Source organism: Canis aureus, chromosome X (genome assembly GCF_053574225.1).
Source record: "Canis aureus isolate CA01 chromosome X, VMU_Caureus_v.1.0, whole genome shotgun sequence".
NCBI lineage: Eukaryota > Metazoa > Chordata > Mammalia > Carnivora > Canidae > Canis > Canis aureus.
The window spans coordinates 34,580,094-34,652,182 of NC_135649.1; the positions used below are offsets into that span (position 1 = coordinate 34,580,094).

Consider the following 72,089-nt stretch of genomic DNA (forward strand, 5'->3'; position numbering starts at 1 on the left):
GGGAAAAATCCATTTCTTTGCCTTTTCCAGTTTCTGCTGGCATTCCTTGGTCCCTGGTCTCTATGCTCCATCTTCAAATCAGCAATGGCCAGTCAAGACTTTGTCACATTGCATCACTTTGGCCCTCTTCTGTCCCCCTCTTCCACAAGGGTAAGTAGTACCCTTGTGATGATATTGGGCCCACCTGGATAATTCAGGATACTCTCCCCATTTCAAGAAAAGCTGATTAGGAAACTTAATTACATCTGAAACCTTAATTTACCTATTCCAAGTAGTATAACATATGCACAGTCTCCAGAAATTAGAAGAGGAAATCTTTTTTTTGGGGGGAGGGGCAAGATTATTCTACCTTCCACAACTTCTTTTAAAAAGACTGTTTTTATTTTTATTTTTTTTTTGTATAAATATTTTTTTTTATTGGTGTTCAATTTACTAACATACAGAATAACACCCAGTGCCCGTCACCCATTCACTCCCACCCCCCGCCCTCCTCCCCTTCTACCACCCCTAGTTCGTTTCCCAGAGTTAGCAGTCTTTACGTTCTGTCTCCCTTTCTGATATTTCCCACCCATTTCTTCTCCCTTCCCTTATTTTCCCTTTCACTATTATTTATATTCCCCAAATGAATGAGAACATATAATGTTTGTCCTTCTCCGACTGACTTACTTCACTCAGCATAATACCCTCCAGTTCCATCCACGTTGAAGCAAATGGTGGGTATTTGTCATTTCTAATAGCTGAGTAATATTCCATTGTATACATAAACCACATCTTCTTTATCCATTCATCTTTCGTTGGACACCGAGGCTCCTTCCACAGTTTGGCTATAGTGGCCATTGCTGCTAGAAACATCGGGGTGCAGGTGTCCCGGCGTTTCATTGCATTTGTATCTTTGGGGTAAATCCCCAACAGTGCAATTGCTGGGTCGTAGGGCAGGTATATTTTTAACTCTTTGAGGAACCTCCACACAGTTTTCCAGAGTGGCTGCACCAGTTCACATTCCCACCAACAGTGTAAGAGGGTTCCCTTTTCTCCGCATCCTCTCCAACATTTGTGGTTTCCTGCCTTGTTAATTTTCCCCATTCTCACTGGTGTGAGGTAGTATCTCATTGTAGTTTTGATTTGTATTTCCCTGATGGCAAGTGATGCAGAGCATTTTCTCATATGCATGTTGGCCATGTCTATGTCTTCCTCTGTGAGATTTCTGTTCATGTCTTTTGCCCATTTCATGATTGGATTGTTTGTTTCTTTGGTGTTGAGTTTAATAAGTTCTTTATAGATCTTGGAAACTAGCCCTTTATCTGATATGTCATTTGCAAATATCTTCTCCCATTCTGTAGGTTGTCTTTGAGTTTTGTTGACTGTATCCTTTGCTGTGCAAAAGCTTCTTATCTTGATGAAGTCCCAATAGTTCATTTTTGCTTTTGTTTCTTTTGCCTTCGTGGATGTATCTTGCAAGAAGTTACTATGGCCGAGTTCAAAAAGGGTGTTGCCTGTGTTCTTCTCTAGGATTTTGATGGAATCTTGTCTCACATTTAGATCTTTCATCCATTTTGAGTTTATCTTTGTGTATGGTGAAAGAGAGTGGTCTAGTTTCATTCTTCTGCATGTGGATGTCCAATTTTCCCAGCACCATTTATTGAAGAGATTGTCTTTCTTCCAATGGATAGTCTTTCCTCCTTTATCGAATATTAGTTGCCCATAAAGTTCAGGGTCCACTTCTGGATTCTCTATTCTGTTCCACTGATCTATGTGTCTGTTTTTGTGCCAGTACCACACTGTCTTGATGACCACAGCTTTGTAGTACAACCTGAAATCTGGCATTGTGATGCCCCCAGATATGGTTTTCTTTTTTAAAATTCCCCTGGCTATTCGGGGTCTTTTCTGATTCCACACAAATCTTAAAATTATTTGTTCTAACTCTCTGAAGAAAGTCCATGGTATTTTGATAGGGATTGCATTAAACGTGTATATTGCCCTGGGTAACATTGACATTTTCACAATATTAATTCTGCCAATCCATGAGCATGGAATATTTTTCCATCTCTTTGTGTCTTCCTCAATTTCTTTCAGAAGTGTTCTATAGTTTTGAGGGTATAGATCCTTTACATCTTTGGTGAGGTTTATTCCTAGGTATCTTATGCTTTTGGGTGCAATTGTAAATGGGATTGACTCCTTAATTTCTCTTTCTTCAGTCTCATTGTTTGTGTATAGAAATGCCACTGACTTCTGGGCATTGATTTTGTATCCTGCCACGCTACTGAATTGCTGTATGAGTTCTAGCAATCTTGGGGTGGAGACTTTTGGGTTTTCTATGTAGAGTATCATGTCATCGGCGAAGAGGGAGAGTTTGACTTCTTCTTTGCCAATTTGAATGCCTTTAATGTCTTTTTGTTGTCTGATTGCTGAGGCTAGGACTTCCAGTACTATGTTGAATAGCAGTGGTGAGAGTGGACATCCCTGTCTTGTTCCTGATCTTAGGGGAAAGGCTCCCAGTGCTTCCCCATTGAGAATGATATTTGCTGTGGGCTTTTCATAGATGGCTTTTAAGATGTCGAGGAATGTTCCCTCTATCCCTACACTCTGAAGAGTTTTGATCAGGAATGGATGCTGTATTTTGTCAAATGCTTTCTCTGCATCCAATGAGAGGATCATATGGTTCTTGGTTTTTCTCTTGCTGATATGATGAATCACGTTGATTGTTTTACGGGTGTTGAACCAGCCTTGTGTCCCAGGGATAAATCCTACTTGGTCATGGTGAATAATTTTCTTAATGTACTGTTGGATCCTATTGGCCAGTATCTTGTTGAGAATTTTTGCATCCATGTTCATCAGGGATATTGGTCTGTAATTCTCCTTTTTGGCGGGGTCTTTGTCTGGCTTTGGAATTAAGGTGATGCTGGTTTCATAGAACGAATTTGGAAGTACTCCATCTCTTTCTATCTTTCCAAACAGCTTTAGGAGAATAGGTATGATTTCTTCTTTAAACGTTTGATAAAATTCTCCTGGGAAGCCATCTGGCCCTGGACTCTTGTGTCTTGGGAGGTTTTTGATGACTGCTTCAATTTCCTCCCTGGTTATTGGCCTGTTCAGGTTTTCTATTTCTTCCTGTTCCAGTTTTGGTAGTTTGTGGCTTTCCAGGAATGCGTCCATTTCTTCTAGATTGCCTAATTTATTGGCGTATAGCTGTTCATAATATGTTTTTAAAATCGTTTGTATTTCCTTGGTGTTGGTAGTGATCTCTCCTTTCTCATTCATGATTTTATTAATTTGAGTCTTCTCTCTCTTCTTTTTAATAAGGCTGGCTAATGGTTTATCTATCTTATTAATTCTTTCAAAGAACCAACTCCTGGTTCTGTTGATCTGTTCCACAGTTCTTCTGGTCTCGATTTCGTTGAGTTCTGCTCGAATCTTTATTAACTCCCTTCTTCTCTTGGGTGTTGGATCTATTTGCTGTTTTTTCTCTAGCTCCTTTATGTGTAAGGTTAGCTTTTGTATTTGAGTTCTTTCCAGTTTTTGAATGGATGCTTGTATTGTGATGTATTTCCCCCTTAGGACTGCTTTTGCTGCATCCCAAAGATTTTGAACGGTTGTATCTTCATTCTCATTAGTTTCCATGAATCTTTTTAATTCTTCCTTAATTTCCTGGTTGACCCTTTTATCTTTTAGCAGGATGGTCCTTAACCTCCATGTGTTTGAGGTCCTTCCAAACTTCTTGTTGTGATTTAGTTCTAATTTCAAGGCATTATGGTCTGAGAATATGCAGGGGACAATCCCAATCTTTTGGTATCGGTTCAGACCCGATTTGTGACCCAATATGTGGTCTATTCTGGAGAAAGTTCCATGTGCGCTTGAGAAGAATGTGTATTCAGTTGAGTTTGGATGTAAAGTTCTGTAGATATCTGTGAAATCCATCTGGTCCAGTGTATCATTTAAAGCTCTCGTTTCTTTGGAGATGTTTTGCTTAGAAGACCTATCGAGTATAGAAAGAGCTAGATTGAAGTCACCAAGTATAAGTGTATTATTATCTAAGTATTTCTTCACTTTGGTTAATAATTGATTTATATATTTGGCAGCTCCCACATTCGGAGCATATATATTGAGGATTGTTAAGTCCTCTTGTTGAATAGATCCTTTAAGTATGATATAGTGTCCCTCTTCATCTCTCACTACAGTCTTTGGGGTAAATTTTAGTTTATCTGATATAAGGATGGCTACCCCTGCTTTCTTTTGAGGACCATTCGAATGGTAAATGGTTCTCCAACCTTTTATTTTCAGGCTGTAGGTGTCCTTCTGTCTAAAATGAGTCTCTTGTAGACAGCAAATAGATGGGTCCTGCTTTTTTATCCAGTCTGAAACCCTGCGCCTTTTGATGGGGTCATTAAGCCCGTTCACATTCAGAGTTACTATTGAGAGATATGAGTTTAGTGTCATCATGATATCTATTCAGTCTTTGTTTTTGTGGACTGTTCCACTGAACTTCTTCTTAAAGGGGAATTTTAAGAGGCCCCCTTAAAATTTCTTGCAGAGCTGGTTTGGAGGTCACATATTCTTTCAGTTGCTGCCTGTCTTGGAAGCTCTTTATCTCTCCTTCCATTTTGAATGAGAGCCTTGCTGGATAAAGTATTCTTGGTTGCATGTTCTTCTCATTTAGGACCCTGAATATATCCTGCCAGCCCTTTCTGGCCTGCCAAGTCTCTGTGGAGAGGTCTGCTGTTACCCTAATACTCCTCCCCATAAAAGTCAGGGATTTCTTGTCTCTTGCTGCTTTAAGGATCTTCTCTTTATCTTTGGAATTTGCAAGCTTCACAATTAAATGTCGAGGTGTTGAACGGTTTTTATTGATTTTAGGGGGGGATCTCTCTATTTCCTGGATCTGAATGCCTGTTTCCCTTCCCAGATTAGGAAAGTTTTCAGCTAGAATTTGTTCAAATACATATTCTGGCCCTCTGTCCCTTTCGGCGCCCTCGGGAACCCCAATTAAACGTAGGTTTTTCTTCCTCAGGCTGTCGTTTATTTCCCTTAATCTATCTTCATGGTCTTTTAATTGTTTGTCTCTTTTTTCCTCAGTTTCCCTCTTTGCTATCAACTTGTCTTCTAGGTCACTCACTCGTTCTTCCACCTCGTTAACCCTCGTCGTTAGGACTTCTAGTTTGGATTGCATCTCATTCAATTGATTTTTAATTTCTGCCTGATTAGCTCTAAATTCTGCAGTCATGAAGTCTCTTGAGTCCTTTATACTTTTTTCTAGAGCCACCAGTAGCTGTATAATAGTGCTTCTGAATTGGCTTTCTGACATTGAATTGTAATCCAGATTTTGTAACTCTGTGGGAGAGAGGACTGTTTCTGATTCTTTCTTTTGAGGTGATGTTTTCCTTCTAGTCATTTTGCTCAGTGCAGAGTGGCCAAAAGCAAGTTGTATTGGGAAAAAGAGAAAAAGAGAGGAGAGAAAGAAGGAAAGAAAAGAGAAAGAGAAAAAAAAGGGAAGAAAAAGAAAAAAAAACGAAAAAAAAAAAAAGAAAAAGAGAAAGAAAAAGAAAGGAGAAAAAAAGGGGGTGGGGGAAGGAAACAAATCAAAAAGCAAAACAAAACAAAAACAAAAACAAACAAACAAAAAAAAGAACCACCGGGGAGTATCTTCTGATTCTGTGTACTTTAAGTCCCTTGGCTTCTCCTGGAAGTTGTCAGTCTAGCTGGTCTTCTGGGGGAGGGGCCTGCTGTGCTGATTTTCAGGTGTTAGCAGTTGGGGGAGCTGCTGTGCCCCTGCCTGGTGCAGGGCTCAGTGGGGGTTGTTTACCCCGTGAGGCCGCAGGAGGAACAGCCCCAGTGGCGGGGCAGCTCTGGAAACCTGGATTCAGCTCCGGCAGGAACTCCGTCTGCAGGGCCTGGAGGCTCCGGGGCGGGGCCGCTGATGTGCTCAGCTGGGGCAGGAGCGTCCTTGCTGTCCTGGGCCCTCCCGGCCTCTGCCTGTCCCGGGGGAGGCGGGATCCTGGGCTGTGTCCCGGCGCCCTGTGCTCCGGGGCCTGCGCTGGTGGATTCGCGCTCCCGGGCCGCGCAGCCCCCTCCGCGGAACTGCCGCCCGAGCCCCTCCGAGCTCCTGGAACCGCGCAGCCCCCTCCGCACGGAGCCTCTTCCTCTGCCCGAGCCCCTCCGAGCTGCTCCCGGGGCCGCGCAGCCCCCTCCGCGGAGCCGCCGCCCGAGCCCCTTCAGCTGCTCCGGGTCCCGCCGGGTCCCGCCGTGCGCGCTGCAGCCCTTAGGGAGCTCGGCGCACTCTCCTGGGCGCGCAGTTGCTGTTACTGTCCCAGGGAGCCCGAGGGCATCCTCGCCCTCCTGGGTCCTGCTCCAACTCCCCGCGAGCCCCTTTCCGCCCGGGAAGGTCGGTGCAGCTCCTGCGTCTCCGGGACGGGGCTCTCCTGTCCTGGGGACACTCGCCCCGGCCTCAGCCCGGCTCCTCGCGGGGCCCCTCCCCCTTGGAGGCCTTTGTTCCTTTATTTCTTTTTCCCCGTCTTCCTACCTTGATAGAAGCGCGAACTCTTCTCACTGTAGCAGTCCAGCTGGTCTCTCTTTAAATCTCAGGCCGAATTCATAGATTTTCAGGATAATTTGAAGGTTTTCTAGGTAGTTTGGTGGAGACAGGTGATTTGGGGACCCTACTCTTCCGCCATCTTGCTCCTCCCCCTCCAAAAGACTGTTTTTAAAACTGTTACACTGCTTTAAAACATTTAATGATTAATAATTAATTAATAAATTCTGGAAAATGAATTATACAGTATTTCCCTTTCACTTTTTTTTAAGATTTATTTATTCATGAGAGACACAGGGAGAGAAGCAGAGGCACAGATAGAGGGAGGAAAAGCAGGCTCCATGCAGGAGCCCAATGTGGGACTCAATCCTGGAACTCTGGGATCACATCCTGAGCTGAAGGCAAATGCTCAACCACTGAGCCACCCAGGCGTCCCTCCCTTTTGCTTAAAAAAAGAAGTCCAACCTCCTGCCATAGATTTTTCATACCCAGATAAGAAGGAAATGATGGAGACTATATCAGTTCTTGCTAGCAAGGCCATTTTTAAATAAATGACTGAGGTATTACTAGGCCATGAAATTGCATGAAGCTTTTCAATGCAACTTGAAGCTGGATATATATTTTTCTTATGTTTGAATTTACATAATAAATGAAAGTTGGCTGAAAAAAATTCCCATACAAATGCCTGGATTTGTCTCTATGGAATTTCAGCCTGCTATCTTCTTCTAATTCTTTCATCGGAATGCTTAGGATACAAACGGAGAGACAGCATATTAAGGGCACACTGATATTATTTTTTTTAATTAGTCATAGGCCCAAGATTGTATTCATAATGTCCCCTAAGTATAGAAAAATAAATAGCTTTCTATAGGACCCTAAGAAGGATTGTTGAGTTGGAGTCAAAACTAATCTTCATATATAGACTAATTTAGCCTTCTGTCCATTCATTTAAAGCCTCACTAAATCACCTGCAATAATAGATAAACAGAGAAGACTGTACAAACCACCTTGCTTATATAAAAGTAATGGATAAACAGACTTCCAGTTAAATATAGCAAAATATCCACATGAACTTATCTTGTTTCCCTCCCAAGCCCTTATCAAAATGGCAAGGATTGGAATAATAAAAGGTATTAACCAACAGGGACTAAGAAAATAGGAAAGGAGACAACAGTAGACAAAAGATTTCAATAGATTTTTAGAAAAGAAAAAGTGGAAAGAAAAGAGAATAACTCAATTCTGAAGAGTAAAGAAATTTATAACCTCAGTACCCACAGAGGGGAAAGAGCAAGAAGTGACCCCTATAGCCCTGCAGAAACTAGGGGGTGGAGGCACCAGATACTACAGAAGGTAAAAAAGTGTCATGGAACGAAAACAGAAAGATTGGTTGAATGATAATCTACAGTGTTTGAACTCACCAGGTTCCCTCTTCTGATCCACACAGATGGTGACCAACTTCCCTTCTCCAGTAGGAGACAAGAGATTTAGTCTTTGGAAATACTGAACTTGGGGAGGTTTCAGACTCAAGGATGAGTGTGTAGAACAGGCATAAAGCTTGGAACTGAGAACAAGGAAATTAAGAGAAAATCTCATAGGGTGCAATGGGATCTTCACTCCTTCCCTATACCCTGTACCTAGATACAGCCAGGTATATACCACTACTGTTTTTGCTTAGGGTAATGAATTAGATAGCTATGCTTGAAGAAACTAAGGTTCTTAGAGAAAAAGAACTCTGATATTTTGGGTGTCTTTGTGAAGAGACCCACTTCCACCTAACCACCATTCAAGCAACCCACCAATCAGCAAACCTCAAGACTTCACCTCACATTCACGCAGGGTTCTAATCACTTTTATCACGGGTAACTGTTAATATTGCCAAGAATTGCCAAGAAATTCTCCAGCTTGAGAGAAACCTTAAGAAAAGGCAGGTTATAAGAACTCAAAACTTTATTTTCCATGCATCTTAGGTTGCATATGCTTCATCAAAGTGATGGAGTAAACCTAAAAAGATGAGAGCCTAGGAAAGAGGAGAGCCAACACGGAATAATGAATGAATAATAATGGAGGTTATGGGACAAGAGTTGTGTTTCAGGCCTAGAGGCAAAAGTAGCCATTCTGGACTGAAACAGGATGGTACAGGGTACTGGGAAAGTGGCTTCCAGGGGAAAATGGAAATGGTAAGTTTTTGGTAACTTTTTCTAAGTATTTGAGTAGTTGTAAAAACATATTGATGGACATTTGACAATTCTGGAGGGACATTTTGGAGCAAAGTTAATGTTAGGTATATAGAAAACAAGGCAAATGAAAAGAAACAACAAAGAATTTGTGCGCAAAAATTTGAAAAGTAGTAGAATCATGGTAGACAACTTTTGTCTACTGAACATGGTAGACACTTGGTTCAACAGTGAATAGCATTTACATGGGTATGGCATTTTAAGTACTAACAGAAATGGACGTGCATGAGAGAGATAATAGGATGCTTAAATTTCTCATCTTCCATTAAAAGAAGTTAATAGACAATGTGTAATGTTGATAAGCCAAGAAATTATATGGTAACTAGGCTTATTGCAGTGATTCATTCTCATTGTATACAAATGTCAAATCACTATGTTGTACACCTGAAACTGACAGAATTTTGTATGTCAGTTATACTTCAATAATAAAAATAAGTGATGATGAGCAGCCTAAAACAGAAAAAGAAGAAAGAAATCACAACAAAACACATCATTTAGGAATATGGGGGTAAATACTAAAACAATGGCTAAAAGGTTCAAATGGGGCTGAGGAGTGGAGAGAGTTGAATAAAGCGACTGCTTTTTTCAATTGAAACCTAATCTTTTAACTATCTCCCCATATTACTTTGGTAACATTAAATATTTTTAAGAAGGAAGGAAGGGAGGGACAGTAATGAAGCAAAATGAAACGAATTGCCAAAAAAGTAGGCTATGAGTGTAATAGTCTGGGTGTACCTGAAAGAAAGATCTTTAAAATGAACAGGAAACCGGCCTGTTTTGCCTCCAAAGCAATAAGAATAGTGCTACCAGCCAAACTTTAAAGGTGTTTGATTGTGCTTGTTTCCTACTATTCTATGGGGCCCCTTTGAGGGCTTTTGACATTGATGTTAAGAACGACCCATATTCTAAAACAAGCATTTTAAAAAATATGTATTTATTTATTTATTTATTTATTTATTTATTTATTTATTTATTTATTGGAGACAGAGAGAGAGAGAGAGAGGCAGAGGGAGAAGCAGGCTCCATGCAGGGACCCCGATGTGGGACTCAATCCTGGGTCTCCAGGATCATGCCAGGGGCTGAAGGCTGCGCTAAACCGCTGAGCCACCGGGCTGCCCTAAAATAGGCATTTCTGAATAAAAGTGGCATTCCCATTAATGGTAATGTCCTGCTTTTCACTTATGGAGGAGGAATGCACTTTGGATTGTTTTCACATTGTTATGGTAGATGTAGGCGATTTACCTGATGGTTGGTTTAATTCCCTGGGGGCCAGTACATGGGTTTGACAGAGATCTAGCTCAGGTTTGGGAATACTGCCAAGAGCCACAAAACAGGGTTGAGCCAAAGAACCTCACTTCTGGGAGATAAAGTCTGATCTTTGCAGAGCCCTGTATCATTAAGAGCCAACATTTACTACCAAATTATTTGATTTTCAAGCTATTTGCTTCAGTAAACCATTCCTCCTAGATTATTTGTGGGTTTACTCTGGTAGAGTCAACCAAGAATTCAAGACCCTGTCTAGTACCTGTGTGTTTCTTGCTTACTAATTATTCTGGTGAGGCTACCATTTTTCTCTATCTGGGTTAGGGACAAATTGCATGGAAAAGTCCCTTGGACTGTAACCATATTATATTTCTGCTCCAATTCAATTCTGACACACGAAATTCCACCCCACTCCCTGAATGGCATTGTACGAGTCTTTCATACTCTGATTTATGGCTCTCCAGATACTTCTCAGTTTCTTCTTTTCTGATGGGAAAACGAGACTTACATTTTTCATATGGTTATTACATTGAAATTACCATCAGAAAATTAATGTATTTAATAACTGTCAAAAAGGGTGAAGAATGTGTCTGCAACATGAAGACAACTATATTTATGGATCCCTTCAACTTCTCTGAGGCATCAGATAACAGGATAAATGTCATTATGATTTGGATCCAGGGCACTCTGTCATTTAAAATTTAGGCGAGAAAAGATGTTCTTTATTCAGCCAAAGCTGAGAACGTCATAATGAATAAAGATCATTTACTTTGTTATTTTTAATTTGTTCAGGGTTGAACATCCCTGCATTTTGAGCATTGGCAGGAAAATGCACTTCTTATCTTGGGTAAATTATATACAATTTTGCACTATGAAGGTATTAAATAATCAGATCTTAAAATTTGGAAAGGGTTCCACGGAGTAGGGAGATCAATTAGTTATTGATAAAGGATTAGGCTCTTTGACCTTTTGTTCTCCCATCCGGTATTTTAGAGGCAACAGAATTTCCATTCCCGTTATCCAATTGTTGCTACTGGAAATAGAAAGGACTCACTCATCCTTTTCATCATCTTCACCAAAATTATGAGGTCAGAGAAGTTCACCTCATGTTCCACACAATTATACATTCGAGATTGCTTGAGGGCGTACTTGGCAACAAGGATGGGAGAAGATAAGGCCCAGCTTCCTTTGCTTGCAGCCCTCAGTTTAGCTTTTTTTTTTTCTCCATGACCCTGAAAGAACCCCTCAAATATCTCCTCCCTAAAGGCTTCTAAATTCTCTTTAAGGATTTTATTTACTTATTCATGAGACACACAGAGAGAAAGAGAGGCAGAGACACAGGCAGAGGGAGAAGCAGGCTCCACGCAGGGAGCCCTACGTGGGACTCTATCCTGGGACCCCAGGATCACCCCCTGGGCCGAAGGTGGAGCTAAACTGCTGAGCCACCCAGGTGCCCCAAGACTTCTAAAATCTTACAGGAGCCCTTCACAACCGTGTGGCCTGCCAGTGCACCTGGGCTTTACCTCCTGTGGGACAGGGCTAGGGGAAGTTTTTCGGTACTGGCTCACACTAGCATTTGAGCCACTTAGAAGACTGTGTCCTTAGCCTAAATTGCTGTTGGGCTTGAGTTATAGGCTATTCCAGAAAATGTCACTCATGAGAAAGAGAGAGAGAGAGAGAGAGAGAGAGAGAGAGAGAGAGACCCATAACCAAGGAGTTAACACAGCAGACAAGTGAAGCTGCAACTCTTTTTCCCATTTCTGCCTCTTCTCCGAATGCTGTCTGCCACCACATTCCTATGAGATAGTATCCTTGCTTGATACCATGATAACCAAGTGTTAATTTAGTTGTTTGCAGGAACTCAAGTTTCCATCAAGAAGCTGGCAGGAACCAATTGGGACCACTGACCTTCTTTTTGAGCTCAACAAAATGAGATTAACCTCCTTTACTTAGCAATTTCCTTTATCTGATTTTGATTCACAAGCCCTCTCCTCCTCACCGAGACCCTTTTCCACCTGCCTTTAAAACCTTCATGACTCAGGGCACCAAGGTGGCTCAGGTGGCTGAGAGTCAGACTTGTGATTTTGGCCCAGATCATGATCTCAGGGTTATGGGACTGAGCCCCACATGGAGCTCTGCAGTCAGAGGGGAGTCTGCTGGAAATTCTCTCCCTCCCTCTTCCTCTGTCCCTGCTCATGTGTGCTCTTCTCTCTTTCTCTAAAATAAATAAGTCTTTAAAAAACAACAACTTCCTGACTCATCCCCTGGGGAGGCTGATTTAAGGTTTATGCCCCATCTCCTCATTTGCTGGCCCTTGGGATAAATGGTTTCCTCCTCAGTGCTTACCAGATGTCTCCATGATGGGCCCTACTACGTGTCCAGCCAACTTGGGTTGAGTCACCTGTGCTTTAGTCTACTTCTCTCATATCCTGGGTGTCTACTTGTTTTCCAAAACTGCCTCATGGCCCTCCTTTGCACTTTACAAATCGGACTTTTGGCAGTGGCAGAAGTGAAAAAGAGCTCTTATGAGATCCAGTATAGTTCCTGGCCTGTCTGGAGGGCTCTTCCCTGTTTATTTTGTGTTGCATTCTGTGCTCCCCTTTCCCTTTTTTTGCCTAAACCAGGTTTGTTCTCTTCTGTACCCCACTGCTACCCTGGCTGTTCCCTGGCATCACACTACAAAGGCTGCAGCAGCACAGTTTGGGTGTTAGATCTTTGCCAAGTCAGCGCCCCCGCCTCTGCACACACCCAAGGGGAAGAAAAGAAACTTTATGAAACATAACTCCAAGCTTCTGTTAAAATAATTTTTTCTGTTTCTTTGAGTTCCAATTTAAACCCAATCATTCTTTTTTTCTTTCTCTTAAATTTACACTGCCTCGACTTAATACATCTTTTCTTAATTTTTGGGACTTCTGGTTGGAAAAATTCACAAGTATCCACTATGGAATTTCTCTCTTTATGTGGTTCATAAATCCTTCTTAATTTTGATTCACAAACTCCATTTTTCATCTATAGTTGCCATTGTTTCAATTTTTCCTTCCTTTCTCATCATACAGAGGCCAAGAAACTGTATATCTTGGATGATCTTTCCAGACTATCCTGTATGGCACATTCTTCCTTCTGTCTGGTACGAACTCTGTCTCTCAATTTCTCTCTTTCTCATGAAACAAATGCATAACTTTTTGCATCCCTTTAACCTGCCTCTACTTTATCTCACTAATTTAGCTGTCAAAAACATCAACAAAATAAGGCAGAGCCTCTTCTTTCTGTCCTTATCACACTTATGCTGTATCTCTGCAAATATTGAGTGTTTATCCCAAATGACCAGGTTAGCTATAAAGAATGCATGTATTTGGGGATGTAACAACAGGGGTAGTGATAGAGAGAGAGAGAGAGAGAGAGAGAGAGAGAAATTTTTATTTAGAATAGGAATTCCTTCTTCATACTCTTCACTGAATGGGGCCAAGACCACAGGGCTAGAAATAAGTAAACAAAGTCAAACTAAAACTGAGTTTACCATGGGAACAAACTGCTTTTAGGGTATTTGGGAAGATCCAGAAGAATGAGCTCAGACAATAGTAAATCCAAAATATAATCCCCTCTTGGAGAAATTATGGCTTAAGAAACTCAACTTTCCATGGTCAAGAAACTAGCCTTTCCATGAGAAAAGTCAGTCTGTACTTACTTTTCCAATCAGGTTAGGCTAATAGCACAATTTATCCTCATGCTATCCATCTTCAAAATGTGCCCCAAAGTCTGTTGTAATGTGGATGTGAATTAGACTTATTTGTATCCCTGGAGAAAATAGCTAGGGCCAAAAAGAGGAAAGTACAGAGAAGCAGATTTCAGGCCAACATAAAGAGTAAGTTTTGAACTGAGAAAGTTTCCTGAAAATCAAACCAGCTGCCCCAGGAGATAGTGTTTAAGCAGGAGCTAGGTGACCTTGCCAGGAATGTCATCAAAAGGACTCAAGGATAAATGTGGTGGGGAGGAGCCTAGGATTTTTTTCTGACCCCCTAATAATCCATAGTTTTATCATTTTCTAAATAACCTCTAGCAAGCGTTTATCTGAATATGTTCTTTTATTTTTTATTTTTAACTTTTTAAAGATTTATTTATTTTTGAGAGAGAGTATGCAGAGGGGTAGAGGGAGAGGGAATGACTCTCAAACACACTCCCTGCTGAGCAGAGTCTGATGTGGGGCTCCATTTCACGACCCCAAGATCATGACCTGAGCTGAAAGCAAGAGTCAGATGCTCAACTAACTGAGCCACCCAGGTGCCCCTGAATATATTCTTTTATACCATTGCCTTCCATCCAGGCATTCCTACTTAATCTACTTTTCCCTGTAGTTCTTAGGCTAGATAAGCCCTGGGACTGGTCCCTGCACTAATAGAAAACATAACATGAAGTTTCCTGGCTGGGATCAGTGTTCACATGAAATTCAAACGTCCTTTGTGCTAATCCTCAAAGTTGATTTCTAATCCATTTTGCCCTGCTCTGCTCCTTTGCTGTTTGAGGCTCTTCCGAACTTGGCCTTTTGACCAGTGGCTGGCTGGCTTTGCTTTTCAGTAAGTTGGTCCTCCAGGTTCTTGCTTTCCCCCAGATTGCTGACTCCTTGCCCTGACCTTCGATTTGCATGAGCTTTTGGACTCCAGATTTCCTCTATCATCTGCAAAATTGAAATATTTGGGTTCTAAAAACAAACTATAGAACTTTAAATCCAGGCTGCTCTGTCACTTACCAGCTCTGTGACCTTAGACAAGAGAGTGGCCCTCTTGGGATTTCAGTCCCTTCTTCTGAAATGTAGAGGATCAAAGCATCACCTAATTAATTAGATTGTTTCAGAATTAAAGTGTATGAGAAGCCAACAGCATCAGTGATTCTGAAAGTCCTGAGACATGCTCCAGGAAATGCTGGAGTAACCATTAGCAGAGATCATGTTTGGTGGCTACAGCATTACTCCTTCAACCTCAGCTCCTTGCAGATGTTCTCCTTGGGGTTCCTTGTGGATGTCTCAGTCACTACCCATGTCCCCAGAATGATTTTTGTCTTTCTGCATAATCTGCCCCTTGAACCTTCCCAAAAGAAATTTAAAGTGGCTTATAGTAAGACAGACATAGGATAGAGGCTCTATACAGATCTTTTCTTTTTCCCTCTTACATAGCATCTGAGTGGCCATGCTTCTAAGATGCAGTGTAGCAGAGTAGGGAAAAAGGTAGCTTCTGGAGTCAGACTGCTTTAATTCAAATTCCACCTAACCTGGCCATGTGAGCCTGGCCAAGTCACCAAATCTTTCTGTGCCTCCACTCTCCCAAATGAACCAGAGATGATAACAGTAGCATCTACTTCATAAAGTCTATGTATGGGTGATATGCATGAATTATGAATTAATGAATATGAATATATGAATGAATATATGAATTAATATGCCTTAGGGATGCCTGGGTGGCTCAGCGGTTAAGCATCTGCCTTTGGCTCAGGGTGTGATCCCAGGGTACTGGGATTAAGTCCCACATTGGGCTGCCTCAAGGAGCCTGCTTCTCCCTCTGCCTATGTCTCTGCCTCTCTGTGTCTCTCATGAATAAATTTTAAAAACCTTTAAAAATAATAATAACATGCCTTAACACTATGTTCCTGGCACCTAATAGGTATTCAATTGATGTTAATTACTATCATTTCCTCTTGTACAAAGGGGATATGTCACACCCCTATGAATAAAAATGATTCTTTGTAGGTTTGGAGGAAGACAATATTAGACAATCCAGGAAAGGAAGCAAGCGTACTTGATTTCCATGTCCTCTGGTAGTATGGATAAAGTTATCAAACATGCAAATGAGAATCACTAAGCTCTTCAGTTGCTCATCCAGTTGTCTGCTCTTTGGTTTCCCAGTAATAGCCTCTAACCAGTCTCTATATTCTGTTACTGTTACCCGTAGTCCTGACACCAATTTTCTATAGGCTACCACAGGGGACATAACCCACAACCTTTAAGGGCCCCAAGGAGGTGCTATATTAACATAGCAATACTAAATTCCATATTCATAGGCCTCAAACCTCATGAATTTATACTCATGTCTGGAAAAGAGGAGTACATCAAGGTCCTCACTAACATTAGGAGAATTAGCCTAAAATGATCCAGACCTGGGAAGAAGTGACAGAGGCTGACAGGAGATAATCATCTGGAGACAATGATGGAACTCATCACAGAATCCCATGGAAATTAGGAATAAATGGACTGTGGTTTCACAATTTTTTACTAAGGAAAAACTTATGGGGGATGACATTGGGAGGAAAGGAAGATATCATTTGAGAGTAATATAGAATTCTCAAGCACACTTGCAAGTTCCCCATGGCACTTATCTGGGTATAGGCTGGGAGTATAGGTGGGTCAGGATTGCCAACTGCCAGCTTCTGTTCCTGCTTCTGCCACACCTTAGACGTGTGACTTGGGGACAGCTTTTTGCCCTCTCAGTGTCATTTATATTCACATCACTAAAAAAAGGGAAAACCATCCTTCACCCCAAAATCTGATAAAGGAACATGGGGAATGGTATCAGTGTTGCCTTTGGGAGAAGCAACAGAGATATAAAGAGCAGTACTCTGATCTTCATTCTGTAAGCCTGTATAGAGGCTGGACTCCAGTCAGAGTCCCAAACAATGACTTATTTGCTAATAATACACTGCCTTCCCATAAGCCATTTTGTAAGGGGAGAGAGAAAGAATTAATTAGGAGGCCAGGGTTTAGAATCAGATTCTGGCTCTTGCACTAACAAGTTGTATGACCTTGGGCCAAGTTCATTAGTCCTTGACTGAATTCATTTTCCTCAGCAGTGAAATGGGGGCAAACACAGTACCTACACTCACCAGGTTTCTGTGAGGATTGAAGAAAAGCATATGAAGTACTGAGCTCAGTGCTTGGCACATGGCACGTGTTGAATAAATGTGACCTATTATTATAATTTAGCCTTGCTATCCCACATCTGGGCACATCATGACAGAGAAGGGGATGAAGAAATGGAATGTTTCAAACAACTGCATGATGTGAGTTGTTGCAGGGGTGGGCTCAATGCCATTGAGGAGTATATATTGTTGGACAGGGGGTGGGGGTGAACTGGTAAAACCAAGGTGAACCTCAGGAAGAGATAAGGCAACAATCAGAAGCAACTGAGGCTGGGACTGGTTTCAGGCAAATGAAAGCACAAGAGAACTAGTTGGGGCATTTGTTCTGGGAGACTGAGAGCTGGCAGGAGGAAAGAATCAGTTCATCAGCACCATGTTAGCCAGAGTCATAGCTTGGACCACATTCCTTACGTTTATTGGCAAATCTGGGTGCCAAGCGTCATGGTAGAATCTAAATGCACAAAGGGAAAGGAAAGGAAACCAAAAGACTTCAGTCTCTTGCACACTCCAGGCAAGGGCCTACTCTGCCGATCACCCAAACTCCAGCGGGTCCAACACACGGGCAGTCAGATAGCCAGTCTTTCCACTGTTTCATCATCCACAGAACAACGGAGTATGCCTCTTGTGAGTCACAAAATTTGCTTACATGATCATCCAGCTTGATTCAGAAGATTGTTTTCTCACAAGATTCAGTTTTCCTCTGATTGAATTCCCAGACTCTGTTCTCACAACGCTATTCCCAGAGCAGACCTCTCCCTAGGTCAGGGATTTTACAACTCTGATTCAAAGACCTTTAAGAAGCCTTAATGAGGTTATGGTTTCTGAAAGTATTTAGTTTGAATTACAATAATCATATTGTTAAAGGTATCTTTCAAAACATAGTAAAATAATAAAAAACACTTAAATGGAATAAATATCAAATTGTAATATAATAGAAACAACTACAGTGTTAATTTGTGCTACCGGGTCAATTAGTTTTTAGGGCTGCCTTGATTGATAGCTATTCCTACCATTTCTATTTAATTCGAGAGTCCCCAGAGATTGTAAATTGAGCTATCCAAAACACTGCTTCTACTTGCAATTTATCTGTGTGAATTAGGAATGTGTCTACACTGTGCAACCAAAATCTTATAGAAAAAATAAATTAGATACTGAAGCCGAACATAAGAATACAACTGTCACCCAGAATTCCAGATTTCCAAGGTGTATATTCATCAAAACTTCATTCATGTACTGATTATACCTTAAGTAAATGGTATAAATTTGAACTTCAAATATTCTAACATATGTTTACATACTACAGCTTTCTGTAATATCCCATTGATAACAATAAAACCTCCTGTTAAAAATAAAATTTAGAGGGACACCTGGGTGGCTCAGCAGTTGAGTGTCTCCCTTTGGCTCAGGGCATGATCCCAGAGTCCTGGGATCGAGTCCCACATTGAGCTCCCTGCATGGAGCCTGCTTCTCACTCTGCCTGTGTCTCTGCCTCTCTCTATGTCTCTCATGAATAAATAAATAAAATATTTAAGAAAAATAAAAAAAATTTATAAACTATTGTCCTAAGTGAACTCTGAAGTTCAAAGTTTAGTAGGGTGAAGTCAATTACAAAGCATAAGCAAAACACATGGCATCCCAGTGAGGAGCCTGCACCAAGGAGACTCCTGGAAAGGATGGGCAGCTATGTTTCCACATCAATGTATTCTCTCACGAAACTGGAGGATATTTCTGTAGAGCTCTCCATATTGTTAAGGCTCTTCAGCCTCAATCATTTCTCTTTTAGGTACTGTCCATATTCATGACACTCTATCTGCCCACTTCAATTAGAATTGACTCTGTTCTCATCTTACCATGACTGTATTCCTTTCTGAAGCAGTAAATGGCTCAGAAGAACACAAAATACAGATTGTCCTGGATCCCCAATTCTACACAACAGTGACAAAGTACTTAGGAGGCTGGGAAGAATATGGAACAAAGTGCGCTACATCAGATAATTAGCCAGCCATTGCTATGCTTCACCTAGTGTCCTTCAATCTGCCCCACTAAAATCAAACTCTCTTCCTCAGGGCACCTGGGTGGCTCAGGAGTGGAGCATCTGCCTTTGGCTCAGGTCCTGATCCCGGGGTCCTGGGGTCGAGTCCCACATCAGGCTCCTGCCGGGAGCCTGCTTCTCCCTTTGCCTGTGTCTCTGCCTCTCTCTGTGTCTCTCGTGAATAAGTAAATAAAATCCTTTTAAAAATTAAATATAATCAAGCTCTTCATACCTCGCTCTGATGGGTTCCACACAGTTATTCAAACTGAAGATCAAACAATTTTGGTGCAACTCATTTCAGAGATGTAACTTCTCAACAGTGGCCCTTTCTTTCCAACCTTGTTCCCTGCAGACTCAACCTGGTCCACTGAAGTGGTCTACTTGAATAGTCCTTAGGTGTCTGTATTCCTGTCCCTGACTGGCTTGATTGAGTTCTCTCTTGACTTCTGCTCTGAATTCTGCTCTGGTTCCTGCTTTCCTCAGTGTACCTCCCTTTCCTTCTCCTACATTCTCTCAGCAAGGGTCTTAGCCTAGCTCTTCATGTTCTTGTCTCTTCTCTGTCAACTCCAGGCTTCCTAGTGTACCTTAAACAATCTGCCTCTCCAATGATCCCACCTGCATTACTCCACACAATATTTGGCTGAAAAGAAACAAAAACCAGTAACCAATTCTGCTTTGTGATCATCCTAGAAGGATGAAGATGATTCCATCCTTCATAAAAATTGTAAAGTGAAAGATGGTGCACAGATCCTTTTTTACACAGTAATATTTTTTACACAGTAATTCAGACTGCTTGTTTTCTTGGTCCTGTAAACATATATCAATAAAACCAGCAAAAATGAGAATAGAAGTAAACCATGCTATAGTTAACAATTCAAATAAATCCCTCTGATCCTGGGGCCTTTCAAACATGTTATTTCACTGTTGACTTACACAGGCAGGTGCCTCTACTTTCTGCTTCCTGTTAACTGCATTCTGTTTATTTTTGAGAATTTCCCAAGTTCCTTTTGCCTTATTTATATTTCTAAAAACCTGATCATCACTGCAGTTGTACTTAAAAGCAGCTAATTGTATTCCCTCTAAAACATAGCTGGAAAAGGGGAGTGGACAGGTTCCGGGTCCCTCCCTGCCTTTCCCTCCTCAGATACATTTATCCAAATAAAATCACATTAAAGTGAACATCTAGGCATCCTTGAGGGGCAGAGCAGATAAAAACTTGCAGTTTAAAGGGTTTATGTAGAAATTGGAAGGGAAAAATGCTTTGGGCAGGAAACGGTTGTTTAGGAGGGAGATTTCAGGTGCAGTCTGTACATAATTCTCAACAAAGGAGCTTCATTATTTTTCCTATCATCACACAGCCCACTGCTTCTTCATTGGGCAGTTCACTGCCCTGTCCATTTAGCAGCAAAGGAATCTATAACTGGAAGAAGTCTGGTGAAATAAAAGACCCAGTAAATTATGATGCATATATATAATGGAATACTAAACTGATATTAAAAGAATAAGGTAGGTTCATGTGGGCCAATGTAAGAAATTTCCAGAAAATATTGCAAAAAAAATGAAAGGAGGAAAAGGTTTATATCCATAATTCTATCATGATACAATTTATGCTATGTAAGACTATGAACAGTATGTGAAGGGAAAGGCATTAAAAAGAAGTGAAGATAAGGCCAGCAGGATACACACTATTAATGTTGGCTACCTTTGGGAAGGGATACTTCCCAAGTGTTAATGGGCACTTTCACCTCTCATTTTATATACTTTGGAAAATTTTAACAACAATTGAGGATTAATTTTTGTGACATACACAAGAAGACAAAAAATGAAGATGATTTCAGGACTAGAGTTGAGATAGGTGTGATCCTCATAAGCCTTGCCCTTGAACTCTATTCTTCTCATCTGCCAATACAAATTCAAAATAGCACAGGCTACAGAGGGTCAAGTTAGTTCCCCAATGAGTCAAAACTCCCACACATGCTTTCCTTTCAGCCTAGAATACCCTCTTTTCCTCCTTCCCCTTGATTAATTTCTTCTTGTCCTGCTTTTTGTGCTTAGAGGTCACTAATTCCCGACAGATACCCCCACATGCCATTCTACACCATACTTCTCCATTCTCCTACCCATCCTGCTTGTGAGGCAGGGCTGAATCAAGGACCAGGTGAGCAGGTTGTCAGTTGGCCCAGTTAAATACCTTCTCAGTGAAAAGGAGAAGTGATAAAGGAACTATAAGAGAATAGTTACACTTCTAAAGGTGAGTTGCCCTCAAATGTCTGGTCTTAACAGATACATACTAAGCTCCAAGAGAACCTGGACTTTATCCATCATAGCACCTACCATTCAGCATTATGATCATCTGCTTGCTTGTCTGTATCCCTCACAAAAATACACATACTATGGGACCTAAGGGAAGACTGCCTTTCTATCTTATTCCACTGTACCTCAGAACTAGTACAGTAGATGCAAAATATTTGTCTTAACTGGAGTTTCTATAACAAAGTACCATAAATGGGGTAGCTTAATCTATAAACATGTAGTTTTCACAGTTCTAGAGCTTAGAAGCCTGAGATCAGGATGCCAGCAGTGGCAGGTTCTTGGTGAGGGCCCTCTTCCTGGTGGCAGAAAGAAAACAAACTCAATCTCTGGCCTCTTTTTAGAACAGCACTAATCTCATTCATTGAGGGCTCCATCCTCATGATCTAATCACTTCCCAAAGACCCCCACCTCCTAATATAATCACATTGGAATTAATATTTTTTTTTGGAATTAATATTTTAATGTATGAATTTGAGGTGTCAAAATATTCAGTATAGCAATATTTATGCAATGGAATAGATGTATATATACATCACAAAGATCAGTGACTTAAAAGAAGTGAGTCTGCAGATAGAAAAATATTGTATCCTTTACCCTAGAAATGTAGATTCTTCAGTCATAGGACTGAGAGAACCAAGAGGAAAAAAGAACTGGTAACTAAGTAGAGCTTCTAGTGGGAGAAATTGAAAGTGACCTGTCCTTGATTAGACAATTGCCTTGACATAGGGGAAGGTTTTTAAACCTCAATAGTATAGACATCTTGGGCTGAATAATTCTGACTTGTAGGAGGCTGTTGTGTGTATCATAGGATGTTTATCAGTATCTGCCGTCTAATACTAGATGCCATTGACACAACTCCCCAAGTTTTAACAACCAGTCTTGCCAAATGTTGCCTTGGAGGCAAAAATCAATGACGTAGGATTTTCACATATATAATTGAGCAGTGCTATGTAAAAGAGACAACACTTACATGCTCATAGGCAGTCCTTTTTTGACATATGATTTGATCTTTACAGGCAGAAGGGGTCCAAATGAGTGATTATGATTCCTGGGTACGTAGGGATTAGGCCAATAGTCTCACCTTAACTAAATGACACAAGGGTTAATGTATAGTCAACCTTTACTAAGCATTCCCAGGTTTGACACTCAGTTCCAATTATTCTCAAGTGATTTGGAAGGTTCATGACACATAGTCATTTGTCAGTGTGCTGGGGCATGAAATTGTACCATGTACTCTCTGGGTGGTGTGTAGAGGTAAGTTACCTAGCTAGTGAGTGAACCTAGCTGCTCACTCAACACAGACATCTTTTTTTTTTCTTTAAGTGCCTGCATCATAAAATAGCTTTGTTGTTCTCTATTGTATATGGAAGACATAGTAATTTTTAAAAATTGGGTGGGGTGAGGGGGTAAATTTCTCACAAAACGGCTGTACAAGAACGCCAATTTGCAATAATGCTGATGAAAGTGAAGCAATCTAAGAATATGGAGGCTTATATTATTGATAGAATTTAAGAGCTTTATGAATTATTTTAGACTGTATTTATAGGATTGTTATAGACCCAAAGGGTTCCCTTAAAATTTTCAGCCATACTTCACTACATTTTATAGAGATATTATATGCAATAGTGGTATTAATAAATTTGGAAATCTGCAAAGATCTTAAGACATTACCCTCAAGAATTTCAAGGATCTTTGAAAATTTAGAGGTCTCAGATGTGCCCCTTCCTCTCTATACCCAAAATCAAATTGCAACCAGCTGGATGGCTGCTTGTCTCCTTAATGCCATCAAGTCCCCTTCCATGTTAATGAGCAAATATATTCCCTATGTGAAAATCAGATTATGGAACTCCCCTATTATCAAGCCTGTAGTATACCACCCTAATAGGATGGCAATTCCAAACAATAATCTTGTGTATGGGTGAACTTTTAAGCTCTTCACCAACATGCTACAGTCTAGGACTTAGTATCCTCATTTTGCTGAACATTCTCACTCAGTTCTTCACTGTGGCATCCTTTACCTAAACCTAGGTTCTTTCCTGGTACCTCCACATTGTCCATCAGGCCAGGAGAAGTCCAAAGAAAGAGCCCTCCTTTCTTCTTTTCTACCATATCATGTTATTTCTTGCCTTACACATTCCACTAAAGATTAACTACCATGAAAATGTCATGTGGTATAAATGAAAAGAACATGAGGACACAGGCAGACTCAGATTTGAACCCATCTCTCCTACTCACCAAAGGTGTGAAATTGAGCAAATTATTCCATTCATCTCTACAATCCTCAGTAGGCATTTTGTGATAATTACGAGAATTAAATTTTTCCCTTGACCCCCCCACACACACACTTACACCTCAAACTGGTTGCATTTTTTCATTTTCTCTATCATCCTTATTTCAGTCAATGGCGCCCAGTATTTCATTCGAGAAACCTCCGTCATGAAGTCTTATCAGTTTTATGACTTGTTGTCTCTCATCCACATTATTACCATTCTTCCTTCATATCTTGCCTATACCATGTTAGCCTTCTAACTGGTCTTCCTCCTTTCATCCCCCATACTCTCCATCAATTCCCCTCGTAGTTCCCAAGATGATCTTTAAAAAAAAGATTAATTAGGTTGTGTCATTATCTTCTTAAAACCTTCCAATGGCTTCTACTTGAATTAAGATACAACCACATTTTGTATTATGACCTTCAAGGTCCTATTTAATTTAGCCTCAGACTACCTCTCTGATCTTATTTCCTGTCACTTCTCCGTATTTCACACCACTTCCTCTCCATTCATGAATTGTAACCATTCTCCCTGCTTCCACTCTTGCCCACCTTCAATCCATTCCTCACACAGCAGACAGAGTAACCTTGAAATATATAAAAAAATAAAGAGAGAAGATATTTATATATCTACCAATTCTACCTCTAAAACATACCTTGAGTTTACCCACTTCTTTTCATTTGTACCCTAAACCAAGTCATTATCATCTTTCACAGGAATTTCTACAATACGTTCTTAACAGATCTTCCTACTGGTTGACTTGACCTCTGCAAATTATCCTCCACACAGCAACTAGGGTGATTTTTTTTTAAGTTCAATATAAATATCTCTCTCTCCTATTTAGGACCCTTCAGTAGTTTCCCATTGATTTAAACAGTACAGTTCAATGGTTAACAAACAGGTCTCTGGAGAAAAACTGGCTGGATTTTAATCCTAGCTCCATTACTTAATAGCTGTAGAACCTTGGAAAAGCAACGTCTCTGGGACTCCATTTACTTACCTACAGAAGGGAACAATAATAGCAACCTACCTCATTAGGTTGTTGTGGATCTTACACATAATACACATTCAGTAAATGTGATTTGTTATTATTGGGGTTAAATAATTCAAAAATTTTAAATAGAGCTTACAAAGCCTATAAAAAATCTCACTCCTATTTGTCTTTCTAGCTTCTTCTTTTGCCATTTCCCCCTTTGCTCACTGTGCTCTATCACTTTGGCTGTTGTTCCGGCTCTCAGAGTAGACCAGTAGTTCTCACACTTTAGTTTGGATTGGAATCCTCTGGAGGACTTGGTAAAACACAGATGGCTGAGCTTCAACCCCATAGTTTCTGCTGACTCAGTAGGTCTAGGGTAGGGCCTGAGAATTGGCATCTCTAACAAGTTCCCAGAGGATGCTGATGATGCCGTTCTGAAGACTACACTTTGGGAACTACTGCAATGGCTTTTCTTATTGCCTCAGAGCCTTCAAACACATACAAACCTTTAGTCATACATCAAGTTTAGACTTTAAGGCTTGTCCTTATGAAAGCCTTCCTTTGACCTTCCAGACTAGGCTAAATACTTTTGATATGTTTTTCATAGCATGTATAATATTTGTAATACTTATTTAATTATTTTTTTGACTTAAGAAAACATGTCAGACTGTCCTTGTCAAGGCAAGGACTCTGTATATTGTTTTCAAGTCTATACCTCCAGAGCCCTGATGCATTGCTTGGCACTCAAAAATCTTTATTGAATTCATTTTTTAAAGATCTTATTTATTTATTCATGAGACACACACACACACAGAGAGAGAGAGAGAGAGAGACAGAGACAGAGAGACAGAGAGAGAGAGAGAGAGAGAGAGAGAGAGGCAGAGACATAGGCAAAGGGAGAAACAGGCTCCATGCAGGGAGCCTGATGTGGGACTGGATCTCGGGACTCCAGGATTACGCCCTCAGCTGAAGGCAGGTTCTAAACCACTGAGCCACCTAGGCATCCCTATTGAACAAATTTTTAATAAACAATTATAATCTGTATAAAAACAATGTTTAAAGTTCACTCAATGATCCCATTTCCCTTCACAAATATCCAACTGTTTTTTTTTCCTGAGACTAATAGTTTTTCCAATCACTACGTTATTGACTACAGATTCTTCAGATTCTTCCCCACTTCCTTGTCCCTACCTGTGCCCCAACCAAATACAGGGCTTTCAATTTAAGCTATACCTTTTTTAAAGATTATATTTATTTATTCATGAGAGACACAGAGAGAGAGAGTGAGAGAGAGGCAGAGACACAGGCAGAGGGAGAAGCAGGCTCCATGCAGGGAGCCCAATGTGGGACTCTATCCCGGGTCTCCAGGATCAGGCCCTGGGTTGAAGGAGAGCACTAAACTGCTGAGCCACCTGGGCTGCCCTAAGCTATACCTTAAAACCAACTGAAGAGCTTTGCAAAAGGTACCAGGAAGGTCCCACCTCTGACTAACTACACCAGAATTTCTACATTTTAAAATAAAATTTCTCTATATTTAAGGATGCCTGGGTGGCTCAGGGGTTAAGTGTCTGCCTTTGGCTCAGGGCATGATCCTGGGATCCAGGATTGAGTCCCACATCTGGTCCCTTGCAGGAAGCCTGCTTCTCCATCTACCTATGTCTCTGCCTTTCTCTCTCTGTGTCTCTCATGAATAAATAAATAAAATCTTTTTTAAAAAAAGAATTCCTCTATATTTAAAAAATATCCGCAATAAGAGTTGAAAAACACTACACATGAATGGGTCTCTCTCTAGAGGTAAAAGAAGTTTCATACATGTTGATGGTTCTACAGTAATACTAAGCCCATGGCTGGTTCATCTGATACATTCTGAGAAAGTTAAGCACTTATTTGGCTGCCTTTATTATATTATAAGCTCCTAGATCTGTGTTCCTCAAACTGTGTTCTATAAACCTCTGCATCAATATGGCCTGGTGTTCTTGTCAAAAATACATGTCCCTTGGAACTAGGGGTAAGATGGCAGAGTAAGAGGATCCTAGGCTTACCTCATCCCACAGAGAACACTGAGATAGCACCCACATCAGTGTGAATAACCCAGGGAACAACCTAAAGACTGGCAGAATAGATTCTCTACAGCTAAATGTAAAGAAGAGGCCACATGGAAGAGGGTAGGAAGGGCAAAGACAGGGCCAGGAACCAAATAGACCCATGAGAGAGTTAATGGGAGGGAGAGACACCATAGGCATGGAGAGGGGAGAGGAGCAGAACCCATACCAGACACATTAGGCATGAAGAGCCCACATCGGGAAGACTAATCCCCATAATATTTGGCTTTGAAAACCAGAGGGGCTTAATTTCTTGAGTTATTATAATCAGTGGAGCTTAACACCTGGAACTTTAAAAATCAGCAGACTCAGCTCTGGGAGAGCCAGAGGACTATGGGAAGCTGAGTCTTCACCCTTGAAGAGGCAGCACAAATAAGAGTCCCACTGAGATACAGCATGGAAGCAGCAGTCTGAAAGATGCCTGGGTATATGGGAGCAATTTGTTTGCTAAGCTCAGGGTCTGTAAGGAGGGGCAGGGATCTTTGAGAGAATACTCCACGAACAAAGGGGCTGGTGGGCATAATTTCTTCCTCCTGCCCCCCTCCCAGCCTAGACACACTAACACCAGTGTGAACACCCTCCATTGAGGTTTACAGTGGACTCTGCCCCAACTCTTAATAGTAGGCCCCCAGATCTCTCCAACCAGAGATTTTAATTCAATAGGTTTAGAGTAGAGCCCATAAGTCTGAATCTTAATAAGTCCCTTCACATGACTGTGGTATAGATAGTGGATGAAACACACATTGACAAATAATATCAATATCTGGTCTACCTCATATGAAGTCAAGGGATGTCTAGTTTTGCAGAAGAAGAAATGTATTGGGAGTGGGGAGTAGGGGTGGTATGGGTGCTGGGGAAATGGCTTTTGGAGAAAAAAAGAGCTCAAAGGTCAAAGTCTCTAGAAGGTAGATTTTTTTTTAAAGAATTTATTTATTTATTTATTTATTTATTTATTTATTTATTTATTTATGAGAGACACACACACAGAGAGAGAGAGAGAGAGAGAGAGAGAGAGGCAGAAACACAGGCAGAGGGAGAAGCAGGCTCCATGCAGGGAGCCCGAGGTGGGACTCGATCCCAGGTCTCCAGGATCAGGCCCTGAGCTGAAGGCGGCGCTAAACCGCTGAGCCACCTGGGCTGCCCAGAAGGTAGATTTTTAAGGAAGAATTTTAAAGTTTCATTTTAAGGAAGAATTTAAAAACCAAAATTTTTCAACAGAATTGGCTACCTGAGCAATTTGTGAGTTTATTTTACTGGAGATGTTAGAGTGGAGGCAACAGATGCATTTCTGTTGAAAATAATCATTTCTCAGCATAGGTAATGATCCACTTGGATTTAATCATCTAAAGGTAACTTTCACTACTGTAGATTGGGCTCCATCCAAAGCTTACTGAATTAAATAAACTATCTGGGGATTAAGCTTTCAGATGTACATTTTTAAGGAGATACCTAAATAATTATGATATAGTTGGACCATATTCATGCTTCAAGAAAAATTGGTAAAGGGGTTACATGCATATGCTTTGCATGATATGGAATTTAGTCTAAGTTTGCAGACACAGATCTTTTCTAATCCATTGAGAGTAAATTCAATAGGAGGTGAGCAAGAGATTGAATGGGGGAAATGGGAACACTCTTAGTGCATCTTAGATCAGTTTTTCTTCCATATATTTTCGCAATGACAGTCTAGAAGTGGTCACTAAGTATTTGTATTTTTAATCTTCCCAGAGGATTCCAATGCACTGCAAATATATATTAAAAAAAACAATATGTGCGTGAATAGGTCTCTCTCTAGAGTTAAAAGTAATTAACTAAGGATCACCTGTATCAGAATCATCTTGGGAAGATTATTAGAAATGCACATTGCTGGACTTTACTGAAACCCTAATAAGTCTAAATTCCTGGGAGAGAGGACTCAAGAATTTCCATTTTATTTTTTTTTAATTTTTTTATTGGAGTTCAATCTGCCAACATATAGCATAACATCCAGTGCTCATCCCACCAAGTGCCCCCCTCAGTGCCCATCACCCAGTCACCCCACCCCCCCGCCCACCTCCCTTTCCACTACCCCTTGTTAGTTTCCCAGAGTTAGGTGTCTCTCATGTTTTGTCACCCTCACTGATATTTTCACTCATTTTCTCTCCTTTCCCTTTATTCCCTTTCACTAATTTTTATATTCCCCAAATGAATGAGACCATATAATGTTTGTCCTTTTCCGACTGACTTATTTCACTCAGCATAATACCCTCCAGGTCCCTCCACGTCGAAGCAAATGGTGGGTACTTGTCATTTCTAATGGCTGAGTAATATTTCATTGTATATATAGACCACAGCTTCTTTATCCATTCATCTTTTGATGGACACCGAGGCTCCTTCCACAGTTTGGCTATTGTGGACATTGCTGCTAGAAACATTGGGTGCAGGTGTCCTGCCGTTTCATTCCATCTGTATCTTTGAGGTAAATCCTCAGCAGTGCAATAGCTGGGTCAGAGGGCAGATATATTTTTAACTCTTTGAGGAACCTCCACACAGTTTTCCAGAGTGGCTGCACCAGTTCACATTCCCACCAACAGTGTAAGAGGGTTCTCTTTTCTCCGCATCCTCTCCAACATTTGTGGTTTCCTGCCTTGTTAATTTTCCCCATTCTCACTGGTGTGAGGTGGTATCTCATTGTGGTTTTGATTTGTATTTCCCTGATGGCAAGTGATGCAGAGCATTTTCTCATGTGCATGTTGGCCATGTCTATGTCTTCCTCTGTGAGATTTCTCTTCATGTCTTTTGCCCATTTCATGATTGGATTGTTTGTTTCTTTGGTGTTGAGTTTGATAAGTTCTTTATAGATCTTGGAAACTAGCCCTTTATCTGATACGTCATTTGCAAATATCTTCTCCTATTCTGTAGGTTGTCTTTGAGTTTTGTTGACTGTATCCTTTGCTGTGCAAAAGCTTCTTATCTTGATGAAGTCCCAATAGTTCATTTTTGCTTTTGTTTCTTTTGCCTTCATGGATGTATCTTGCAAGAAGTTACTGTGGCCGAGTTCAAAAAGGGTGTTGCCTGTGTTCTCCTCTAGGATTTGGATGGAATCTTGTCTCACATTTAGGTCTTTCATCCATTTTGAGTTTATAAGAATTTCCATTTTAAACAAGCTCCTCAAGTTATCTTTATAAATGCTAAAATGTAAGAACAACAGTTCAATACATAATTGTATGTCTTCAACTTCCTTTGTGTCTCTTCTCAGGGTTTAATTGTCTTTGGTACTACAAAGTGAATTCAATAAATTTCATTGACAAATTGACTGGTATGGCTGATATTGTCAAATTGTATATTTTACCAAACATAATTACTAAGTGAGATTTTCATTTGCTTCTGTTTATAGTCAACAAAAGGTCTATTAAGGCATTCATTCAAGAGGAGTAAAATAAAATATAACCAGTAGTTTTCTTTCTTTAAAATAATTAAAGCACCTTTTAAAACTGTGGGTTTACTGGTTGGGGGATGTGGTTATATTTAGTTTTCCAAATTCTTTTTTTAAAATATTTTATTTATTTATTCATGAGAGACACAGAAATAGAGAGGCAGAGAGATAGACAGAGAAAGAACCAGGTTCCATGCAGGGAGCCCGATGCAGAACTCAATCCCAGAACCCCAGGATCACACCCTGAGCCAAAGGCAGATGCTCAACTACTGAACCACCCAGGCATCCCAGTTTTCCAAATTCTTAAGTCGTCTAGTTGAATACAATTTGTAGAAATAAGTCTGTGTGAAGGAGGTAGGGATAAAGCCCATTGTGAGATTTAAGCCATAAAATAAATTTCAAATTTAGCAGCTTATCTGGATGTTGCTAAATACATGGGTATTTTACATCTGATTTTTTTTCATTCAGGTTTTTTATCAATATATTAACCTAGACATCCTAAAGTACTAAGATGCAAGATTGCTATAATGGCCTAGTTATCTAACTGAAGCACTTTGAAAATAGATATATTTTTCCACAGAATCCTATTAATAGTCCAAAATAATTTCTAAAGGAAAAGATCATCTGAAGACTTTGGGAATATCGTTATCATAATTATTTTCTGTTACTGTTTATAGTCTCTTAAACTGTTTCTAATATGTTTCTATGGATTTTCAGCACATTTTGAAAGACAAATGAGCTTTCCTAAGAAAATGCTTACTCATGCAATCATAACTTCAAATTTACATATTCAAAGATACATCCAACAATCTTACTGCCAATTGCTTCCTTGCTCTAGCATAAACCTTCGAAGGACAGACTTTGGAAACCTCGGATCAATGAACTGTTTTAGGCCTTTCCCTGACCCTATCTGGTGCCACAGGGCAGATGGCTAGCCCAAGGGAATTGTCTCTGTCGCAAGCCTGCCTTACCAATATAACATTCTTATCTCACTCATGACCAACTCAAATATATCATCCAATGTCTGCTGAGTTACATATTTGCCCTATATGTCTCTGTGTGTGATCATGTTAAGCTTTGAGGAGATAGTCCTGGAATAAGGAGGTACTGCCATCTCTATCATCTGTAGCAGTCTGTATTGAGTGCTATATAGGTCCTTTACATATTACCTATAATCCTCAAAACTGCACTATAAACATAGGAACGGTATTATAATAATCACACAGTGGCAGAGATAGAGGGTCACAATAATTGAGTAACTTATCCAAGATCAGAGTCAGTGACTTTGAAAAGCCAGAGCTTTTAACTCAGGGTCATCTTTGGTTAGCACTATATGCAAACCAACACTCAAGAGAAGTGATCTAACTTGGTATTAAACAGCCCTGGGCTGTGAAGACTCCATCAATTACTGGCTGCAATTTTGGGCAAGTTTATCTTTTTGGGCCTCAGTTTCCTCCTCTTTATAGTGGGGGATAATAATAGTACTTATCTCATAGAGTTGTGAAGATTAAAAGGGTTAATACATATACCAGGTGCTTGGTAAAAGATACATAAATGCTAGGTAGTATTGAGTTTAAATGAAGAAGATGAATAATCACTCACTGGTTAGATGAAAAAGAGGAAATTAGCCTCTCTGTATTAAGATAACATCACATGTCAATATTTGAAGAAATAAAGTTCAAATTTTGACTAGAAAGAGGTAGTTAATATTTCACACTCCTAGACAAATACTGGATTTCCAAAGCTAAAATACTTTCCCAGACATATATTGTTCCCTACTTCAAATGCAATCATCAGCAATTCTTTTAAATGGTCTTTCTCAGAACCCACAATTAAATGGCCAATTCATCTTCAATAAAGCAGGAATGAATATCCAATGATATTCATTGGACAAAAGATAGTCTCTTCAACAAAAGGTGCTGGGAAAACTGGATAGTAACATACAAAATAATAAAATGGGAGCCCTTTCTTATACCACACACAAAAACAAATTCAAAATGAATGAAAAACCTAAATGTGGGACAGGAAACCATAAAAATTCTAGAAGAGAACATAGGCAATAACTTCTTTGACATTGGCCATAGCAAATTCTTTCTAGATATGTCTTCCAAGGCAAGAGAAATAAAAGCAAAAATAAAAATCTACACAGCAAAGGAAATGATCAACAAAACTAAAAGGCATTCTACAGAATGGGAGAAGATATTTGCAGATCACATATCCATTAAGGGGCTAGTATCCAAAATATATAAAAACTTATTAATTCAACACCCAAAAAATGAATTGTCCAACTTAAAAATGAGCAGAAGACATGAATAGATATTTTCCAAATCTAGATAGTCAACAGACACACAAAAAGATGCTCAGTATCACTCATCATCAGGAAAATGCAAACCAAACCACAATAAGGTATCACTTCATACCTGTCAAAATGGCTAATATAAAAACTCAAGGAATAACAAGTGTTGGCAAGGATGTGGAGAAAAAGGATCCATTGTGCACTATTGGTGGGAATGTAAACAGGTGCATCCACTGTGGAAAACAGTATGGAGCGTTCTCAAAAAGCTAGAAATAGAACTACCCTATGATCCAGCAATGACATTACTAGATATTTACCTAAACATTACAAAAATACTAATTCATAGGGACACGTGCACCGCAGTGTTTATAGCAGCATTATCTACAAAAGCCAAATTATGGAAACAGCTCATGTATCTATCAACTGATGAATGTATACAGAAAATATAGTATATATACACAATGGAATATTACTTGGCCATAACAAATGAAATCTTGCCATCTGCAATGATGTGGATGAAACTAGAGAGTATAATGCTAAGTGAAATAAGTCAGTCAGAGAAAGACAAATACCATATGATTTCACTCATGTGTGGAATTTAAGAAAGAAAAAAAAAGAAGCAAAGGGACAAAAAAGAGAGATGCGAACCAAGAAACACTCTTAACTCTAAACAAACTGGTGGTTACCAGAAGGGAGGTTGGTGGGGGATGGGTTAACTAGGTGTTGGGGATTAAGGAGTGTGCTTGTGCTGAGCACCAGGTGAAGCATGGGAGTGTTGAATCACTATACTATTCACCTGAAAGTAATTTTATGCTGTGTGTTAACTGGAATTTAAATAAAAAAACTTTTTAAAACTTAAATGGCTTTTTTCAAATTTGCTAAATAATGACTATGAGGTCTTTCTTCCCTTCCCCAGGAAGAACATTGGCAACCAGACCAATGAACTGGCTCTTTATTACTAATGAAGCACATTGGATTCTTATCTTCAGAAAGTCCTATAGTGTGTTTTTGGTTTTTCTCCATATGAGGGAATATCATCTTGTGAGAAGTCTTCGAATCATCATCCTTAAATTAATCTGTGATTGTCCTTAGGTACTCATGGGGCCTTTGAATCTGTATCTAAGAATACTCAACTCCTTTTGAATAACTGAATCATATTAAGGTTTTTGTGGGCAGTGAATGGTAAAGAAACAGGTGCCAAAATTTCTAATATTCTCTTGTATTTAAATAATTTAAGAAGAACAGTTGAACCATATGCTCCTGGTGACTTAGTAACCCTGAATTATGTTCCTGGAAATAGTTTGGACAGTGAGCACAGCTTGTCTACCACAGATCTCAAGAACTGGAACTTGTGAAATAGGTTTTCTGCTTCTCATATTAGTTTTTTAAATTCAAAAGATTATCCTCATTTCACAATGACAAAAGCTGAAAGTCAAAGAGACTATAAGTGGTTCATCATTATGATGGAAGAATTAGTATTATTACTAAAAATTATATTGAACATGGTACCTGATGTTCCAATTGCTATGACTCCATAACAAATCACCCTAAGACTTAGTGGTTTAAAACAACAAAAATTATTTCATTATGTCTCCTGGTTTCCATGAGCCAAGAAATTTCAGGAAGGATTCAGCTGAGTGATTCAAGCTCAGAGTCTCACATGTAATTGTGGTCAGATGGTGACTGAAGCTGGAACTTTAGGGGAGCTAAGGTGCCAGGCATTCTTTTCACTTAAGGTTGTCTCATGGACTCTCCATGTGGCCTCTCCATATGGGCTAGTTGGGCCCTTCCTCATGGCACTGCATGGAGCCCTCAAGACAGGTAGACTGCTTACATGACAGCTCAAGGCTCCAAGCAAGTATTCAAAAAAATCAGGCAGACACCATATCACCTTTTGTGACCTAGCCTCAGAAGTCCATGCAATGCAGAAGTTACATACAATTAGGAGCCCACCCCAATTTAAGGAGAGGCAACACACACCCCACTTCTCCAAAGGGAAGATGTCAACATCACTTTGTAAGAAAAACATGTGGGATGGGAAATGTTGTTGCAGTTGTCTCTGGAAAATACAATCTGTCACACTTGGCATGTATGCTTCTTTATATATTGTTGATTTATGCATCATATTGAACAAAACGTTTTTTTGATGTTTTAATGGTTTGTTTTCTTAGAAAATATATCATTCAGTGGGTAGATATACTTTCCTACATTCCTTAAGGACTATAGAAAAACCTGTTTAGACTAAGAAGACAGTGAGAGAACCAACATGCACAATTATCTAAACATATTTGGTTTTGAAGCCCTATCAATAGCATTTCTATCAATACTTTCTGAAACATCATTCCATGGAATATAGTTGGAAAAATTCTGCTACAAACCAACAGTGATAACTTTTTGTGAACACTTAGAATTTAAAAATTACAAATCGGCAATTTTAGTAGTATTAGTATACCTGCTTACACACCCCTTGTCAAAAATTCCAACAAGAAATGCTATTTCTCTGTGTTAACATTATGTGTAGATATGTTGCTGCATTTTTGTTGAGATTTATTGTTGGATGCTATATCTTCCATTGATAAAAGAACATTCTCATCATTGAATTTGTATCTTTAGTGTTAAACTTGGTTTAGCACATGATATCAATTGGCATTTCCAGTGAAGGGAAAAAAGTGAAGATTCATTGCTAAACATCTCACAAGAAATTACCTTAGTGTGTACATAATTCATTCTACTTCACTCCATTTCATAAATTATGGGCATATCCTCCATCATCCAAAATCTTGGAAATTATGGTTTTATAATAACTTAATCACAGAGTATAGATCACCACAGTTAAAAGATAGCAAGTGAATACATCATTTAGTATTCGAGGCCAAGTTTAGCTAAAGAATAATTTCAAATGTTTTAATTGATATCCGCAATGTATTTTTGTTCGATTAGAGTTTTAAATGAGAGCCAAGAGCAATGGTGACCTTTAAATATCCTATTCATTTTAAGACTGCAGTAGATGATTTTAAACCAATTAATTATAAAGCATTATAAGTAAATGAGTTATTAGCATTCATGAATTCTATAACAGCCAATTTGTTCCTGTTTCCAAACCCTTGAAGTGCCTATTTTATAATTTCTTGGAGATGTAACCATAGGAACTAAGTGGTTGCTAACATAAACCTTTATAATTAATGAGGGTAAGTTTTCACCTTTTTGAATCATTTTAAAATGTACACAGAACTCACGTAATGTACCTTAAGGACTACAGTTTTCTTCAAAGTTAAAAAGTTGTCTTACAGCTTTCCATTCCCTAGGGTTCATTTATTCAAGAAGCATTTATAGGGTACTTGCTTTGTACCAGGTACTATGTTAGCTACCTTGATGGATAAAATAGGAATAAAACACTGTCACTACCATTGAGGTGCTTAAAGTATAAGAGGAGAGTTAGGACATTTACCCAGATTAGTGTGTTATCAGCCAGAATGTCTAACGTATCATAAGGAATAAACCAAGTTGTTTCCTTGTAAAAGTAATTTTTTGCACAACCTCCTTTTAGCCTACCACATCTTACTCCATAAAAGGCTATGAAAACTGCAAATAAAACACCTTTGATCTATAGTCCTGGTGATATATGTAAGTCTATAAAATGGATTAAGGCTTTGATCCAGAAAACTTATCATTTCTCCCTTCCATTTGCAAACACTTTAAGAAGAGAATTCCAATCTTCCTATCTCCCTTTCTCTCCTCCACAAACCCAAACTATCCCCCCCTCTTGAAATATCTATATCTATCTATCTCCATGCCTCAAGGGAGGAGTATGGTATAGACTTATATATTGAATAGAAATAAAAAGGCAAGTAGAAGAGGTAGAGAAAGAAGGGGAATAAATCTAGTATCTTTTCAGAGTCAGGGAACTGAATGATATCCATTAGAAGAACCTGAGAATCCTTTCTCATTAACCACTGTTATTATTTGAAAGACATGACTCAATCATTTCCATGATTTAACGGAGTCAATCACAGCAACAGTTTGGTTGTCAATATGATATTAATTACATTAATGCTTGTCCATATAAAGGACTAGTTATCCAAAACACTGATTCAATCATTCTGCTGTATTTCTGCCTTATAAGCACAGTTTTGATGCTTCTCTAAATCTCTAAATCTTGGAAGTGAACTGCAGAAGGCAAAATCAATACATTGGCATAATAGACTTTGTTAATTCCTCCATGGTGTTGGCAAGGCACAGTTCATTCACATCATGGATCTTATCTTTTCTGTAATTGAATGCATATATTTTGAATCACTTTTTGCCTTGACTTTCATTATAACATAAGAGATATACTCCTTAAAAAAGATAAAATGAAACCAAATAAAACACAAGGGTCACAAAAGAGAATAAAGAACCACATACTATATGATTTGAAACTATACGTTTAAGGAGAAAATGTTAATTGTCTGACAAATTGCTGATACTATTAAACTACGGGACTTAGGGATTGGTTAAGTTCTGTCTTCAGCTCAGGTCATAATCTCAGGGTCCTGGGATCAAGCCCTGAGTCAGGCTCCCTGCTCAGCAGGGAGTCTGCTTCTCCTCTTCCCTCCCATCCCCCCCACCTCCACCCCCCACTCCTGAACCCACGTGCTTGCTTCTCTCTCTCTCTCTCCCAAATAAATAAGATCTTTTTTTTTAAATACACAAAACGTGGCACTTAGATTTATTCATCATAAACAAAAAACTTTAGAATTCCTAGAAGTATTAAAACATAAACCTGCCAGTTTCATGAAATTCACGTTTTAGTGAATTTAGTGAATTTTGTTTTTAGTGAAAAAAAAAACAAAACAAAACAAACAACAACAACCCTACCCAGTTCCTATCAACAAACTTCTTTCCCAAGTTCTGAGCGTCAGTGCATGTGGATTTGGGAGTCATGTTTCCTACCACTTTGTGGATGCTGCTAGCTTATTTCTAAATATAAACACTGGACAGAACAGAGAATAGGGAGCATGAAAGAAGCAAGGGGCCAGCAGAATCAGCAATCTATAAATAAAAACAAAAGGACAACTCTTGTAACGTTTAAGTATCAAATGGGTAATGGCAGGAGGTGAGGGAGGGGTGCTGGGGATTTAAAAAGACTTATAATAAAGGGAAAATCAATTTTATAAAATATCGGCACCATACACAATATATTTTATCGAACTCTAAGAGATGTTTTGAAGTTCTGATTTTTCTTTGTTAAAGTTCCACTTAACAGGATACCTTTTTCCTTCTGAAATGCTTTTCTCATTTGCTAAATGCTATAGCCCTTTAGCCTTCTTCTCTGCAGGATTTATTTCCTGAATCAAAGGAGGAGGATGCCTGAATATCCTTTAGTAGTTGCTCCTTCTCCCAAGACTGCATTCCTCTCTGCCATTGACTTCAATATCTGTTCAGGGTCCGGTAATGTTGCCCCTTCTGTTGATTTAATTAACACAGAGGCTCAGTGAACTCTTCTTTAAAGGAGTTTGACCTAATCTTCAGCTGAGACATACGATTCTCTTACAAGGCAGCACCAGTCTGTGCTCTACAGTACCTGTGCAGAAGTAAGATTAGCATCCTTGAAGAAGCTATGGAACTTTTGAATGTTTCTTTTTAGGTGAAACTTCAGAGAGCAGGTGAACCCAATATGCACAGAAGGCTTTCATGTCATCCTCTAAAATGAGCTGGAAAACATTTCCCTAAAGTTTGAGAATTCATCTAAGTTTACCGTTTCGTCATACAGGGGAGCACCCTGAATGACAGGGTACAGGGCTCAACAACTGGCTAAGGTCCGACATGGACTTCAGAATGACTAATGCTCAAAGAAAACCAAAACACTGGGCTTCCTCTGCCTCCTTCCTTCTCCATCTGGAGCTTGCAGTGGCTTACTTTCCCAGATCATTCTACACACAAACCCCAGATAGAAGTTGCAATTGGGCCTTAAGTGTGGTTTCTTGTAGCAAAGGGCTTATATTCATAGTTGAGCCACTTTTGTTCTTAGCTTGAGCACACCCTCCCTAGATAGCCTTAAAAAAAAGAAAGCACTAAGAAAATATTCAGGTGAATGGTCTTGAGAAGAAAGGAGGGACGTATGGGCTGAGAGGAAGGTCAACAAATTCTGAGCCTTAGTCAAATACCTTATTAACGATTAAGAATAAATTGATTTTAATAACCTCAAACTGTTCTGCTAGGTCTTTTTCTTAAATAGATTCTTATATTAGAGCATTTTTAGGCTGGAAGAATTGCTAGAACTGGTACAAAGTTTCTGAGTAACACATGCCAAGTTTGGCCCATTTTATTTTTTAAAGATTTTATGTAGGGGATCCCTGGGTGGCGCAGCGGTTTAGCGCCTGCCTTTGGCCCAGGGCGCGATCCTGGAGACCCGGGATCGAATCCCACGTCGGGCTCCCGGTGCATGGAGCCTGCTTCTCCCTCTGTCTGTGTCTCTGCCTCTCTCTCTTTCTCTCTCTGTGTGTGTGTGACTATCATAAAAAAAAAAAAGATTTTATGTATTCATTCATGAGAGACAGAGAGAGAGAGAGAGGCAGAAGCAGGCCCCATGCAGGGAGCCCGATGTGGGACTCGATCCCTGGTCTCCAGGATCACACCCTGGGCTGAAGGCGGTGCTAAACCGCTGGGCCACCAGGGCTGCCCCGTTTTGCCTACAGTTAGTAAAGAAAATGCCACAGTTAATGAATCAATATTGATACGTTATTAATTAAAGCTTATACTTTATGCAGCTCTCCTTAGTTTTTTTACCTATTGTTCTTTTTCTCTTGCAAGTTCCATCAGGATGCCACATTACATTTAGTTGTCCTGTCCATTTCGGCTCTCTCAGCTGTGGCAGTGGCTTGGGCTTTCCTTGTTTTTGAAGACCTTGACACTCTGAGAGAGTACTGGTCATATGTTTTGTAAAATGTCCCTCAATTGGTGCTTTTCTGGTGTTTTCCTCATGATTAGACTGATGTTAAGGGTTTCATGGTGGAGGATCACAGATAAACCACTCTCATCACTTCTTACCAAGGGTACAGGCTCTCCACATGTTTTATCACTGATACTATTAACCTGGATCACCTGTTTGATGTAGTTTTGTCAGGTTTCTCCAAAGTAAATTCACCATTCCCCCACTCTCTTCCGTACTCAGCTCTTTGAAAGGAAGTCACTATGCACAACCTCCACTATGCTCCATCTCCTTGAAAGCAGACTATCTACATAAATCTTCCACAAGGGAGGTTTGTCTAACTCTCCCCCCTCCATTTGTTTCTTTATTCAATCATTTATTTATATTAGTATGAATTCACAGATATTTATTTTTCTAAGTTGTGTTATAATCCAATACAACCTTATTTTCTTGCACAAATTGTTTTAGAGTTGGTCATTGGGAGCTCTGTCACTTGGCTTCTCTGTCCTTTTGACATATCCCCATTATTGTGATTTTGGTTTGGTTTGGTTTGGTTTGAGGGCTACCTTAGTTTCTGGTGCTAGAGGATGCTCTGGCACTAAAAAACCAGACATTTTCTGCCCCGGTCATTTCTCTGAGAATTCTTGGTTCCTTTTATTGGAGAATGGTATTAGAAACAAAGATTTGTGGTCTAGGCATCTTCATTGCTACTGCAGTGTCATTTGCTGCTGGCCCTCTCAGCTGAGAGAGCAAGGAAAGTTATTTGTGTATACTAATCTATGTAAATACACATATCTAGAAATAGTTCTACATGAGTTTGTCTTTACCTATATTAAGGCAAGTAAGAGTTTTTACTGATGTCTCCAACTCTAATCCATTACTACGTGGATCCTGCTAGACCCCTTCCCTTGCTTACCTATAACCTCACAACTCCAACGTCAAGAAACCTGGCTCTTGTACAGCCTGGGTGGCTCAGCAGTTTAGTGCCACCTTCAGCCCAGGGCCTGATCCTGGAGATCTGGGATCGCTCTGTGCATGGGGCCCGCTTCTGCCTCTCTCTCTGCCTCTCTCTCTCTCTCTCTCTCTCTCTCTGCGTGTGTGTGTCTCATGAATAAAGAAATAAATTCTTTAAAAAAAAGAAACCTGGCTCTTACCAACTGCCATCTACTTAGTTAATTGTTCATTTCCAGGATATAGGCATAGTGGTTTCAAAACTGTTAGTGTCACCTCCATGGGGAATACCTTTATCAAGTAGAGTACAGTGCTTCCGTACAGTTCCTTTTGACTTAATTCTTACAGTTTATTTATTTTCAAAGTTATTTAGGTCAACATATTATTCTCCTCAATGAGGTCACTTCATACCTTTTTGATATGGTTAAAATCTTATGTTACATTCTTAATTCATTTCAAGATCCCCTAACTTCCTAATTGACTTAAACATTTTTGTGCATTAAGGTTGATTCTTTGTGCTGTCAAGTTTTATGGGACCTGACAAATGCATTATGTCATGTATCCACCATTGCAGTATCATATGAAATAGTTTCAGTGCCCTAAAAAAAATCCCTTCTGTTTCACCTGCTTATTACCCTCCCCCAAACCACCAGTAATCACTGGTATATTTACTATCTCTATAGTTTGGCCTTTCCCAAAATGTCATATAAATGGAATTATGTAGTATATAGCATTTTTAGACTGCTTGCTATCATTTAAGAATATCTGTTTAAGATTCATCTATGGCTTAAGAGGGTTTTGGAGAGATTTTTAAAAAAGATATTATTTATTTATTCATGAGAGACACAGAGAGAGAGAGGCAGAGACACAGGCAGAGGAAGAAGCAGGCTCCATACAGGGAGCCTGACGTGGGACTCAACCTCGAGACTCCAGGATCACGCCCTGGGCCAAAGGCACCAAACCGCTGAGCCACCAAGGGATCCCCAGATTGTTGTTTTTTGTTTGTTTGTTTTTAGTAAATGTATACCACATTATGGATGTACCCTAGTTTGTTTATCCATTAACCTATTGAAGGATCTTGGTTGCTTCTTTTTTTTTTGGTGACTATTAATAAAGCTACTGTAAACATTTGTGTACAGGTGTTGTTTGGGCACAAGTTTTTAACTCATTTGAGTAAATATCTTGGAGTATAATTGCTGGATGGCATGGTAAGACTGTGTTCAGCTTTATAAGGAAATTCCAGACTGCCTTCAAAAGTGGCTGTACCATTTTGCATTCCCCACCAGCAGTGAATGAATGAGTCCTGGTTGCCCTGCATCATTGCCAACAACCCTGCATTGTCAGGTTTTGGGTTTGGTTTTGGTTTGCCATTCTAATACATGTGTGCAATGTCTCTCTGAACTTACCTCACTGAGCAAATTGTTTTTTATCCCTTCCTTGCAAGAAATCAAACTATGTTGCTGATTGGAATGCATGCTTGAAAGGAGAAAAATAAAATCTATTCGAAAATTATTTGACAATTTTCCTGTAAATGATACAATAGCACAATATATGAATATATAAGATTATTATTCAACCATGAGAAGGTGGGAAATTCTGCTATTACTACAACATGGGTGAACCTGGAGGACATCATGCTAACTGAAGTTAGTCAGACAGAGAAAGGCAAATTCCACATGATCTCACTTATATGTGGAATCTAAAACCAACAATCAAATAAACCTAGAGAAACAGAAAGGAGAATGATGGTTACCAAGAACTGAGGGATAGGGAAAATGGGGAGATGTTGGTCAAAGGGTACAAACCTCCGGTTATAATCTGAATAAATTCTGGGGAGCTATTGTACAGCATGACTAGGGTTGATGAGCTGTATCGTACACTTGAAGGTTTCTAGGAGTATAAATCCTAAAGGTTCTCAACACACGCATACACAAACTAAATATATATACTAATGGGTGTGTTAACTACCATTCTGTGGTGATCATTTTGTGACCTATATGTAGGTCAAATCATCATGTTGTATACCCAAGATTTACAGAATGTTATATGCTGATTCTATCTCAACAAAGCTGGGGGAGAAGGGTGCAAAGTATGGTTTTATTTAGCCTCACCAATTGTTTGCTTATCCAAAGAGAATGTATTTCTCTATTTCTTCAGTCTTAAGTATTTGGGTAGAAATTTGCTTCTTAATCAGTGTTTCAAATGTTCACTCACTTATAAGCTAGTAATAATGTAACCAAATAAAGGTTTTCTGGAATTATATTTTCCTTTTAAAAAGCACTGGCTTTCCCATTAAAGATGTGGACAAATTCTATAGCTTTTCATTATATGTCAAGTTCCTTAAATATCTCTATTTTAAAACCAATGAGTTAAAATTACAGGCATCAGGCATAATAAAAAAGTGATTTTTAAAAGCACCTGTTAGACTTCCAAAATTTCTTACAATAAGCATGTAGCATAGAGCATAAAATATAAAAAAGAGTGGCCAGGGAATCAGGGACCATAATTTTAGTCCTGGCTCTGAGACCCTGTGTGACCTTGCTTTTACTTTTTTTTTTTTTTTTTTTTTTTTATTTATGATAGTCACAGAGAGAGAGAGAGGCAGAGACACAGGCAGAGGGAGAAGCAGGTTCCATGCACCGGGAGCCCGACGTGGGATTCGATCCCGGGTCTCCAGGATCGCGCCCTAGGCCGAAGGCAGGCGCCAAACCGCTGCGCCACCTAGGGATCCCCCTGTGTGACCTTGGACAAGTTATGTAATCTCTGGGTGATAGATTTCTTGATCTGTAAATTTATGGGTTGAACTAAGTGTTTTTTTAATCATCACTCTCAACTTAAAAATTGTGTGTTTTAAATGCAAAAACAAAAATTATATGATACATAAGAAAGGAAACTACAGCATTAGTTTTTCATTTTTAACTTCTACAACTGTACATTTTTAAAAAGTCAAATCTGAATAGATTTTTCCTAATAAGAAAATTCTATTAGATTTTTATTAGTAATCATAGTCTTACTCAGTTACCAATATTTTTATGCCCTTTGTCAGAGTATTGACTTACAGCCATTTCAGATTAAAGTTAACAGCCATTTAATTTCCAAAGTTCAGAAAGATGGGAAGTTCCAAAAAGCATAAAGTTGTCTTATATTAGCACTAGTTTCTTACATTATTCAATAACCTTTGGAAAATCCACTTGGTTTTAAAATTGAATGCTATACTTTCAGAGATACAAACATGGCTCACCGTGAATTCCCCAAAGTTTAAAGGTTCTGTAACAGTTTTCCCTCACAAGTCTTTTAGCTTAGTAATAAAGAGATCAGGCTTTGGAGACAGACAAACCCAGGTACACATCCATGCCTTACCAATTTTAAACTTTATGTTCTCAAATAAATTACATCTCTAAGATCAGTTTTGTCATCTGTAAAAGAAGAATATTACCATTTCCTTATTTAAGTTGTGAGACTCAAATATCATTATGAATGTGAAATTCCTGATAAAGTAAGCATTCAAAATATGGCAAATACCATTCCAGTTAGCAACAGCAGCAGTGGCGACTCAAGGAAGAACATGCCTTAGCAGATATGTCAATTTAATTTTGTTTTTTTTCTAAGGAGGCTCCACATTCAATGTGGGGCTCAAACTCCCGACTGTGAGATTAAGAGTTTCACACTCTACCGACTGAGCTAACCAGGCCCCCCAGGTATGTCAATTTAATCCAAGAAGTTTTAACCTTCTTTACTGACACACACTATATATTACAGAATGGTATTCCAGCAGTACCTATAGGCCACTGTGATCCTGTCTTTTGTGGGGTTGTGGTATCTAAGGCGGCCCTGTTATTCTACTGTTTCCATTCATCACAGTTCAGAAGAGGACAATAAGTGGCCACTTGGGAGCCATCTTTAAATCCCATACCATGAAATAACAAAAACAATGAAAACAAGCTGACACAGGAATGGGCACGAGCAAGCCATCGAAGGTCTGGATACAGAATTTGATTATACAAATGGAGAAACCAGAGGATGGATGAAGCGACATATTTTCTCCCAGTGATCCAGGTAAAAAAACAGGAATGGTACTCCATTCTAAACCCAGTCCACCAATTATGCTTTCTGCAATCTCTACAGCATAAGTCATTTTGCTTTGTGTTTGAAAGACAGATGGTCTTTGGTGTTCAGTGACACTTTATGAAATCATATTTAGAACGTGGATGAAAACTGAATTGGAATCCAGAGAGTACTTCCAGGCTTTGTTGTTTTGTTTTCCACTTAGTTGAAAGCATATTCATTGAGCATGTGGATAAGGTCTCTCAGATGGTGATAGCTGAGAAATTAGAAGGGACATGTCAGTGATGAGAAGTTCTGGATGTACTTATGGTACAAAGACTATATCGAATATTTCATAGAATATAGGATATCAGAGTCAGAAATAGTCTTAGCAACTAATCCAACCTTCCAATTTACAATAAGGAAACTAACCTTTGGTGAGTTTAACTACCTCACTCAAGATTATATTTGGGTCAGAGACAAAAAATCTCAAATTAACTCAGAGAATACAACATACATATTTTTTGTTATGAATAAAATAGGAGAAATGTCTGAGAAAAAATATCTCAGTCTCATCTTTCCAAGAACTAATATATAAGAAGAGAAAATATTGTACAGAGGAGTAAAAAATTAATAATCAGTTTCACTTGAAGCAATTCTAGAAATATAACCTGATTTATGTGACATTTAAATATTGGACCCATGTTTTCAATATATTTCACATAAATTCACTTGAAATCCTTTAGTTAATAATTTTTATTCATTTATATATTTAAAATCAAGTATGACTTCTAAGTGAATATGAAAGAGCTTTGTAAACTATAAAGTATGATATAAAAGTGGGTTATTAATAACAGTAACATTTTGCAAATTGCATTTTTTTCCTATTTTTCAATCCACATTATATTGTTACAACTATTTTTGCAGTAATCTGCATTAAGTAAATAGAATGGTTTGTAAGTCATGAAATCTATTACTCAAAACTCCATCTAAGTGTTAGTATGTTTAGACACTAATTATATTTTTATAATCAATTTTTTAACTTATTCTATATTTTACCCCATATGTAATGATATTGATGTACCCTATCCATTGGCCTAGTTTATACTTTCTTTCCTTTATTATTACTCCAAAACAGGAAGGCAACATTATGCAAGCATCTGGGTCCCAATGCATCTCTGGAAATCTTTCTTAAATTTGTATATTCTCAACACCATTTTCTAAGAACCAGGGATTCACTCAGATTTATACAGAGATCAGGGATCAGTGTAACTGGAATTGAAATCCCTTATAACTTATCCCCTCTTTCAGCATTTTTATCCTTCTTTGAAGCAAAAATAACCATCTGAAAATCACTGAGAGGCATGGTTTACATCTAGCATTTCCATTTGCCTCACACTAAAACTTCATTGTGCAGAGAAAATGTAACTTATTTATTTTATTTACAACCAATCTGGCCTTTTTCTTGATTCCCCACCCTCTCATTGGTGGGGGTTAAAATTAATGTCCAATTCAGTTTAAACCTTAGTCTGATCTAAAATTAAACAGTCACTTTAGAAAATGTTCAGATTCTCTCAGTGAACAGCTTAGTTTCTAGGGCAGCTTCCCTTCCTCCCTGCTTCTCTCCTGGCTGAACTGTAGTTTTAGGGGGAAGAGGGATATGGCTTATGTAGTGTCACGGCAGAGGGAATGTGGGGACCCTCACATGTCAGGTCCTTGACCTCTGTTCTCTATGCTGATATCCATTGCCCACCTGGCTGCACATTGCTGTGTGCACTCAGAGTCAAAAATATGACTAATGTAACTGATGATCCCCATCTCTCTTTTGCTTTATTCAGAGCTGGTACCATTCCTGATAAAGTCAAAGTCACCTTGAGGGACATGGGTGGCTCAGTCGGTTAACCATCTGCCTTCAGCTCAGGTCATGATCCTGGGGTCCTGGATTCAAACTCTGCATTGGGCTCCCTGCTCAGCGGGGAGCCTGCTTCTCCCTCTGCTTGCTGCTCCTTTTCCTTATGCTCTCTGTCAAATGGATAAATAAAATCTTTTTTTAAAAAAAGTCAAAGTTGGGACGCCTTGGTGGCTCAGTAGTTGACTGTCTGCCTTTGGCTCAGGTAGTGATCCAGGGATCCTGGGGTCGAGTCCCACATCAGGTTCCCTGCAGGGAGCCTGCTTCTCTCTCTGCCTATGTCTCTGCCTCTCTTTCTGTGTCTCTCATGAGTAAACAAAGAAAATCTTTTTTAAAAAAGTCAAAGTCACCTCAATTTGTGCTAGCTGTTTACTCCTCATTCTCTGATGTGGGAGAGCTTGGTTCTTGTCTCACAGAGTCAAAGAATGAATCTCACAGGCAAAGGGGAGTAAAGTGATAGAAGTTTATTAAGCAAGGATACAGAGAAACCTCTCAAAAGTGAGAGGGGTCCCAACGGGTTGCCACTGAAGGTTTTTTGGCTAGTCATTTTTTAAAAGATTTTTTTCATATATTTATCCATGAGAGACACAGAGAAAGAGGCAGAGACATAGGCAGAGGGAGAATCAGGCTCCCTGCAGGGAACCTGATGTGAGACTCAATCCCAGGACACCCAGATCACACCCTCTGCCAAAGGCAGAGGCTCAACCACTAAGCCACCCAGGTCCCTTTGGCTGGTTTTTTACTTAGAAACTGACTAGGGAGTTTATGGCCTTGAGATTCTTGTTCCATCTTGGGTGAATGACGTACTGCTTTCTGAGTCTAATGAGTCTCTGTGATTACATTGTAGCCATCAAAGAAAGATATTCCCTAATATTTGGAGCCAGGTAGCCGGATCTACTTCCTTATCTCTGTTTTTGTTGCATCTCAGTGCCCTTGGGATTTATGGGAGCCTGACTCTGGGGCCCCCCCTTTATCTCTGCCTAGCCCTGTCTGTCCCTTACTCATTCCTCCCCCTGGAATAGTAACCTTAACTGCTGTTAGGGAGTGGGACGATGACTGCTCTGGCTTCTTGAGGCTGGAAAAGGACAGTGTGAGGGGTCGGCAGTCAGGGTATTCTCAGAGGTAGGTCAAGAGGTCCATGGTATGGCTCCCAAGAGATGTTGGAAGGCATGAGGAGACACAGGCTCCAACAAACACAGAAAGAAAGTCAAAATCCAACAATTAGTTCCATCAGTATAATGGCATCTCTGAAATATTGACCCCAGTTTCCAGGCCAATCAAACAATCCTGGAGAGACTCTGATTTTGTCCAGTTGAGCTCGAATGTCACTTATTAGTTGTGAGATCTTATAATAATTGTTAGTTATATTAAAACAGCACATGTGTGGAAACTCTTTAAAACCTAAGTGATGTTGAAGTGGTAAGTAATCAATAGTTGCCCGATTTTCTAGAAATCCTGCCCTAACTTCACTTAGTTCTTGATTTAGAGCATCTAAGACTTGGGATGTATTGTTTAAGGTTCTGTTGAGCAAACAGTTTTATCTCATGATGTAAGACCTTTCCTAGTGCTGGGAGAGCCACGAGGGAGAGGGCTAAGGCTGCTGTTTCCCCATCTGATATGAGAACCACATTATCATTGCAATTGGAGGGTAAATGAGGCAGTTGTTGTTGATAACGGGTTGCTGGTGGTGAGAAGAACAATAATCCTAGTTTGCCTACAGTATATAACCCCGAGAATCATTTAGGAATGATATAATGGGCCATACTGGCACAAAGTAAGGCCCATCCTCTTGGTAGGTATAAGTCTCTAGTTGGCAACAGGAGTTGTAAGGTAAAGCTGCACTGGGTAGTAGGCTTATTGCAGGCTATGCATATGCAATTGACTGGGACTATATGTTTTAGACGGGGCCTGTACTGTAGAGAAGCTTGAAGCTGAGCAAGATTGTTGAGTCGTTAAATTTCTGCCTGGGTGGCCCCCACACCCACTAGGCTATAGAAAAGCAAACTTTGTGGGGAGTTACTGTTAGCAACACAAAACTGAGATTGCCTCATGACATTGAGAGCCATATGTATCTAAAACTTGGATGCAGTCAATAGTCTCATGGGGTTTGGGTTTATAGTGACCTCAGTGGGAAAGGAATTTTGTAATCAATATCGTGAGATCCTTTTTGTATTTTTACACAGGTGTATTTCCTGCATCTATTAAGTACTCGTAACCAGTTGTATGGTATAATTTTTATTTTGTTTGTGGAATTGATCTGTTAAGTTGGTGAAACTGGAAGTGTCGGCTGTTTTCTGTTCATAAATAACAGTATTTTCCTTTTTCTACATTATGGGGCCAACAGGCAAAGAACAGTTGAACCAGAATTGGAAGTTAAGGGTCCTCCCACAGTTATATTAATGACCTGGGATGTTAAAATAGAACATTCCGTCATAGCGCTTATATGTATATTATTGCATAATAAAAGTAACCCCAAAACCATGGCTTAGATTTACTTGCCTTGTTTTTTGACTAGTAAACGAAAGTCTTCTATAGGCTCACAGGAATAGGTTGGAGGATTACTTGCAGGACTATCGAGGTCTGATGTCCACTTCTTTTTTTTTTTTTAATGTTTAACAATCTTTAAATCAAATGTGAAAGTTCAGTACAAGCCATTTGTAGGGCTTGGGAGTTGATCTTTTAAAAACAAGAATGGAGGAGCGCAACAGAATGATCTTTCCACTTTTCTTCAGAAACTTTCAAGGAAAAGATAGATCATAGGGCCATAAAGATCCATTTAGTCATACCCACTTTCTCCCCTATCAATAGTCTTTCACCTATTCCATAATCTTAATACACATTCCTGAAGGAAGATTTACAGTTCAGCTTGCTTACATAACCATTTAAAAAGACTTAGCACCAGCTTGATTCCTATAATGCCAAACAAATCAAATAATGAAACTACTTCAATATGAATTTCTTCTTTTTATTTTTATTTTTTTAAAGATTTTATTTATTTATTCATGAGAGACACAGAGAGAGGCAGAGACACAGGCAGAGGGAGAAACAGGCTCCGTGCAGGAAGCCTGACGCAGGACTAGATCCCGGGTCTCCAGGATCACACCCTGGGCTGAAGGGGGCGCTAAACCAGGGAGCCACCTGGGCTGCCTTCATTTCTTCTTTTTAAAACAAGAGGGTACTTATATGTAGAAAGCAATACTTAGCCTACAGATACATTTCCCAGAAATGGCATGTGCCATTCAAAGGCCTAGACATGCTCATGCTTTCAAAGTGCATAGCCTAATATGTATAGAAGCATGAATGGCAAAGTTGAAGATCCATATTATAACTATATTTTCTATTTATTCGAAGCACAGTAAAAAAAAATGGTACACTTTGGAAATTCAGTGGCACAGGGTACACTGCCATCACTTGAGGGACATTATACAAGTAAAAAAAAAAAGGAAATAAAGAAAAAAATTCTCCTGTTTGAAACACTGCATTACATAATTTTACCTGCCCAAACAGACCATTTACAAATATTAGGTCAATAAACTGCTAACATCCATAAAAAGGTAGCTTTTTCTTACTAAAATGCAAGAATTTAAAAGATTGGTATCTAAACAAGAAAAGACAAAAAGAAACTGGAATGAAAACCTAGATATCACATCTAAAATTGGGGCTTTTTGTTTGGGCCTTTATACTCTTCTCTCCCTCTACCATATCCTGCTGGAGTCCCAGGCCCCATTCCTCTAGGACCCTGTCCACCTACAGGTTCCACACCTCCCTGCCCAAAGTGCTCAGTAGGCATGTCGCTTCCCATCATGGAACCGCTCATGGTTGCTGGTGGGACTCCAGGATTAGCTTCATAACCTATGCCACCACCACCACCTTGAGGTGGAAATTTTTGGCCTCCTGAACCATAGGGATCTCCCATGTTCATTGTTCTTCCACCACCCATTCTCATGTCTCTTTCTCTTGGATCCATGTAGCCCATCCGGCTATAACTTTCCTCTCTTTGGCGTCTCATTTGTTCTTCCATCTCACGCTGCCGAATCATCATCTCTTCTTCCCTTCTACGCCGTTCTTCTTCTTGCTTTAGTTGCATTTCTTTGCGTTTCTGCATTTCTTGATTGTGAAGTTCTTCCATGCGTCTTAATTCTTCCTGGCACCTCATCAGATTTTGACGCAAAAGATTTGCCCGATGCTCATGATAGGCATCTTCCATTTCATTTTCCAATTTGTCTTTCGCATCTTTCATGATTTTTTCAACTTGTTCCCTTTGCTGTTTTTCCATTTCATCCAGGGACTTCCATCGCTGAGAATATTCATACTCAAGTGTGCCATACTGGGCAAAACGAGGAGGCATTTCTCTCTCATTTTGGTACATTGGATTCCTCTGTGCAAGTTTTTCAGGAAGGCCATCTTCATCATCTAATTGTTCAAGTGGTTCCACAATGACTGGACGAGGCATTGTTGTCAGTAAAAAAACACCTTTGCCGCATCTTTCAAATGCTTTTCTTGCCGCTGGTTTAGAAGCAAATTCAACAATGCCTTTCCCTGTAGATCTCCCACGATCATCCACAATTACAACAGCCCTCTCAATAGGACCAAACTGGCTAAAGGCTTCTTCCAAGAGTTCATTGGAAACATAAGGTGAAAGATTTCGCACGGACAGGGCAGCAGGATGTGTGGCAAAGCGAACCCGAAGCTGCCTACCCCTCATGGGTGTATCATCGAGTTCAGCTTTGGCAATTTCAGCCAGTGCCCTAGATTCAAGTTTAATAAGCCCGAATCCTTTGCCTTTGTTGATAAAAACTTCTCCTGGTTCTCCGTATTTAGCAAAGAGTCTTTTGAGTTCATCCTCTGTGATATCAGCAGGCAGATTCCCAACAAACAACCGACAGCGCTGAGTGTAAGTTTTCTCTCCAGGCCTCCTCAGGAGGGACAGGCTGGCTTTGAACCCCTCCGAGTGCACCTCCTCCTCGCTGCGGCCGCGGGGCGGGGGCCCCTGCCGGTGCTGCTGGCCGTAGGGCGGGTGGCGCTGCCCCCCTCCGCGGGGCTTCCCGCGCCCGCCACCCCGGTGCCACGGCGTGGGGAGGCCGCCGGGAGTCCTTAGGCCCGGGCCGCCTGGCATTGTGCCGCCTTTCGGGCCTCCGGGGCCTGGGCCCTGTTTAGGTCCGGGGCCCGGGCCCCCTGCAGGTGGAGGCGGCGGGTCCCCGGCCTGGGGCGGGGTGGTGGGGACCCCGCCGCACGGCGGCGCGGGCTGGGGCGCCCCTGGGGGCGCCGAGGTGACGGCGGGCAGCGGCGGCGGCCGCGGGGTGGGTCCGGGGCCCGCAGGGGCCCCCGACGTCGGAGGAGTGGCGGGCCGTGCCGAGCCGGAGGCCGGCGGAGCGCTGCCCTCTCCCGGAGCCGGCCAGGGTCCCTGAGCACCGACGGGCTTGGACGGGGCCTGTGGCGGCGGCGGCGGCTGGTACGGAGGTGGTGGCGGGATCGGGGGCTTGGGGCCGCCCTGGCCCGGGCCGGGCCCCATGGGTCCCCGGCTCTGATTGAGGCCCATGCGGGGCGGCGGGGAGCGGAAGTCGTGGAGGCCACCGCGGCCGCGGCCTCCTCCGCGCCGGTGGAAGCCCCCGCCGCCCCGGCTCCGGAACGGGTCCCGAGACATGAGTGTGATCAAGGGGCAGTCGAGGCAGAAGCAGAGAAGTCGCTCGGGGAAGTAGAGGCCACCTTGCTTCGCACAAGATGGCGGATGACACCGGCCTGATGTCCACTTCTTAATACAGGAATGGTGAAGCCAGGATCCAAGACCTGAAACTTTGACAGCAGTTGGAGTAGAGAGAATGACAACATATGGTCCCTCCTAACACTAGATCCCCCGGTTGATATTTGGAGATCCTTTTTCCCCGCGGCTGTTTATTGGATCTAGCCTGAACAGCATTATAATTACGAGGTATCACTACAAGTAGGAGAAAACTTGTCTCAAGAGATAAGGGCATCCCCCAGTAAACCATCCAATCTCATCATAAAGTGAGATCATCCACTATTTACACAAGCCCATAGGTAACCTCATGCAGTGGGGTATGCTCTGGCTCTAAAGGAGCGATTTTGTCATCCCAGCCATACTGAACTGATCAAAGTGCGAGGTGAGTTATATAATTGCTGGGGAATGAATCCCATTTTTTTTAGTTGTTTAAATAATCATTATACCCATGGGGTCCTGTTATTATCCCATAGAAAAAAAAGTATAGAGTATCTTGTACATGAGCAATTGTATAGAAATACAAAAACTATTTCTCTGAAGTTTACCTCAAGTAGTCTAGCTTAGGCAAACAGCATTCATTTAAAAACCATCAGAGCTATAATTTACCATCTGCAAGGATGTGTTATTGAAACATAGTTTCCCTCTATAATAACTCTCATTTTTTTTAAAATCAGAGGTAGCCAAATCAGGACTGACCTGTCTGTAAAACGAGTCCACTTTTAACAAACTTGGCCTGATTATTTACATACACTCAGCAAGAATAATGATTGATCATATAGATCTTTTAGAATCTGCTTTGCTGGAACATTTTTATAAGGAATCTCTAGGTTGAGCTTTTAGTAGCCTCACCAGGCCAGAAGCCAAGCCAAGTACTTGCCATCAGACATACCGGTAGATGTGGGTGGATTCCTCTTCACAAGGTCCCCAAAGTATCCTGACGTTCCTGCACCTGCCAGGAAGTGACATTCTTTACTTACCTGGTGAGGCTGCTGGGAACTCTGGAAGCAAGGTATCAGGCCACCATTTCCAAGGGGCTTTGTGACTCCATGTTTCATTAAGTCAAACTTAGTTTCTTAAAGCTGTTTGGTCATATCTGAGTCTATGCATGTCTCTCAAATAAGACATTCCAGTCAAACCCTTGGTAAAAGAACCAGTATTTTCAGTGGTGTCCTGTTTAAAAGAGCAGATTCTTATTGAACTTATGCAAATGACTATGAAAGAAAGAATACTTACTGAGACCTGTTGAATTTCAGAGGGTTCAATTAGAGAGAAAAGTCACTGCTTTATTTTATATACAAATGAATACTTTATCGCATTTCTGTAAGTCATAGATATCTTAGGTTTTCTTAACCTGGGAGAGCAAACATCAGAGAACCAGTAGTGTTTCAAACAAGAGTCACAAAACTATAATTATCCTTTTGGTTTACTTAGTGCCATGTTACTATTTTTCTTTAATTTGAATGCAACTTTGTTAGTTCTGGAAATTCTTACCCATTTCAGTTTTGATCTTAAAAACCTCAAAACCTTGTATTTGTCCTAAAGATCCTTTATATGAACCTCCTTGGAGATGAAACTCATTTTCCGAGAGAATGAGAACAACTATAAATGATAAAGCCTTAGAAATGGACATGGTTAATAATCAGATATGAGTTCATTATGATGCAATTGAGATGGAAACTCAGTTATTTCTGTGACACATAACATTTCAGCGATCAAAATATCAAGTGATGACCTTATATTAAAACTTTAGGAATTACATATCATCTCTAGAATAGTTACAGCATTTACCCAAATGTAACCTAAGGCTTATCATTTGCTCAACAGTAATTTCAGAGTAACTTAATATGCCAAATAAAAGGCCTAATGAGTCAAAAAGTCTCCATTTACAATTTAAATCTTGGGAAGTTTGTTAAAACCTTAGAAAGTTTTAAAGCACATTCCTAAATACGATTAGGGATGTTAAATGCCTGATAAAGGCAAAACATAGAAACTAGTTTTTCTGGGCTGGCAAAGAGAAAACAACTGTTTACATTTTCTTATCAAGAGAAGGCCAACAATTCAAGAAAACTTGTCTTTTCAAACAGAGAGAAAGCAGACTTTTAATCTTATAGCTGTGTATTTTTAAAAACCCTTCATTTTAATCTTAGTCTATCGTCACCACATCTAAAATACCTTTCCAAAGATTTCCCTTCACAAACCTTCAACAACTTTCTTTTACATGCTGATTTTGTTCCAAGCCACTTTTTTTTTCAAACAACCAGTCTCATTTAGGACCAAATTACCTTCTTTTACCTTTAAGAAAAATGCATTTCCATTTATTATATCTTTTTTATATATTTCCACCCTTTCTACATACAGAGTTGTTTCCCTTATTCTCCATCAGTCTTAATTACATTAGCAGGATTTAGTCTTCAGGGAAAACTAAGTAGTAACCAATTGTGAACTATTATATCAAAACTCTTTATAAGACAAATTTATGAATTTATTAAGCATGAAGTATGTTTACCAACAGACTCAAATATCCTTAGTTTCTCTGCAATAAGAAGTTAAAAGCACAAACCTATATCCAATAATAAATGCTTTAGGACTTTATCCTATTTGAAAAAGACTTAGCTATCCAGTGAATTCAATCTCAATTACCATTCAAGCTGAACTTTAAAGTTTTCCATTGCCAAAACCTTTGAAGCTATCTTAACAATTACCTATGAAAACTTTGAGACAGACAAGATAAACCATCATTTTAAGTCATCTTTTTGCTAACAAATTACAACAGAGCTAACCGGAGCTTATTTGACCTCTAGCAAACCTTGATAGAATAAAAGCTTTATATTTAATGCTGATAACTTTAAATATATGTCTATCATATCAAATGAACAAACTTAAATTAATTTACATACTGAATCTATTTCCCCTGGGTCCACTTTTAAAATTCAGTGTGTTCCCCATTTGTCAATTGTTACCTGAGACACTGGTGGGGGAAATCTGAAGTGAGCAGTGTATGCAAGTGGCACCCAAAGTGGTGCAGAAACAGAAGCAGGGGGAGGGGAGACAGAAAAGGTGAAGTGCAACCAGAAAAAGGGTTCCCAGTTCTAAAGCTCATCCACTTGGACAAATGAGCAAATGCCATGTTCTTCCACCAATGAGTGGAATTAGGCAGTCCACGTCAGGCAGGAGAAGATGAGGAACTTCCACCAAACAAAGAGAGTTTCGGCAGCTGCTTGGGAATATTCCTTAACGTCCCCATCCTGAACTAGACTAACCACAATTGGCTCCAATGATACCCATTAACCTAGGAAATAAATGAGGGAGAAGCCCCCACATCTATTAGGAGGAGGGGCAGTGAGAGGGTCATCATCCCCTTCGCTAGGGAGGGCCTGTGTTTCCTCCGATTGATCCCATGGAGGCCATACAGTGTTACAGGAGCTCAGACCTTCCCTAAATTTTGCAATCCAAATAGTTTCCAGTGGGTTAAAAGACACCTCAAGGCAGAGGCTTTGGGAACTGAAGAAGAGACCGTGCCTTACCGTGAAGGTCATTTTACCTTGCCTTGAAGAACCCACTGTTTTTAACCCATGGAAAATGCTAGACAAGTTTTACAAGGGGGGAATTACTCAATTTTGCAGTACCCAATCCAGAGGGGTCCCTGCAGAGGATGGTTTTCTTCCCTTCCCACAATCCTGGTAGGAGTCAGTTACCCCATACCTGTTATAGGGAGGTGACTGTGCAGGTGCCCCTACATATTAGCTCTCCCCTGTGAACCAAGGTGCCCCCTGGTTCACCTACCCAAAGTGAAAGAGTGGCTTAACATCTTGGGTTGAGGAGGGATCAGGCTGGCGGGAGCAGTTGCCACTCCTACCCATCCCTGACCTGATCCTCCTTGTCTCATCTGGATTTGCCCCAAAAAGTCTGGCCTAATCATACAGTTTAGCAAGGTTAATAGTTTAAACTGTGATATTCTTTTTATTTTATTTTTTTAAAGATTTATTTATTTATTTATTCATGATAGAGAGAGAGAGAGAGAGGGAGAGAGGCAGAGACACGGGCAGAGGGAGAAGCAGGCTCCTTGCAGGGAGCCTGACATGGGACTCGATCCCGGGACCCCAGGATCATGCCCTGGGCCAAAGGCAGGCGCCAAACTGCTGAGCCACCCAGGGATCCCCTGATATTCTTTTTAGAAGGCAAAGAATGCAAGCGAAATACTTAGGGTGTCTCAGTGGGAAGCATGTGCTGCTTGTGGGTGAGGCTTCCCCAGGATGTGACCCCCAGGGCCGGTCTCCATCCTTTTACATGTCTCAAAGACCCCAAGGCCACCGAATAGTAACCCAAGGGCAGGTTCAGAGCACTGGATTGCCAGTCCTATGTGCGCCCTCTGGATGAACCTTAGACTAGCAGGGAATCCTAGAAATGACCTCATTCTTCAGAGCTCTCCTGCCAGAGCCCTTAGCCCTTGGCCCTGTGAATTCGCTTGCATTCCTAGCCCCCTGGTGCCTGAGCACTCAGGCTAATTATAAGCCAATTTGAATTAAGTTTCCTCGCCTTACCCTTGGTGGTTATTCTGTTCCTACACCTGAGGTCCCATTTGCAAGCATGGCCCCACTATAGGGAAAGTCCCTGAGGCTGGAAAAGCAGAAAAAAAAAGCCAGAGAATGGCAAGAGGAACTGGATAGAGTTAGGCCAGCATTCCTTTTTTTTCTTTCTTTCTTTTTTAAGATTTTATTTATTTATTCATGAGAGAGAGAGAGAGAGGCAGAGACACAGGCAGAGGGAGAAGCAAGCTCCATGCAGGAAGCCCGATGTGGGACTCGATCCTGGGTCTCCAGGATCACGCCCTGGGCTGAAGCTGTGCTAAACCGCTGAGCCACCTGGCTGCCCCCAACATTCCTTTCTTTTGGGGAAGGGGGATGGACCAATCCTCTCTCCAGAAGCCTGTCACCTGAGTCTTAAGACTGGAGGCCATGCTATTCACCTTTAACTGGCTGACAGGTGCCCAGTTTTGCTGTTTGTTAAAAGAAGGGGTTATTTAAGGGAGTTAAATCTCCCAGGAAAGAAAAAGAAGAGTCCTCATTTACTCACCCTTTGATGGCAGTGATCCTGGGTTTAGGCACCAAAATGTTGTAGGAGAGCTTGGTTCTTGTCTCACGGAGTTGAAGAATGAATCTCTCAGACAAAGGAGAGTGAGCAAAGCGATAGAAGTTCATTAAGCAAAGATACAGAGAAAGCTCTCAGGAGGAAGAGGGGGTCCCTACAGGGTTGCCGCTGAAGGTTTTTGTGGCTGGCCTTTTATAGAGAACCTGACCAGAGAGTTTATGGCCTTGAGATTCTTGTGCCGTCTTGAGTGAATGACATGTCATTTTGGGTCTGGTGAGTCTCTGTGATTACATTGTAGCCATCAAAGGAAGATACTCCTTAACATTTGGGGTCAGGTGACCAGATCTACTTCCTTATCTCTGGGTTTGTTGCATCTTGGTGTCCTTGGCATTTATGGGAGCCTGACTCTGGGGCCTCCCTCTTATCTCTCACTGCCTAGCCCTGTCTGTCCCTTACTCCTCTCCATGTCCTCCACTGAGCCAACTAGCCCAGTGGTCCAGACCCAACCCGTTCTACTGGGACACGTTTTCCTGCTTTGGAGGGTCCACAGGCAGTGCCATTGACACTTAATCTAATATCTAAACCAATCAAACATAAGGTAACTCAGTAAAGCCAAATGCCAGGCGTTCAGTTTGCACAGCTAACTGATAAGGCATTAGTACCTCCCGTTAATGTAGGAACAGCCTGAGAAGATACTTCTCTCCAGAGTTGGAAGTGGGGAATAGGAGGAAGAATGCCGTCTGTCCTCAGGGTTACACTCACTATTCTAATATACTACTTGAGACTCACAGTGTGATTGTTATTTGTTTAGTGAGTACCATTGGACTCCTTGTCATAATCTCCTGAGGCCAGAAAAATGCAGCTCTTTTTTTCTTCTTCCTGTATGCGTATTCCCTCTGCCGAACTCTGTGCTAGCCTGGCCCTTAATACACTGAAGGAGGAAGAGAGAGAATCTACGATACAGCTGTTTGGATTGCAAGGCTTTTTTGCCTGTATGATCAGATTTTTTTTTTTAAGTTTTTAAGTCTTTTTCTTTTTTAAGCTTCCATTTGAAAAAAAAAAAAAAAGGAGCACGAAGTATATAACTTCAGGACAATACGGGAAAACATTTACCAGCCAAAAAGAATTGCAGTGAAAGAAAGTTAAGGGGTACCTAGGTGGCTCAGTCCATTAAGCATCTGACTCTTGATCTCAGCTTGGGTCTTGATCTCAGGATTATGAGTTCAAGCCCCACATTGGGCTCCATGCTTAGGATGGAGCCACTTTAAAAAAAAAAAAAAGGTTAAAGGAAGTAGAGAAAATATAGGGATATGTAGAAAGCAGGGGGAAAAAAAGATAGGAGAAATCATTCAAATAAATTACTGCAATAAACGTACAGTGACCTAAATCACCAATTAAAAGACTAATACTCTAATACTCTAATATTGACTTTTTAAAGACACAGCTATATATTTTTTAAAGATTTTATTTATTTATTCATAAGAGACAGAGAGGCAGAGACACAGGCAGAGGGAGAAGCAGGCTCCACGCAGGGAGCCCGATGTGGGACTCGATCCCATGTCTCCAGTATCAGGCCCTCGGCCGAAGGCAGCGCTAAACCACAGGGCCACCGGGGCTGCCCACAGCTATATAATTTTATAAAAGTAAGCTTAGATATAAAAACACATAAATGTCGAAACGAAAAGATTAGGAGAAAAACAACTTAAAAAATATACTGATAGTCTATTTTCTTCTAGCTTTTGAGTCAGTTAATAAAATTGTTGCTGTGAAAGCCAAATATATATACTGATTGCATATATCACATAAAATAGAATTTAGGGGGAAATAGTGACCACATGATGAAAAACATTTAACTTAGGGGGCGCCTGGGTGGCTCATTTGGTTAAATGTCTGCCTTTGGCTCAGTTCATAATCCCAGAGTCCTGAGATTGAGTCCTACATCAGGCTCCCTGCTCAGCTGGAAGTCTGCTTCTTCCTCTCTCTGCCTCTCCATCCTACTGGTGCTCTCTCTCTCTCTTGCATGCTCTATCTTTCTCTCTCAAATAAATAAATTAAATCTCTTTATAAAAAAGAGAGAGAAAAATGTTTAACTTCACCAGGATGATATGAAATTCTAAAACCTAAGTGGATGCCATCATCCTTGCTCAAATATATGAGAAAAAATTGACAGAATTTCGTGTATAGATGGACAAAATTCAGCATGATAAAAATTTATTTAATATATCTATTTCAGGAGGGGGGAGGGGCAAGATGAAGGAAGAGTAGAGTCCCCAAATCACCTGTCCCCACCAAATTCAATAGATAACCTTCAAATCATCATGAAAATCTATGAATTCGGCCTTAGATTTAAAGAGAGAACAGCTGGAATGCTACAGTGAGAAGAGTTCGGCTTCTATCAAGGTAGGAAGACGGGGAAAAAGAAATAAAGAAACAAAAGGGGGAGGGGCCCCGCGAGGAGCCGGGCTAAGGCCGGGGGGAGTGTCCCCAGGACAGTAGAGCTCAGTCCCGGAAAAGCAGGAGCTGCACCAACCTTCCCGGGCGGAAAGGGGCTCGCAGGGAGTTAGAGCAGGACCCCAGGAGGGCGGGGATGCCCTAGGGCTCCCTGGGACACTAACAGACACCTGCGCCCCGGGGAGAGCGCGCTGCACGCCTTGGCCAAGCTCCTAAAGGGCTACAGCGTGCACACATTGACCCGGGAGCAGATCGGAGGGGCTCGGGCGGCGGCTCCTCGGAGGGGGATGCGCAGCCGGGACGTGAATACAACAGCACAGGCCCGGGAGCACAGGGCGCCGGGACACAGCCCAGAATCCGGCCTCCCCCGGGACAGGCAGAGGCCGGGAGGGCCCAGGACAGCAAGGACGCTCCTGCCCCGAGCTGAGCAGAGCAGCGGCCCCGCCCCGGAGCCTCCAGGCCCTGCAGACGGAGAGCTCTGGAGTTACTGCGGGGGCTGAATCCAGGTTTCCAGAGCTGCCCAGCCACTGCGGTTGTTCCTCCAGGGGCCTCACGGGGTAATCAACCCCCACTGAGCCCTGCACCAGGAAGGGGGCAGAGCAGCTCCCCCAAGTGCTAACACCTGAAAATCAGCACAACAGGCCCCTCCCCCAGAAGACCCGCTAGACGGAGAAGTTCCAGGGGAAGTCAAGGGACTTAAAGTATACAGAATCAGAAGATACTCCCCCGTGTTTTTTTTTTATTTCTGTTTGCTTCACCCACCCTTTTTTTCTTTCTCTTTATTTCTCTTTTTCTTCTCTTTTTTTCTTTTTTTCTTCCTTTTTTCTTTTTTCTTGTTCTCTTTTCTTTCCTTCTTTCTCTCCTCTCTTTTTCTCCTTTTCCCAATACAACTTGCTTTTGGCCACTCTGCACTGAGCAAAATGACTAGAAGGAAAACCTCACCTCAAAAGAAAGAATCAGAAACAGTCCTCTCTCCCACAGAGTTACAAAATCTAGATTACAATTCAATGTCAGAAAGCCAATTCAGAAGCACTACTGTAAAGCTACTGCTGGCTCTAGAAAAAAGCATAAAGGATTCAAGAGACTTCATGACTGCAGAATTTAGATCCAATCAGGCAGAAATTAAAAATCAATTGAATGAGATGCAATCCAAACTATAAGTCCTAACGACGAGGGTTAACGAGGTGGAAGAACGAGTGAGTGACATACAAGACAAGTTGATGGCAAAGAGGGAAACTGAGGAAAAAAGAGACAAACAATTAAAAGACCATGAGGATAGATTAAGGGAAATAAACGACAGCCTGAGGAAGGAAAACCTACGTTTAATTGGGGTTCCCGAGGGCACCGAAAGGGACAGAAGTCCAGAATATGTATTTGAACAAATCATAGCTGAAAACTTTCCTAATCTGGGAAGGGAAACAGGCATTCAGATCCAGGAAATAGATTCCATCCCACCCCAAAAAAATCAATAAAAACCATTCAACACCTCGACATTTAATAGTTAAGCTTGCAAATTCCAAAGATAAAGAGAAGATCCTTAAAGCAGCAAGAGACAAGAAATCCCTGACTTTTATGGGGAGGAGTATTAGGGTAACAGCAGACCTCTCCACAGAGACCTGGCAGGCCAGAAAGGGCTGGCAGGATATATTCAGGGTCTTAAATGAGAAGAACATGCAACCAAGAATACTTTATCCAGCAAGACTCTCATTGAAAATGGAAGGAGAGATAAAGAGCTTCCAAGATAGGCAGGAACGGAAAGAATATGTGACCTCCAAACCAGCTCTGCAAGAAACTTTAAGGGGGACTCTTAAAATTCCCCATTAAGAAGAAGTTCAGCAGAACAATCCACAAAAACAAGGACTGAGTAGATATCATGATGTCACTAAACTCATATCTTTCAATAGTAACTCTGAACATGAATGGGCTTAATGACCCCATCAAAAGGCGCAGGGTTTCAGACTGGATAAAAAAGCCGGACCCATCTATTTGCTGTCTACAAGAGACTCATTTTAGACATAAGGACACCTACAGCCTGAAAATAAAAGGTTGGAGAACCATTTACCATTCAAATGGTCCTCAAAAGAAAGCAGGGGTAGCCATACTTACATCAGATAAACTAAAATTTACCCTGAAGACTGTAGTGAGAGATGAAAAGGGACACTATATCATACTTAAAGGATCTATCCAACAAGAGGACTTAACAATCCTCAATATACATGCCCCAAAAGTGGGAACTGCCAAATATTTAAACCAATTAATAACCAAAGTGAAGAAATACTTAGATAATAATACACTTATACTTGGTGACTTCAATCTAGCTCTTTCTACACTCGATAGGTCTTCTAAGCACAACATCTCCAAAGAAACCAGATCTTTAAATGATACACTGGACCAGATGGATTTCACAGATATCTACAGTACTTTACATCCAAACTCAACTGAATACACATTCTTCTCAAGTGCACATGGAACTTTCTCCAGAATAGACCACATACTGGGTCACAAATCGGGTCTGAACCGATACGAAAAGATTGGGATCGTCCCCTGCATATTCTCAGACCATAATGCCTTGAAATTAGAACTAAATCACAACAAGAAGTTTGGAAGGACCTCAAACACGTGGAGGTTAAGGACCATCCTGCTAAAAGATGAAAGGGTCAACCAGGAAATTAAGGAAGAATTAAGATTCATGGAAACTAATGAGAATGAAGATACAACCGTTCAAAATCTTTGGGATGCAGCAAAAGCAGTCCTAAGGGGGAAATACATTGCAATACAAGCATCCATCCAAAAACTGGAAAGAACTCAAATACAAAAGCTCACCTTACACCTAAAGGTGCTAGAGAAAAAACAGCAAATAGATCCTACACCCAGGAGAAGAAGAGAGTTAATAAAGATTCGAGCAAAACTCAACGAAATCAAGGCCAAAAGAACTGTGGAACAGATCAACAGGACCACGAGTTGGTTCTTTGAGAGAATTAATAAGATAGATAAACCATTAGCCAGCCTTATTAAAAAGAAGAGAGAGAAGACTCAAATTAATAAAATCATGAATGTCCAAATAAAATAAAATAAAATAAAATAAAATAAAATAAAATAAAATCATGAATGAGAAAGGAGAGATCACTACCAACACCAAGGAAATACAAACGATTTTAAAAACACATTATGAACAGCTATACGCCAATAAATTAGGCAGTCTAGAAGAAATGGACGCATTCCTGGAAAGCCACAAACTACCAAAACTGGAACAGGAAGAAATAGAAAACCTGAACAGGCTAATAACTAGGGAGGAAATTGAAGCAGTCATCAAAAACCTCCCAAGACACAAAAGTCTAGGGCCAGATGGCTTCCCAGGGGAATTCTATCAAACGTTGAAAGAAGAAACCATACCCATTCTACTAAAGCTGTTTGGAAAGATAGAAAGAGATGGAGTACTTCCAAATTCGTTCTATGAGGCCAGCATCACCTTAATTCCAAAACCAAAGACCCCACCAAAAAGGAGAATTATAGACCAATATCCCTGATGAACATGGATGCAAAAATTCTCAACAAGGTACTAGCCGATAGGATCCAACAGTACATTAAGAAAATTATTCACTCTGACCAAGTAGGATTTATCCCCGGGACACAAGGCTGGTTCAACACTCGTAAAACAATCCATGTGATTCATCATATCAGCAAGAGAAAAACCAAGAACCATATGATCCTCTCATTAGACGCAGAGAAAGCGTTTGACAAAATACAGCATCCATTTCTGATCAAAACTCTTCAGAGTGTAGGGATAGAGGGAACTTTCCTCGACATCTTAAAAGCCATCTACGAAAAGCCCACAGCAAATATCATTCTCAATGGGGAAGCACTGGGAGCCTTTCCCCTTAGATCAGGAACAAGACAGGGATGTCCACTGTCACCACTGCTATTCAACATAGTACTGGAAGTCCTAGCCTCAGCAATCAGACAACAAAAAGAAATAAAAGGCGTTCAAATTGGCAAAGAAGAAGTCAAACTCTCCCTCTTCGCCGATGACATGATACTCTACATAGAAAACCCAAAAGCCTCCACCCCAAGATTGCTAGAACTCATACAGCAATCTCTGGGTCTTAAAGCAAGACTGAAATTAGAAAAAAAAAGACCATATAGCCTATGTCCTTTTATTCTACTGTATTAATTTTAAAATAAAATAATAAAAAGATTATCAAAATTATACACACACTTGGGGGCACCTGTGTGGCGGCTCAGTCGGTTAAACATCTGATTCTTGATTTCCGCTCAGGTCATGATCTCAGGGTTGTTTGGCTCCTCGATGGACGTGGAGCTTGCTTAAGATTTTTTCCTTCTCCTTCTGCCCTTCTCTACACACTCACACAGCCTCTATCATTCTCTCTCTAAAAAAATTATAAGCAAACTGTAAAGGATAGGGTTAATTTGTGGTCGGTTTCTGGTAGTGCTACACTTCTCCCTAGGGACACTTAGAAATCTGCTACTCACCCTTTACCGAGGCGAGGATAAAATGTACTAGCTAGTGATTTAGAATGTGTACACAATCAGATTTTGAAAATCAAAAGATGAATATCCTCCTTTGCATTTCTTTGGTAGCATTTTCACTTTCTTCTACCTGACTACTTCCTGCAGATATGTATAAGTATTATGTATCAACTAACATGGGTACTTTGTACTGGGAAAGGCACATTAATAGTTTTCCATATAGAAAATTGCAAGGGCAGGAAGAAGGGATGACTTTCCTAATCCTAAAACAGAGAAGACAGAAATAGAGATATTTTTTTGAAGTAAGAGAGGTAAGGTAGATCTAGCATACTGAACTTCCCCTTCCTAGTCTACTCATTTCTTCAAACGTTGGGAATTCCCAACTACAAACATTGGAAAACATTTAATTTTCCAGATCTACAAAGAGAAGATTAATTTTGCTTAGAGACACCCCCACTGAAGTATCAGGTGATTTTAAAAGCAGGAAAAATAGGCGGGGAGAAAAATTATGTGACTTATACATTTTTCTTCTTTTTAAAAATATTTTATTAATTTATTCATGTGAGACACACAGAGAGAGAGAGGCAGAGACACGGCAGAGGGGGAAGCAGGCTCCACGCTGGGAGCCCAACATGGGACTCGATTTCAGGTCTCCAGGATCACGCCCTGGGTTGAAGGCGGAGCTAAACCGCTGAGCCACTCAGTCTGCCCTTTTTTTCTTCTTTTGTCCTCCTCCTCCTCCTTCCTCTAAATGGGAAAGGAAGAACTGTTTGTGGAACAAAATATGCAAGGCAGTGACAATTTACCAAATGGGTCTTTGAACTTCTGCTAAATTATTTCTAAAAAATTCCAAAGGTTGGAATGACAGGTATTTTGTCCCAGCCATTTGTTGTTGCATCAGATATCCCTTTAATAAGAGTGCACAAGGTAGATTTAATTATTTGGGCTCTCTGACACTGTAGGAGATGAGTTAATGGTGCCTCATTACTTAAAGATAAAAATATCCAAGTACCAATTAACCAATTTAGGGGGTTCTATAATCTTTAATCATTGTTTGGAAAATAATCTTACAATCTCAGACACAGAGAAAAGATAGAGCCATAAAAATAGAAGTGTACTGCATTCCAGTGTCAAGACTCTAAGTCTGTGTAGATCACCTCCCACTTTCATTTTATGTCGGTGTTTTTTGTGTCTCTGAATGGAGGCTGCCCTGAAATGATGAGCATTTCCAGAGAGTTCACTAGTTCTGGAGATGACCCAGGTACGAAGGAGAAAGAAAAGAGCATGGAGGGAAGATGGCATCTGGCCCTGGGAATCTTGAAATGTTGACTATGAAAGATAAACTGGCCATCAAGACATTCCAGTACCTAGATGCAAGGGTTTTAAGCAAAAGTCAAAATGTATTGAGGGTGGTGATGTAAGAAGATCCTGAACTCACCTTCTTCCACAGATACACAGTTACATATAAAATACATATGAATCGACAGTTACATATGAAACAATTTCCTCTGAGGGAAAAACCCCAAAAAACTAGCTGAGCAACTCCTACATATAAGGCAAATGAGGAAACACACACACACACACACACACACAACCAATGAAGCAGGTAGGTGAAGTTGAGACACAATCTTGCCATAAACGCTATTCCTAGCATGGCAACCACAATCCAGGAGGAACTTAAAATGTGAAGCTTCTTCCTGAGGAGCAGAGGGTTTGAACCCTACCTCGGGCACCCCAGCTTTTAAGACCTGAGCTTGAGAGACAAACCCCCAAAACATCTAGCTTTACAAATCAACAAATTGTGAGTTCAAAAAACCCACAAGACTACAGCAAAGTAAGAAATGGCTCTTAAAGGACTCCTGTACTCAGACTCACCTGCCCCAGGGCCCAGAAAGAAATGATAACCCATCTGTCCCAAGGCCCAAGAAAAGAGTAGTCAATCCAGAGGTGTCAGGCTTTATGTGAAAGAGGTTCACCGGCTAATCTTAAAGTGTTGGCCTGAGGGGCAGGCCTTTAAAACACCTTTGGGGTCCGTTGGCATACTCTCCAGAGACAGAAGCCGGAGTATGCCATCTTTGTGCTCTCCCTCTGCTGCACTCCAGAATGTCAGTATCTCCTGGAGGGAACCTTTGACTCATGTCTGGTGCCCCAGTTTTTGCAGCTGCCACTCAGGAGAATACCCTTTGATCACCTGGTTGTGGTGGCCAGGGCAACTTGTGTTCCTATGCTCCACGGAACTATAACAATCAGAGGGATCGTTCTTGGCAGGCTACCACCCCCAGGGTGCTACATAGACAGCTGACTGAAACACACTCTTAGTCTTTCTATGAAAGTGGCCTCTTCACTTGTCTTAGAGCTTTGGCCTGGGTGGTAGGCTTCAGAGTTGGCACACATTTTAGAGGTCTCTGGAGGCACTCTCAGGGAACATAGGATGGTGGATGCCATCTCGTGCTCTCCCTCTGCCTGGCTGCAACTCATCAGTAGCTCAGAGCATGCCTCTTTCCAAGGTAAAATAGTTCATATCACCCTGTGTAAACTAAACCTGGGTCTTCACGGATTTAAACTTACATATTATATATGACCCAGTGAGTGAAAGGCTGATGATTGCTACTGCTTCTCCTTGAACATCCCATTTTGACCCGGTGCCTCACAGTGGAGCACAACAAACCTAAGGCCCCTACACCTAATATTGTAATTATTGACTCTGTCCAATCAGCAACTGGTAAATATTTTGCTGTTAAAGATTTGGCTACTGTGTTCTGTTCAGTGTCTATTTCAACAGCCTCTCAGGACTGTGTGCCTTCACCTCTGAAAGGACACGATGCACCTTTTCCAGGCTACCCATGGGATACCTCAATGGCCTTGTCATTACACACAGTCTTTGCCAGCAAGATCTTAACTGCATCCACCTTTCCCTAAGAAGGTGAACAGAGGCGTGACATTATATTGATGTCATCTTCCTCCGAAGAGATTTGTTTGACATATATTAAGGACACAGAAATATTCACAAAGGAGCTCACAAAAAAGGGACAGGCCATTACCACACATAGTGCAAGATCCCACCACCTCTTAAATTCCTGAAAAATCTCTGGGAAACCAGGAGCTGCTCCATCTTTGAACCTGTCAAGAAAGACTTATTGACACTTTCAGCACACACAATGTTAAGATAAGTTCAACGTCTCCTAGCCCTTTTTGCTTTTTGGAGGCAACATATTTCTTATTTATAATTTCACTTCATCTTACCAATGCTGTTACTTGCAAATGGGCCCACCTTAAATAAAGTCTTCTCCAACGGAAGGCTTTAGAATCTGTCCAAATTGAAATTAAAAGGTACTTTTGTGAGTGCCCTCGGAGACCCCTTCTCTGAACAGGCTGTGCCATCCTTCTGTCATTCCTTTGGGAATCTGAACCACCAATCACAGTAACTAATTGGCCATGGGCTTCTGATGCAATAAACTGCCCTTAGCTCTGCACCATTCACAACTGGAATGGTCATTGTGGCCAAGTACTGGGCTCTCCTGGAAATAGCAACTTTTACAGACTTGGAGTTTATGACCTTATGTATCCAGATGTACACTATGCCATGAGGGGTGGAAGAGGCACCCACAAGGTTAGCATGGCTGAGAACTCCTGGCTATAAGAGGGAGAGAAACCAGGGCCTTCTACAGGTGGATGTGGCCTTTCCTGTCCTCAGTCCTTTGTCAGATGCCATGGTGCTGGGGGAGGTCACCTCTCCCAGGGGGAGGCTACTTGGAGAGACCCTTTGCATCAGCTGAGTAAATAACAGTGGGAGTTTGTACACTTTATCTATGGTATTGCCACTGTCATACACAATAGAGTTCAAGGTGTTTTTAATCTTTTAATCAGAATGTTCCTAATAAAGAATGAGACTCAAGGACCGGCACAATTGGTCCCATATCAGACAGTCACTGTAGCACTGGATACCCTGGTCCAAAAAATTGCCCCGTTTGTACAAGTTTACAAACTTGTGGGAAATGGCCTAAAATTTGTTCCCTTTGGGTTGAAGAACACTGAGAAGCTCTTGCCTCACAGATGCCCAAAAGGTAAATCAAGGTAACAGATTGCCTCACCATATAACAAAGCTACAATACAAAGCCTCATGAAGACACTCCTTATGCCCTTTGCAATTCCAGGCATTACTGATAGTGACCAAAGTACTAGTTTTGCTTCTCAGAATGCCAAACTTTGACCTCTTGAATCAGATATTCAATGGAACTTCTACCTTTCCTATAGGCTCTGGCAGATGGTTTAATTAGGAAGCATAATGAGCTTCTCAAAGAACTCCCATTTAAGTTAAAAAATATCAAATGGAGCCCATGTTTGTTGTCATCTCTGCCAGAGGCATTGATTAACCTAAATTTGTACTCCCTGGGGACTTGCACTTCTCACAATGACACACTGATGCCCTCAATATACTTTATTGGCTATAAAGGGGTGCACTTCTAAAGTTTATTTATTTATTTTTTACAAAAACCTCATCATGTGGCCTTTTCCCTCTTGATCAGGTAACTACCTTTTTTCCTAGGGAGGTACTTCTCCTACCCCCTAGAAGGCTCGGTCATTAAGGTTTAAATTGACGTCAATGCACCAAGGGTCAGTTGTGGAGTAAGCCCTAATATTATGTGTGTCTCAATATCTTGGGAAAACTAAGAGGGCCTCAAATAGCCTAGCTGCAAATTGGATCTCCATTGTGCTCACATGGATATGGTCTCCTAGCAAACAACCCTACCAAAAGGACCAGGCATACTGCTTGATTATGAAAATTTTGGCTCACTTCCAGCCAGAGGAATTTGTGTTTTTTTAAAATATTTTTATTTATTTATTTGTTTGTTTGTTTGTTTATTTATTTATATTGGAGTTCGATTTGCCAACATAACGTATAACACCCAGTGCTCATCCTGTCAAGTGCCCCACTCAGTGCCCATCACCCAGTCACCCCATCCCCCCGCCCACCTCCCCTTCCACTACTCTTGTTCATTTCCCAGAGTTAGGAGTGTCTCATGTTCTGTCACCCTCTCTGATATTACCTGCTCATTTTCTGTCCTTTCCCCTTTAATCCCTTTCACTATTATTTATATTCCCCATATGAGTGAAACCATATAATGTTTGTCCTTCTCCAATTGACTTACTTCACTCAGCATAATACCCTCCAGTTCCATCCATGTCGAAGCAAATGGTGGGTATTTGTCGTTTCTAATAGCTGAGTAATATTCCATTGTATACATAAACCACATCTTCTTTATCCATTCATCTTTCGATGGACACCGAGGCTCCTTCCACAGTTTGGCTATTGTGGACATGGCTGCTATAAACACTGGGGTGCAGGAGTCCTGGCGTTTCACTGCATCTGTATCTTTGGGGTAAATCCCCAACAGTGCAATTGCTGGGTCGTAGGGCAGCTCTATTTTTAACTCTTTGAGGAGCCTCCACACAGTTTTCCAGAGTAGCCAGAGGAATTTAGACAAAACAAGTACATCCACAAGAACCAGGGGTTGCCTCATCTTCTTGTTACTACAAAGCCTATCTTCCTTAGCACCTACTGGTTCACTATGTTCCTGAATGAAACACCTGTGTGATCCTACAGGGTATGGTGTCCTCCTTCCCTAGGTTGTGAAAATATGTGATTAATAAACTACTATCCATCTCATTGGTAAAACATCTGCTGTGTGTTAGACCATACTTGTGGCCCTAGAGCAAGACTTTCTCCCTCACGTGGGCTGAAGTAGAGGTGAATAAAACATTGACTCTAGGATCAGGAGATAGACGTTAACTTTTTTAGATATAAATTAAGAACATAATGGGCAAAGAAAATTTCCAAAAAAGAAAAATAACAAGGAGGGCCTCATCTGGCCAGATATTAAAATGTACTATGTATGTACAGAAAATAAAATTCTTCAGTGCTGGCAAAATAATAGATCAGTGAAACAGAAAAGAGTCCAGAAATAGATCCAAGTAGACAGAGGAATTTAGTATATGATAATGAGTATTTTATTTTATTTTTTTAGAGGAAGAAAGAGGGAATATGAGCTGCAGGGGGGGGGAGAGAGAGAGAGAGAGAGAGAGAGAGAATCTTAAGCAGGCTCCATGCCCAGTGCAGAGCTTGATTTCATGACCCTGAGCCAAAATCAAGAGTCAGACAATCAACTGAGCCACCAAGGTGCCCCGATAAAGGGTATTTTTTAAAATGAGGAAAAGAGAAGGGCCTGGGTGGCTCAGTCAGTTGAGCATCTGCCTTCAGATGTCCTTTGGGGTCCTGGGATCAGCTCCACATTGGGCTCCCAGGTCACCAGGGAGCCTGCTTCTCCTTCTCCCTCTGCCATTCCCCCCTGCTTGTGCTCTCTGGTTCTCTCTATCTCTCTGTCAAATAAATAAATAAAATCTTTTTTAAAAATGAGGAAAAGATAAATTGTTTAAGAAATGATGTTGGAACAACTAGCTATCTATTTTGAAGGAAAAAGAGATAAACCTGGATTCTTTTTTTTTTTATTGGTGTTCAATTTTCCAACATATAGGATAACATGCAGTACTCATCCCGCCAAGTGCCCCCCTCAGTGCCCATCACCAAGTCACCCCAACCCCCTGCCCACATCCCTTTCCACTACCCTTTGTTTGTTTCCCAGAGTTAGGTGTCTCTCATGATAAACCTGGATTCTTAACTTTTTCTTTCCTTTCAAATAAATGCCACCTAGCTCAAGGATTTACACATAAAGAATAAATTTGGAAAATGTTTCTTGGAAGAAAACGTGGGGAAAATGTTTATATTCATGAAATTGAGAAAACCTTTCTAATTTTTTAAAGATTTTATTTATTTATTCATGAGAGACACACACACACACACACACAGAGACAGAGACATAGGCAGAGAGAGAAGCAAACTCCATGCAGGGAGCCCTATGTGGGACTTGATCCCAGAACTCCCGGGATCACACCCTGAGCCAAAGGCAGATGCTCAACTGCTGGGCCACCCAGGCGTCCCAAGAAAGCCTTTCTAAAGCAAGATGTGAGACCCAGGAGCTTTACAGAGAAATAATGATAACTTTAATGACATAAAACAACTTACAAATTTTCTCAGGAAAAAGCACACTAGAAATGTCAAAAGATAAATGGAAACTGGAAAGTATGTTGACAGCACATATGACATACAAAGAGCTAGGTTTCCTAAGATATAAAGAGCTCTTCCAAATAAGAAAAAGAAAAACCAATATAAGGATGAGCAAAGTGTACAAACAAGAAAATCACAGGAAAAAAAATATATAAATGACTTGTAAATATGAAAAGATGCTTAATCTTACCCATAATTTAAAAAAATCTAAATGAAAACAAGTATGGCTTTTATATCACATACTAAAATATATATACATCTACACACATGGATATTTATTGCAGGTCTGTCTATAATAGCAAAAGAATAAAAACACCCTTTATGTCTTTCATTCAGGTAAATATTTGAATAAATTTTGTACAATGTTAAACTGGTAAAGAATGTGACTGATTTATATGTACCTATAAAAGTTTCTGAGATATATAGTTAACTGTACACAGCAGAATACAGAACAGTGTGAATAGTATGCTCTCATTTGTGTACAAAATAAAAATAAACAAATGCATCTTTTATATGAAAGTATACATAAGACACTATAATCGTGAGTGTCTCCAGGGAAAGAATCTGGGTATCAAGTGTGGTAAGGGGATGTCTTTTATATTGTGTACCCTTTGCCTTGTTAAAAATTTTACATGTGCACAATACTATTTTCAATAGAAGAATGTTGTTAATTAAGAAAAAAATCATGGGACATTTGGACTGAGAATCAGACAGAAACCATTCCTCTATTATCTGAAATTAAAGAAAATTTGTAAGCATTGTCTTAAAATAGCAAAGGAAGGATATGGTTTAAAAGTTTCTAGCAAGCAAGGGATGGTAAATGGAAATTACTTGCACAAATACCATTATTACTAATTTTTGTGGGATATCATCGGGGTACTCTTTATTTACTGTTCTGCTTTTGTTATTTTTAAGCTTATTGAGGAATAATTGACAAATATAATGGTATATATTTAAAGCATACTTTGTGATAATTTGATATGCATATACATTGTGGAATGGTTACCAAGCTCAAGATGAATAACACATTCCTCACCTCGCATAATTAATGCTTTTGT

General features: G+C 40.5%; 1 protein-coding gene across 4 annotated transcripts; it reads right to left on the reverse strand.

Annotated features, from left to right (window-relative positions):
• Positions 1–43,201: 43,201 nt before the first annotated feature.
• Positions 43,202–57,507, reverse strand: LOC144307513 (splicing factor, proline- and glutamine-rich-like). Of its 4 annotated transcripts, XR_013374361.1 has the most exons (4): positions 56,955–57,507; positions 52,771–52,830; positions 46,104–46,254; positions 43,202–44,509 (listed from the first exon to the last, which is right to left on the reverse strand). XR_013374361.1 is itself a non-coding variant. In XM_077887330.1 (3 exons), the coding sequence occupies exon 3, from the start codon at positions 51,783–51,785 to the stop codon at positions 49,791–49,793; it is 1,995 nt and encodes a 664-aa protein (XP_077743456.1). In that variant the 5' UTR covers positions 51,786–51,934; positions 52,771–52,830; positions 56,955–57,210; the 3' UTR covers positions 48,699–49,790. The 4 variants fall into 4 exon arrangements, 3 of the variants coding, with proteins under 3 accessions (XP_077743456.1, XP_077743455.1, XP_077743454.1); XM_077887330.1 differs by lacking the exons at positions 43,202–44,509; positions 46,104–46,254 and adding an exon at positions 48,699–51,934 and having other exon boundaries at positions 56,955–57,210; XM_077887329.1 differs by lacking the exons at positions 43,202–44,509; positions 46,104–46,254; positions 56,955–57,507 and adding an exon at positions 48,699–51,928 and having other exon boundaries at positions 52,771–54,264.
• Between the last annotated feature and the right edge of the window lie 14,582 nt (positions 57,508–72,089).

Coding starts and splice junctions, on each gene's coding strand:
- LOC144307513 (XM_077887328.1), bottom strand. CDS start 52,936: ATGAAACATGGAGTCACAAAGCCCCTTGGAAATGGTGGCCTGATACCT. Junction 51,935..52,770: donor GAATCCACCCACATCTACCG/GTATGTCTGATG, acceptor CTGCTGTCAAAG/TTTCAGGTCTTGGATCCTGG.